Source organism: Vicia villosa, linkage group LG6 (genome assembly GCF_029867415.1).
Source record: "Vicia villosa cultivar HV-30 ecotype Madison, WI linkage group LG6, Vvil1.0, whole genome shotgun sequence".
In the NCBI taxonomy this organism is placed as follows: domain Eukaryota; kingdom Viridiplantae; phylum Streptophyta; class Magnoliopsida; order Fabales; family Fabaceae; genus Vicia; species Vicia villosa.
The window spans coordinates 90321446-90393534 of record NC_081185.1 but is presented as its reverse complement, the minus strand read 5'-3'; the positions used below and the strand labels follow the sequence as shown (position 1 = coordinate 90393534).

The following is a 72089-nucleotide window of genomic DNA, read 5'->3' as shown; positions in this document are numbered from 1 at the left end:
GTGGTATTCTTGGGCTTAGTTATTTTGGGCTTAGATGATTTTGGGTAGTGTTTCTAGAGAATTCATGTAGTGTTTGGAGTGTCTAGATATTTCTTATGGTTGTAATATTCTCTAGAATACTCTTTAGATATCTAGAGTTGAGAACTCTCTAGAATTAGTGAATCTAGAGTTCTCCTTAGAGTACTATAAATAGAGATGTAATTTCACACATTTGTATCAAGCAAAATACAAAGTTCTCTCTTCCATAAAGAATTCTCCTACCTATCAAGTTTTTATTCAAGCCTCCAATATTTCTAAATACTTGTCCTACACATAAAAACAACCTTAGTTCCAACAAAAACACTATATTCATTCTAACATTTATGTAAACCATAGGAAGCATATAACAACAACAAAACCTAAGCTACTGCAAACTTGTTTTGGGTGCATGAACATACCTATTTGTTGAAGATCCGGATACCCATAACACTATTAACGGTAATTTCATCTCTGATCTATGTAACTCTGACCGCTCCATATTCAGTTGATGTGTGCGACGCTCTAACTCTGATATATTGCAAGTTTGCTTCGTCTTTCATTTTCTATGAGTTTCGCCCGCGCTAGGGTTGGAAGACCAAAGGGAGAGGAGAAGGCTTAAAATGGAAGAGATAGAGAGACAACATAGAAAAGTTGTTGTTGACCTCGGTGAAACAGAGTTGAGGAGAGAGATATAGAAAGATGTTGAAAAAAGGGATACACGAGTGACAAATAGGGAGAAAGAGAGAGAATGAACGAATTTTGAAAATTTTGAAAAAGAAAAGAGAGGGCATTCATTAGTATAAATGAAAAATTAGTTAAAGGGTAATATAGGGTATTTGGTGGCATGTCCTATTCTTAGTTAGGTAGTTGATTGAGTTTACTCAAAAAAAAATTATTATTCATCAAATCTCTATTATAATAAATAATAAAATATCACTTTTACTTATACTTTACTAGTTACTAAAACACCTCAATAGTATACTTAGTCACTACTATTCTCTTGGAGTCCATCTTCTCATCCTGGGTTTTGTTAAAAGAATCCCATTAAGGTCCTAGATAATTTTGGAAACTAGTCTCAAAACATTTATGTTCACAGAATATTTAATCTACACCTTATAAAAATAATGAACTTATTCTTTATTGTTGTCAGTTAGAAATGAGAAAAAATGGTCCTTCTATATGCTCAGATAATTATGGGCTTGTTCTCAAGAAATTGAGATATTCTAGACCATTCAAGTTAACTTCAAAAATGAAACTCTTAGTGGTCCTCAAGTATAGGATATATGCAGAATGTATTGTTGGAATGAACTGTTTTCATGAAGCTAGCTAATCTCAATAGTAATATGCAGGGCGGTGCAGCCATGTGGTTCTTAATTTGCTGGTATCTATTCTCATCAAGAAAAAAAAAAAAAGGACAGGAAAAGCAGTCAAGTTAAGAATCTTAGAAAATATGATTGGAAAATCCAATCTTAATATATTTGAAGGACATTATAAATACCTATTGATGATGATGCAGATCATCCATTCCAACCTAAGTCAAGCTATTTTTCTCTTAAGAGCAATGTTTGAATTGTATCTGGCACTTGGAGTATATTGGGTGAGGATATGATAATCTGCATCCTGAGGCTTAGAACAAAAGTTGCGCAATTGTATCTAAGCCTTAGAATGCGGATTATCTTTTTCTTATCACCAATGCATAATTGTGAACTCAATAGTTTTCATCTTCTACTGGTGGAATATTGCTACATGGTGGAGTTGGTATAACTATTGGGTAAGGATTAGATAATTATTGCGCTGTATCTAGTCCTTGAAAGTATATTGGGTGAGAATGTGATAATCTGCATCCTGAGGTTTAAAACAATATTGTATCTAAGCCTTGGAATGCGGATTATCTCTTTCTTATCACCAATAAATAACTGTGAACTGTGTGAAGTCAACTTGATTGTTTGCATTTTCTACTGGTAATAATGTTGCTTGATGGTGGAGTTGGTTGGTCTAAATATTGTGTAAGAATTTGATAATCTGGTATAATACGATAATCATAACCCAACCTTTTCAAATAATTTATTTTCTTTATTCTATTCACTCCTATAAACTTGATTCTGAATAAAAAATTATGACGAAAGTTGAATTATGTCGCAGATCTCACTTACTATAATAAGATTTTGTATTCTATTAACTCATATATATATATATATATATATATATATATATATATATATATATATATATATATATATATATATATATATATATATATATATATATATATATATATATATATATATATATATATATATATATATATATATATATATATATATATATAAACCTTATCAAATATGCTACCTTTTATTGCTCCAAAGAATGATCATAGCTTAAGCCTTTTATTTATTTTTTATTGTCTTTTTAATTAATGCTTACATCAGATTCCAAGCATGTTTTATTTGGATTTTGCGGAATAAAGTGAATGAAAAGAACACATGTTGCGGGTGACAATGCTGTTGTTTTTATTCCAAAATTTTAGTACATGAATAAAGTGGTGTGATTTGCATGCTGTCTTTTTCATTTATCTAGTAAAGTACAATATTGTATTATATCATATGTAAGCATGACAACTCTGTAATGAAGTAAGTTATGGATACTAATTTTGAAGAATTTCATATATTTAGAAATTGGCAAACCTATAATATTGAAAAGGAATAATCATAAAATTAAAATCATATATAAATATTCATGATTTGGAATGTTTATACCTCACCTCAAATACACTACTAAAAAAATTCATTTTTAGTGATCTAAAAAGCTTAAAAATCGACCACTAAAACATTTTGTGATGAATTTGATGAATTTTTAGTTGAGAAAGTGTTAGTCGCTAAGCTTTTGCGACGAATTTAGTGCTCGATGTAATACCTAAGAATCAAACTCATGACCTCTACATATTTTAATAAGACTTTGTCACTATAGTACTTAACATCTATTATAATATTTTATATTTATATATATATATACATATATTTTTAAATAAATATGTTATTTGTTTAAACATCAAAAAAATAAAAATTTTAAAGTTATTAATAGTAAAAGTGTGAAATAGAAGTTATTTTCCATTTAAAAATGAGATAACCAACTTTCACTTAACCAACTTCCACTTATCATCTTTAATTATTTTTTAAAAATATTTACAATTAATAAATGATAAAATAGGAAAGAAAATAGACTACACCAAAACATAATTTTCCTTGTTATAGATGAACTCACATTAAATAATAATAATAATAATAATAATTATAATAATAATAATAAATACAATAGTAGTTAATATAAAAATGTATGAATATTTAAAATAAACATTATAAATTGACTTTATTACCAATTATTAAATATTAATTAAATTTAATTAAAATAATTTAATAAATAATTTTGAATGCAATAAATAAATTTTAAATATTTTACCCTAAATTTTATGTTTAAAATCGCCTTAGGCTTCAACATGTATTGGGACAACCTTGTAGGGAAAGTAGGGAAATCCTCAGCTCAAATAGACAAGTAGGAAAATTGGCTTTTCTAAGCAATGGCGGATCCAAAGATTTATTTTAGTGGGGCTAAAAACTAGTATATATATTTTGACTAAAAAAATGCATAGTTGTAATGTCAAAAACTCAATAAAAGTTTATATAAAGTACAATTGGCTTCTACGAGTTTTCATATTTTAATTTTTTTTTTACTGCCCACGATCTAAAATATGTAGAAAAAAATCTTTTAAATGGTTGAAGTTGCCACAAGAAAAATAAAGTGAACCTAGTAAGTAATTGTTCTTGCTAAAAACACATTTTCGATAACCTCCCTAATATTAGTTATGTGAGGTCACAATTGTATGGAAGTGTCTTTGTTACATGCTTACTATCAGTGTACTTTGTATATTTTTCAAATCCCTTCCCATCTGTTATATAGCCTGTTCTTAAACCCTTTAGGCCATAATGAGTCGTCCCTTCGTCTCTCATGCTTAGATGCTTGAGATAACGTCCGCCCACCATAACTGCCACCAATCATGTTCAATAATGCTTCCACCATCAATTTTATAACATCCATGTGACCATGGGACTTCCTCTTGACCGTTACGTTGGGTTGACATCTCATTTATCCGGCGTTTAACTAGGGCTGAGCTATATGTGACACTCTGGGAACCTGTCGCCCGACTTCTATCAAGGATCAAGCTATGTGTTCTACTTCGAGATCATATCTCACTATGGCACATGGGAAATAACTCGACTCTTTGTTGGTTAAAGGCATTCCTTCATTTCTAGCTCACTATCCCGACTTACACTTAGAAAGATATCCCAGCTATCCTAAGAATTTCGGGATGTATATAAGCCCTCGAGCATAAAGCCTGAAAGGGTGAAGTGTTCATATAAAAAAACTCGGAATACACCCCATACTTGGAGATTAAGTTCTAACCTGGCCTTGATTCGTCAAGGAGTCGCCCCTAGGCCTCGGCTTGATGCCATATGATGGTGTATTTGTTTAGTAATGATTGTGAATATCATACAATATATTTTCTCTCTCTTCACTATGATAACTTTTTATGGGGAAGCTAATTCCATTATGATCATGAAACGTTTTAACTTCATCTAAACCTTACCAAACCCTACTTAGATAAAACCTCAACTCTTCCTTCCTTTTTCTTTATTCCTGAACTTCTTATTATTTCCTCAAAGTTCCTCTTGAAGACATACGCCTTTACCGGTTGATTTTCAAACCACTTCAAGTATTATTATTTTTACCTTACTTTAATTTTTTAGAATGGTTTTAATACGTAATGTGACAATCTGGGCAACATTCCGATTCCTCGAAATGCCTAAGAAAGTAAAGAACTTTGGGATTTATGCATGAAAAAATTCAAAGACCACTTAGGGAAAGCATAATTTTAACATATTAATAAGGAAATTTATGGCGATATTTTTTCACTTTGTAGCAAAACTAATTTAGAATCTTCATTAGAATAGCGTTGGAGACGATTGGATCCTCTATTGACCAAGAAGTTTAAAGCCCTGATCATAGTACAATCAATGTCAAATACATTTCCGAACATTGATATGAGAAGAAGATATATTCCATTAATTACAAAGAAGACGTTATACTAGAAGTATCCAAGGTGAACGAGTCTGTATTACTCCACCACGAGAAGTATCAAATGAATACTTCTACCTTTTTTTGGTGTGATTGAGGACTTCAAAATCCGCATCCCTTTCACTGATTTCGAATATGGTAACTGGTGTTTTATTAAAGCCTTTGAAATGGTATGTGAGGCTATGGGAGCTGACAAGGGAGGATATGTCTCTTTTAACAGACTCCCAGGAAAAAGTTTTCTTCAGGTTTATACAACCAATTATAAAGGATTCAAAGATAAATTTCTACGTGTAAGAGGTAGAAATAAATGTCCCTAAATGATGTATGCGTTGGATAAGAACCATCCCTTTCTTATTTATTCGAATGATATCCCAGTATTAGTGTCTGAGTTTAATTATGATAAATTTGATACTCAAGAGGTCCGGGCCTTGACCATATTTTATGTTTTCCGGATGATAAAGGTATGGGATTTAACGGGTATGGCTGAAGAGCCAAAACAAATCTCTAACTTTTTTTGTTAATTCTCATATGTCTTTAACATATTTTATTTACTGATGTATATCAACCAATAGAATCCTTTCCTTGTCCCATATCTAGAAAAAAAATATGAGCCACAAGTTGAAGAAACAGAATAATCTGATGGCTGAGGCGAGGGTGAGATGAGAGGAGAAATCTATTGCTAAGACTAATTTCTACGACATCCAAGCCAGTTCCCTCAAGAAAAGGAAAGTAGATATGAGGAACGCAACCCCAAACGTCTTCGAGCCCCAAGTCTCTATAATCCTTCATTCTAGTGGCTAAAAACAGAGTTCTCCTAAGAGGATGGAAACATTAACTAGTGATCTGGTATGTAATCCCGACTTGGAAGTTACCATTTTGATGTAGGAACCTAGCTGTAGTCAAAAGCCTACTCTGTCAACAGAATTCAAGTTTTGGTCCAACAGTTTTGATGATCTGAAATATATTTATGACCATCTGAATGCGACAGAAGATGTTGAAAAGGTGAAGACCATATGAGCTCAAAAGATTACACATAATTTTGGGTCTTATTTGATGCAATGTGCCATCATGACCTGGGGTTTGTTCGAAATTGGTGATTTAGAATGAAATCCTTCTCAACAAGGAGATCAATCAATTGGAAGAAAATTTGAAGATCCACGTCGACTAGGTAGAAGGATCTGAACAAGCAATTGTTGGAGAAGAAAAAACAAAAGGAGGCCTCAGAGTTTAAATGCCTAGATCTCGAAGCGACCATTGCCAGCTTGATCAAAAATGTGGAAGCAGCTCGGGAGTCTAATGAAAATTTGCAGAAATCATCACATGAGGCTCAAGTGGATATCCTTATAGCAGGCGACCAAGCTTTTGACAGGGCTAAAGCCCATGCTCTTAGCCTTCAGTCCATACATAATATGTCCGAAATGAACTTCTTCAAGACGGTGGTGGATGTATGTCTTATTGACATGGTGGGGGAAGAGTCCTCTCCTGATGTCGATGCTCCTAAGGAGGATACTGAAGGATAGAAAAACACTTAGAAAGGGGGGGGGGGTTTGAATAAGTGTAGTTTCAAAACTCGTAAGATAAAAATAATTTGCACAAGTATTTTTATTCTGGTTCGTTGTTAACTAAACTACTCCAGTCCACCCTATACAAGGTGATTTACCTCAACTGAGGATTTAATCCACTAATCACACGAGATTACAATGGTTTTCCGATTAGACAACTTCTAAGTCTTCTAGAGTCTTCTGATCACAACTTGATCACTCTAGGAACAACTGCTTAGAGACCTTCTAAGACTTCTCTAGAGTATACTGATCACAACCCGATCACTCTAGTCCTTTACAAATTAATGTAAACAAATTCTAAGAGTATTACAATTGCTTCTTAAAAGCGATAATCACAAACTGTGATATTTCTCTTACAGATTTAAGCTTAGACTCACTAAAGTATTACAACAGTAATGTAGTGAGGTTGAAGATGAAGTTTCTGAGCTTTGATTTGAACAGCGTTTCAGCAAGTTAACATTCACAGAAATTGTTAAGAATTGGTTAACCTTGCTTCTCATCAGAACTTCATTTATATAGGCGATTGAGAAGATGACCGTTGGGAGCATTTAATGCTTTGCGTATTCCGTACATCATTGCATTTAATGTTTCACTGTTTTGTCAACTACCTCGAGCCTTGCTTTTGCTGTGACTACTGACATTGCCTTTAATAGCTTCTAACGTTCCTTTTTTCAGTCAGCGTAGCCTGCCATCTAGTACTTGATTCTGATTTGTTCTTTGTAAATACTACGTTGAAAATCATCAGAGTACAAACAGCTTGGTGCAGAGCATCTTCTGATCTTCTGATCTTGATATGTTTCTGAGCGTGATTCCATGACTTCAGTGCTTCTGCTTCTGAACTTAAGTTCTTCTGATGCTTTTAATAGACCATGTTCTGATTCTGCTTGACCATTTTCTGATGTCTTGCCAGACCATGTGCTGAAGTTGCATACTGAACCTTCTGAGTCAAAGCTTCTTAGCGCTGATTTGTGCATACTCTTTATATATTTCCTGAAAGGGAAATTGCATAGGATTAGAGTACCACATTATCTTGAGCAAAATTCATATACATTGTTATCATCAAAACTAAGATTATTGATCAGAACAATTCTTGTTCTAACAATCTCCCCCTTTTTGATGATGACAAAAACATATATAAATGATATGAATTTGCAATCAAAATAACAGACGGCAAAAGACAATTACACAGTTATAGCATAAGCATATAAACATAATGTCAATGTGTCTCCCCCTGAGATTAACAATCTCCCCCTGAGATGAATAATCTCCCCCTGAAATTAATACTAGAAGAATTTTATAAATAAAAGACTTCCCTGAGTATTTCAGTAGAGACGTTCACATATGCTTGAACTTCAGAACATTCACTGCTTCTGATTTCTGCTTCCATAGGACAGCTTCAGAACATTGAATTTCTTTAGATCCTCAGAACATTCACAGCTTCTGATTCCTGCTTCCATCGGACAGCTTCAGAACTTGAATTTCTTTGATCCTCAGAACATTCACAGCTTCTGATTTCTGCTTCCATCGGACAGCTTCAGAGCTTGAATTTCTTCTTACATCACTTCATGCTAGATTGTATCAGAACATTGTTGAATGTACCAGAGCATCATCAGACCATCTCTACATCCTGAAATGTTACAGAACAAAACTAAACGACAAAAGTCAGCATGAATGAATCAGAACATAAAATATGTTTCATAACATATAATATGTATCAGAGCCATATAAGCCATATAAAATGTATCAGAACAAATAGACATAATGTTTCAGATCATATTCTATCATCAGAATATCTGAACATTCTTCCTTCTTGCTTCTGATTCTGAAACTTCATAGCACTCAGCTTGCTTCAAGAATCCAAGAGCATATTCCTTTTACAGAATTTGCGATTCCTCATGATTTTGCTTCTAATGTTGAGCTTTCAATCCTGCAAAACAACTTAGAAACATATGAAGCTTGCAGCTTCTGTTAGTAATGTGGGGGTTTTCTTCCCGGCAACTGCTAATATAAATCAAATCATTTATCATTATTTCTCCCCCTTTTTGTCATAACATCAAAAAGAATGTAAAAGATTCAGATGTAAGCACAGGACAAATGGAAAGAGAAACAAATAGTCATTGATAAAATAAGCAGAAGTACTAGAGTTATGCAGAATAGGCTTTTCATTGATTAACCAAACAGAGTTACAGAAGATGTATGCTGATACACAAGTGCAACAAGCAAAGAAAACTACAAGAACACAAAGACTACAACCCTAGCCTAGTCCTAATCTAAGCCAGCATATCATGAATCCCAGCGTTGTTCTTGCTCTTGCTTGGTCATCAAATCTTGAAACTCTGCATGCCTGAGCAGCTCCCAGAGAAAGAAGTAAATGAATACAAAAGAGGAACTGAGAACAGTTCACCAAGAGAGAGCGTATTCTCAGATGGGTTTTCCCTTAACATAGAAGTTAAGTCCTTATGGAACCTAACTTCATCCAATATCTCAAGAAAGTCTTCTTCCTTTGGACAAATGTTGATAACAGCATCAAAGAAGAGATCTGACTTGAGAAAAACTTGGAATGCCATCCCGAGATATGTTTCTCATCCTGTAACCGATTGACCCTTCCATCCGTTCTATTCAAATAGATCATCCACTTTTGAGACTTAGTTTCTTCAACTGGTTTAAAGTTTTGATGAAGGGAACTAGGCGAAGGATTCATGATGAACGCTAGATCGATGAAGAATGAACTAGGGTTTACGCAAAGGTATTCATAGAAAAGTGAGAGAAAGAAAGAGAGAGCACAAAGATTGATTGAAGAATGCAAAGAAATGGAGAAATAAATAGAGGAAATGTGGCGAAGGAAACGTTCTAGGGAAGGGAAACGTTTGACGGATATAAAAACAAAAAAGAAAATAAAAGAAATGAAGAATGGCATTTAATGTTACGTGACAAGAGGAGAGAGAAACTATGACAAATGAAGTGATAGAACAGTTACCTAGGAAAGGCGCCTCCTCAACTGCACGCATGCTTGTCCAAATAAGGTAGACACGTGTTACCATCTGGAAAGCTAGATACAGCTGTATTTACTTTAAAAGATATTCTGAATCAACTTAGACAATGAAACGTTAGTAATAAACGAGTCACTACTTCTAATTGATTTAAGATCAGAACTTCTTATAAAACATTAATCCAATCTCATTTCAGAAGATAGCCATACATAAGATTTTCTCATCTTCTCATTCTGGGCATAAATCCATACTGATATTCTTCAGAATGAACTTAAACCTATCTTCAACAAGGGGTTTTGTAAAGATATCAGCCCATTGATGGTCTGTATCCACAAAGTTTAAAGATATAACACCCTTCTGAACATAGTCCATTATGAAATGATGTTTAATCTCAATATGTTTAGCTTTTGAATGTAAGATAGGATTCTTAGATAAACATATAGCAGAAGTGTTATCACAGAAAATAGGAATGTTACGCTCATATATCTGATAATCTTCTAGCTGACTTCTCATCTAGAGCATTTGTGTGCTACAACCAGCAGCAGCAACATATTCTGCTTCTGTTGTTGAGAGGGCAATTGTAGCTTGCTTCTTGCTGTACCATGAGATCAGATGACTTCCAAGAAATTGACAACTTCCAGAAGTGCTCTTCCTTTCTATTCTATCTCCAGCATAGTCAGCATCACAGAATCCTACTAAGTTGTAATCTTTGGATCTTCTGTAAACTAAACCAACATTAGTAGTACCTTTCAGATACCTCAGAATTCTCTTAACCGCAGTTAAATGAGATTCTCTCGGATCTGATTGGAATCTAGCACACAAACAAACACTGAACAAAATGTCAGGTCTAGAAGCAGTTAAATATAGAAGAGATCCAATCATACCTCTGTACAACTTCTGATCTACCTTCTTACTTACCTCATCCTTACCTAGGACACATGTTGGATGCATAGGAGTTTTGGCTTCTTTACTTTCAGAAAGATTAAACTTCTTCAGAAGTTCTTTCACATACTTCGTTTGATGAACATAGGTTCCTTCTGATGTTTGATTGATTTGAATCCCAAGGAAATACTTGAGTTCACCCATCATGCTCATCTCAAACTCAGCCTGCATAGACTCAGCAAACTCCTTTCCAAGTGTAGCATTAGATGTTCCAAAGATAATATCATCAACATATATTTGACAAATTAAAATATCCTTTTTAAATGTTTTACAGAAGAGAGTAGTGTCCACTTTTCCTCTAGTGAAACCATTTTCCAGAAGGAAAGAACTCAAACGTTCATACCAAGCTCTAGGAGCTTGTTTCAATCCGTATAATGATTTCTTTAATTTAAAAACATGATTTGGAGACATGGAGTCTTCAAAACCAGGAGGCACTCTTAACATCCATCTGATAAAGAGTGATGTTGTGTTGAGTGGCAAAAGAAATTAATAGACGAATAGATTCTAACCTAGCCACTGGTGCAAAGGTTTCTGTATAGTCAATCCCTTCTTGCTGACTATAACCTTGAGCAACCAGTCTAACTTTGTTTCTTACCACTTCTCCCTTCTCGCTTAGCTTGTTTCTGAACACCCACTTAGTGCCGATGATGTTAAATCCTTTTGGTCTAGGAACCAAGTCCCATACATCATTCCTTGTAAACTGATTTAGTTCTTCTTGCATGGCAATTATCCAGTCTGGATCTTCTAGAGCTTGATCAACGGAAGTTGGCTCAATCAAAGAAACAAGACCTAATTGACATTCTGCATTGTTCTTAAGGAATGCCCTTGTTCTGATGGGATCGTCTTTCTTTCCAATAATGACATCTTCTGAGTGAGCAGATGTGAGTCTAGATGATCTTCTGATAGTTGGTTCTTCAGAAATTCTCAGATTTTCTAAAGATGCAGCAACTTGATCTTCTGATTCTTTGCTGCTTAGGTTTTCAGCTTCTGAAACTTTTCTTCTTGGTTCTTCAACTTCTGAGATATCAATATCAATATCTGCAAAATTCTCAACCTGCTTTGGCTTTTCAAGACCAAGCTTATCATCAAACGTGATATTGATTGATTCTTCTACAATCAATGTTTCAGTATTGTATACTCTGTAGCCTTTAGAGCGTTCAGAATATCCAAGAAGGAAACATTTTTGTGCCTTAGAATCAAACTTACCAAGATGATCTTTAGTGTTCAGAATAAAACAAACACATCCAAAAGGATGAAAATATGAAATGTTGGGCTTTCTGTTCTTCCACAATTCATAGGGAGTCTTATTTAGAATAGGTCTTATAGAGATTCTATTCTGAATATAACATGCAGTGTTTATTGCTTCTGCCCAGAAGTGCTTAGCCATATTGGTTTCGTTGATCATGGTTCTGGCCATTTCTTGTAGAGTCCTATTCTTTCGTTCTACAACTCCATTTTGTTGTGGAGTTCTAGGACAAGAGAAATCATGGGCAATACCATTTTCTTTGAAGAACTCCTCAAAGAATTTGTTCTCAAATTCACCACCATGATCACTTCTGACCTTTATGATTTTACACTCCTTCTCAGTTTGGGTCTGAGTGCAGAATTCAAAGAACACTGAATGAGACTCATCCTTGTGTTTCAAGAACTTTACCCATGTCCAGCGGCTATAATCATCAACGACGACTAATCCATATATCTTCCCTTTGACAGATGCAGTTTTGACTGGGCCAAACAGATCAATATGCAAAAGTTCTAACGGCCTTGAGGAAGAGACAACATTCTTAGACTTGAATGCAGGTTTGCAGAACTTGCCCTTCTGACATGCTTCACAAAGAGCATCTGATTTGTATTTCAGATTAGGGAGTCCTCTGACAAGATTTAGTTTGTTAATCTGAGAAATCTTTCTCAAACTAGCATGTCTTAATCTTCTGTGCCAGACCCATTGCTCTTCAGAAACAGACATAAGACAAGTCACCTTCTGATTCTTAAGATCCTGAAGATCTGTCTTATAAATGTTGTTCTTTCTCTTGCCTGTAAATAGGATTGAGCCATCCTTCTGACTTACAGCCTTGCAAGACTTTTGATTAAAGATTATGTCATAACCATTGTCACTTAATTGACTTATGGACAATAAGTTATGAGATAATCCATCTACTAGAAGAACATTAGAAATAGAAGGAGAGTTACCAGACTTTATAGTTCCTGAGCCAATAATTTTGCCCTTCTGATCTCCTCCAAACTTCACTTCTCCAGCAGATTTAAGCACCAGGTCTTGGAACATAGACCTTCTTCCTGTCATGTGTCGCGAGCATCTAGAGTCCAGGTACCATGACATGTTGTGCTTTTCCTTCTTTGCATCCAAGGATATCTGCAATAGGAATAATCTTTTCCTTAGGTACCCATAATTTCTTGGGTCCTTTCTTGTTAGTTCTCCTCAAGTTCTGATTGGACTTGGGTTTAGCAAAATATTTAACAGGAGGAACAGCATGATATTCTTTAGGTTTATCAGCATGATATTTCTTAGGATGTGTCACATGCTTCTTGGTGTGAACAGTGTTAAACTTCTGTGCATGTGACGTGAGCCTAATATCATGAGCATGGCCATATTTGAACCGATCATACAATGGCTTGTATGTGATCTTCACATCATCAATAGGTTCAAATTTATGTGAGGTATCACCCTCATAGCCAAAACCAAACCTTCTGTTTCCAGAAACACCATATATCATAGAAGCAAGATGACTTCTGCCAATACTTCTAGATAAGAACTTTCTGAAGCTCGAGTCATATTCTTTCAGAATATGATTCATGCTAGGAATGGATTTTTCTGTTTCAGAAGGAGATCCACTATCTTTGGATAGATTTAAAACTTTTTCCTTCAGTTCAGAATTTTCCATTTCCAGCTTCTTAGTTTCAAATTCAAACTGCTTCTTCAGCTTTTTGTATTTGATACTAAGATGAGCCTTGAGTTCCAGAAGTTCTGTTAAACTGGAAACTAACTCTTCTCTAGATAGTTCAGAAAATACCTCTTCAGAATCTGATTCTGATGTAGATTCTGATCCATCATCCATTATGGCCATTAGTGCCAGATTTGCCTGCTCATCTTCAGAGTCTGATTCTGATTCTGAATCATCCCATGTTGCCATAAGACCTTTCTTCTTATGAAACTTCTTCTTGGGATTCTCTTTCTGAAGTTTTGGGTACTCACTTTTGAAGTGTCCTGGCTCATTGCATTCATAGCACACGACCTTTTTCTTGTCATATCTTCTGCCTCCAGAAGATTCTCCTCTTTCAGGCTTCTTTGAGCTTTTGAAGCTCCTGAACTTCCTTTGCTTGCTTTTCCAGAGTTGATTGACTCTTCTGGAAATCTTGGACAGTTCATCTTCTTCTTCTTCTGATTCTGATTCTTCAGAATCTTCTTCTTCAGCCTGAAAAGCGTTAGTTCATTTTTTAAAATTAGATTTTAATGCAACAGACTTACCTTTCTTATGAGGTTCATTTGCGTCAAGTTCAATCTCATGACTCCTCAGGGCACTGATCAGCTCTTCCAAAGAAACTTCATTCAGATTCTTCGCAATCTTGAATGCAGTCACCATTGGGCCCCATCTTCTGGGCAAGCTTCTGATGATCTTCTTTACATGATCAGCTTTGGTGTAGCCTTTGTCCAGAACTCTTAATCCAGCAGTTAGAGTTTGAAATCTTGAAAACATCTTCTCAATGTCTTCATCATCCTCCATCTTGAAGGCTTCGTACTTCTGGATTAGTGCAAGAGCTTTGGTCTCCTTGACTTGAGCATTTCCTTCATGAGTCATTTTCAAGGACTCATATATGTCATGAGCCGTTTCCCTGTTAGATATCTTCTCATACTCAGCATGAGAGATAGCATTCAGCAAAACAGTCCTGCATTTGTGATGATTTTTGAAATCTTTCTTTTGATCATCAGTCATTTCGCTTCTCGTGAGCCGTACACCAGTAGTTTTAACAGGATGTTTGTAACCATCCAACAGAAGATCCCATAGATCAGCATCCAGACCAAGAAAGTAACTTTCCAATTTATCTTTCCAATATTCAAAGTTTTCACCATCGAATATTGGTGGTCTAGTGTAACCATTGTTACCATTACCATTGTATTGCTCAGCAGAGCCAGATGTAGATGTAGATGTATTTGTTGAAATTTCACCAGCCATCTTTTATTGAAGCGTTTTTCTCTTCCTGAATCTTTTCTAAACACGGTTAAGTGCTTGCACCTTAGAACCGGCGCTCTGATGCCAATTGAAGGATAGAAAAACACTTAGAAAGGGGGGGTTTGAATAAGTGTAGTTTCAAAACTCGTAAGATAAAAATAATTTGCACAAGTATTTTTATCCTGGTTCGTTGTTAACTAAACTACTCCAGTCCACCCTATACAAGGTGATTTACCTCAACTGAGGATTTAATCCACTAATCACACGAGATTACAATGGTTTTCCACTTAGACAACTTCTAAGTCTTCTAGAGTCTTCTGATCACAACTTGATCACTCTAGGAACAACTGCTTAGAGACCTTCTAAGACTTCTCTATAATATACTGATCACAACCCGATCACTCTAGTCCTTTACAAATTAATGTAAACAAATTCTAAGAGTATTACAATTGCTTCTTAAAAGCAATAATCACAAACTGTGATATTTCTCTTACAGATTTAAGCTTAGACTCACTAAAGTATTACAACAGTAATGTAGTGAGGTTGAAGATGAAGTTTCTGAGCTTTGATTTGAACAGCGTTTCAGCAAGTTAATATTCACAGAAATTGTTAAGAATTGGTTAACCTTGCTTCTCATCAGAACTTCATTTATATAGGCGATTGAGAAGATGACCGTTGGGAGCATTTAATGCTTTACGTATTCCGTACAACATTGCATTTAATGTTTCACTGTTTTGTCAACTACCTCGAGCCTTGCTTTTGCTGTGACTACTGACATTGCCTTTAATAGCTTCTAACGTTCCTTTTGTCAGTCAGCGTAGCCTGCCATGTAGTACTTGATTCTGATTTGTTCTTTGTAAATACTACGTTGAAAATCATCAGAGTACAAACAGCTTGGTGCAGAGCATCTTCTGATCTTCTGATCTTGATATGCTTCTGAGCGTGATTCCATGACTTCAGTGCTTCTGCTTCTGAACTCAAGTTCTTCTGATGCTTCTAATAGACCATGTTCTGATTCTGCTTGACCATCTTCTGATGTCTTGCCAGACCATGTGCTGAAGTTGCATACTGAACCTTCTGAGTCAAAGCTTCTTAGCGCTGATTTGTGCATACTCTTTATATATTTCCTGAAAGGGAAATTGCATAGGATTAGAGTACCACATTATCTTGAGCAAAATTCATATACATTGTTATGATCAAAACTAAGATTATTGATCAGAACAATTCTTGTTCTAACAGATACAACTTATGAAGTGTCTCGCGATGTTCATAAATAAGATAAGGATACAGATTGATCATATGTTGTTTTGGGATTTTATTGTTAGTCATCCATGGGGATACACTTTTGTAATATTTGGATAATTTCCCTTTTTCCTTTTCGTACAGTGCTTTAAGTCCAATTGAATCCTTTTGAATGTATTATTACTATTTTGAAGTGTTTTATTTCTTTCATCGCTTGTTTATCCACTTAACTAGACATAACACTTTAAAATGCAGACCCAACAAAAATCTAATTTTGTGAAAGTTATACAGTAGCCATTTGCAGGCCATTTAAGAAAGGATTTAGTGCCAAGTGATCCCTAAGTCTATCAACATAAAATTCTGATCTATTGAAGGTTGTTTTTATTAGATCTTGTTGCTCGAACGGAAGCTCCTTGGGATTGGCATCATCTTAGCCGAGGTATCTACGACATAATAACCCGAAATTGATTAGGGTTCTCTCTTACATGTGTTAAAGGCAACTCGATTTAGTTAGGGTGTCTGAGGTATATCGTCCTAGTTTAGTTTGATGCTCAATGGTATGTTAACTTGACAGTGCTAGAGATATGTTAACATAGTCGAGAGGTGCGAGGAAAATTAATATGTTTAAAATTTAATGGTTAGGGATACTGTGACATGACTGGGACATAAGTATATTAACATATCTCATTGCGCCAAAGTTATATTAACATAACTTTTTCGGAGGTTAGGGGTACTATGACATGATTGGTACATTGTTATATTAAGATATCCATTGTGCCAAAGGCATATTAAAATGGGTTTTTTGGTGATTAGGAGTACTGTGACATGACTGGGACATACGTATATTAACATATCCCATTGCACTAGAGGTATATTAACATGACTTTTTGGTGGTCAGGGATATTGTGACATGACTGCTCATAGGCATATACATTCCCGGCCTATCTGTTGAGATCAATTTCCTTCGTTTATTCATTCCTTTCCGTAAAGCATATAAAAAATATCATAAGAACTTAATATGAGCTATGGGGGCCTCGTTAAAAACCCTTGCCATTGAAAAGAAAAAGATTGCTACCCTATAACTTTTTTATTAAATAGCAAAATTACATAAATTTAACTGTAATAAAATCTCAAGCTAATAACATTCCAGGCCCTAGGTATTTCAACTCCTTTTACGGTCTCCAACTTGTAAGCTCCATTATCATAACAACTTAATATGAATTATGGGGGCCTCATTAAAAACCCTTGCCATTGCAAAGAAAAAGATTGCTACCCCATTATTTTTATTAAATGGAGAAATTACATAAATTTAACTGTAATAAAATCTCAAGATCACAATATTCCAGGCCATAGGTATTTTAACTCCTTTTAAGGTCTCCAACTTGTAAGCTCCATTACTTAGCCTTTGTCGAACTCAGAAGGGTCCTTCCCAGTTAGGGGAGAGTTTTCATTATTTTTTGGATTTGTAACCCTTTTCAAAACAAGAGCCCCTTCTAAAAAAAATTTGGGAGGACTTTTGTATTAAATCTCCAAAACATTATTCTCTAAAATGGGCCATCTCTCTAATTTCTTACACGAGGTCAGTCAAGCTATCTAGTCCTTCCTGGTTATGACCTTCGTCAAAACTCAAATGTCACCAGGTGGGTGTATTACCCTTCATGGGTATCATGGCGTCAGCCCCGTATCCCATTATGAAAGGGGTTTCCTTAGTGGTTGAATAAGGTATAGTATGATACAACTACACGATCTCGTGAAAGTATTCAGCCCACAATCCCTTTGCTTCTTCCAAATTTTCTACATTTTTTAGTGGATAATTTTGTTAGTTTCTTTTGCGTGTCGATTATCTTGAGGATGTTAAACTGAAATAAACGGTTTTTGTAAGACAAGACTTTTGAAAAATTCTACCACCGAGGAGCTTGCAAACAAAGTTCCATTATCTGACACAATGATAATTTCTACAATAGCTGGGTCAAAGAATAAAACAAAGTATTTTTGTGCTTTAGGCTTCGATTGGATAAGATGGGATAAAAGCCCAAATTATTAGGATTAAATAGTCATATTCGTTGACAAGATTTAAAAATTGATGTCATTTGGATACAACGCGTCGAACACTTGGCGCTCACAAAGAGAAAGAATTTGAATTCGAATTGAACAAGTCATCCGTCGAAGACTCGTGGAAGTCTATTATTCAAAAGGATCATGCAAACATCGAACGTGGCATGTTTCTGTCGAAAGACCGTTAGGGTCGAATTATTATAAATAGGTGTCTTAATTTTCGGATTCGGGGTGTTCACTTTGTACAAAATACTCAATATACTCAAAGTACCAGCGTAGAGAAAAGAGTTTGTAGAGAATGTACATATAAGAAACACCATTGCTTTCTGTTTCAAAGTTATTTACTTTATCAATACAAAGTCATTTACATACTTTAAAGTTCCTTTATTTTCAGTCAAAATATTTAAGTCTTTTAACTTCCATTTGAATTTTTCATATCAGTTATTTAAATCCTTTAAGTCAAAAGTCTTTTAACTTGTATTCTTAATAGTTATAACATTTAAGAAGTCTCTAGAATTTCTATCAACAAAGTATCCTTATTAAAACCTGAATCCCATTGTAAGTATAATCACTAAAACTTAGACACATGTCCTTGGATCAATCTAGTCGATCCTGCAAGTTACCAAAACATTCAATTTGGAAGACTAGCGGTTGTTTTACCAGGAATCACTGCAAACACAGGGGAAATGGCCCGAAATGTCAGATTCCCATTGATAAAATAGCCATGGAGAGAACACCGGATTTAATAACTCGATAGGAGAATACAAAAATGGGGCGTAAAATTGACACTTATCACAATGATTCATGAATTAGGCACAATCCTGCAACATGCTTGGCCAATAATACCCAAGTCTATGAATTTTTCTGGACAACGCCCTTCCTTAAAATGACTTTTCTTTGATTTTTATTATGTTGTGTGATAATGAATAATGAATAATGAAATTCTTAATGGAATAATGTGATGATGATTTAAATAATTATTGTAACAATGATCCATGATGCATGAAATTTAAATCAAATTCCTAACACGCAAAAATGTTGACTTTATGTTGACTTTTGACTTATTAATGCTTACGAGACTCCATGACCAGATGAATTTTAAATGAATTTTAAAAAAATTAAAATTGGTGGGAAAATTTTATGGTGTGACAACCCTGTTGGTTTTCAATTAGATGTGAAGGGTTCCGCATGTTTTGACACGTATGCGAAATTAAATTCAATTGGATATCCTAGGGATAAGTCATTGATTGCATTAAATGCCTCACACATTTCTCCCTCCAACAAATCTCAACAAATTACAATAGAAAGTGTTTACAAATAATGCTTCTAGATAAGTAAATGAAACAAATTTTTTAGAACAAAAGTTAACACAAATTCTGAGCAGCAGCTCTTGTGTTCTAGAGATTTTCTTAGAAATAGATTTCTCATAGTGGAGTGTTTAGAACAATAAAATCTCTCTGATATCTTTCTCTTGCTTTCACATTGAAGTTGTATATTGTAGTTTGAATAGTGTTTATGCAATTTCACAATGTTTCAGTAATTTGAGCCATTGAGTTTTTGCAAGCAGTGAACCATGAATAATCAATTTTCTTCAAAGTCGAGTGCCTCTCTATATAGTCCCAAAAAGTAGACTGTTGAGAAGGACAAGACGTTTCTTTCCTTGCCAGCTGACATAACGGATCAAATGTGATTGAGGGAGACAAAAAGCACACAAAAATCAGGGTTATACATACGTCCTTGCAGTAGTGGAGAAGGTAGTGTACTATTGTATCATTAAGCTTCTAGCACAAGTCTTAGATTTTTCCTTCTAAGAGATATACTTCTGATCTGAAGTAACGAGAGCATGGAAGAGATCAAAGAATGTAATCATTCAAAGAGAATTTGAGTCTTCAGAGTAAGAACATTGTCTTCAGAGTTAAACGCAACAGCTTATTTGATTGATACATCTTGATTTCCGAGATGGAAGTAAAAGCTTATCCGAGCTTCAAAATCTTGACTTCTGCTTTGGACGAGTAGCTTATCTTAGAAATACTTGATAATCCTTTTCTAAGATGTGTTAGTGCTGATTCTGATGATCTTTTAAATAGCAGTCCATAATCAATCAAAATAATTTATCTTCACACTCAGGAAACTATTAGAGTACAAAATTATTCCATATAAAATATATGTATTGCTATCATCAAAGATAAAGATTGATGCTAAACCGAATCTTGTTCTAACAGGCCCATGTCTTGTCTAAGAGACTCAGTCTCGCCTCATGGACTCGCGCTTGCCTAAGGGGACTCAATATCGCTTGAGGGACTCAACTAGTATCTCTCTCGAGGGACTTAGTCTTTCTTGAGGGACTTAATTAGTGTCTTGTCTAGGGGATTCCACTAAAGAATAAACTAAATAACTTTTGCCCTTTTTCAAACTCTCATGCTTGAGGGATTATGTTTTCGTATATTTTAGTGAATGTTGTAGGAGGGGACATGAGGGTTCTCAATCACCCTTTTATTAGAGTAATCGCCTATTCATTAAATGTATCACCTTTTTTGTGATAGGTAGCCAGCCTATTGCAGAAATGAGTGGCATGTCTACCTTTTGTAACGACATGAATGAAGTCATAAGTGAGTTGGATCACGTACTTGAATACTAGGAGATAAATTCTCCACACCTTGAGTAGTTTCTATTTCCAAAAAAAGCTTAAGACTGCTCATGATGATCGAAGGAAAAACCTAACTACAATCAAGAAATACACACATATAAAGCTTTTCGCCTCATGTAAGTTAACCCTCAACCTAACAACATTCATAAAGCCTCTAACGATCCTTAATCACAAAAAATTATCACACATTTGTACTTTTAACATTGCTTATTTAAAAAAAAAAAACACATTCAAAAAAATCATGAATTTATTCTTTTTTTGTGGTAAGTTAAAACTGAGAAGGAAAAAAATGGTCCTCCTATATGCTCGGATAATTATGGGTTTGTTCTCAACAAATTTAGATATTCTAGACCATTCAAGTTAACTTCAAGAGTGAAACTCTTAGTGGTCCTCATGTATAGGATATATGCAGAAGGTATTGTTGGAATGAAGTTTTTCCATGAAGCTAGCTAACCTCATTAGGAGTATGCAGGACGGTGCAGCCATGTGGCTCTTAATTTGCTCGTATATATTCTGATCAAGAAAAAAAGACAGGAAATTCAGTATCAGCCTACATATTGAATGTGATATTTTGCAAAGAACAAATGATCTAAATACTTTTAAAGAAAGCAGTCAAGTTAAGAATCTTAGAAAATATGATTGGAAAATCCAATCATAACATATTTGAAGGTCATTATAAATACCTATGATGTTGATGCAGATCAATCATTCCAAAATAATTCGAGCTCTTTCTACAACTCTCATCTGCTTAATTTGCAATTGGAGTCTGTTAACTGTGTGAGGATATAGAGAGTAATCTTCATCTTGATGTTTAGAATTTAGAGCAATGTTTGCATTGTATCGGGCCCTTGGAGTATATTGGGTGAGAATGTGATAATCTGCATCCTGAGGTTTAGAACAAAAGTTGCATAACTGTATCTAAGCCTTGGAATGCGGATTACCTCTTTCTTATCACCAATTCATAACTTTGAAGTCAACTTGAGGGTTTTCATTTTCTACTGCTCGATTGTTGCTTAACAATTGAGTTGGTATTATTGGGTAAGGATTAGGTAATCTGTATCTTGAGTTTTAAAACAACATTATAGTTTTCTCTAACCCATGGAATACATATTATAGAGTGAAGTTCTCTTTATAAAATTGTTCTTCGTGTAATTTCATGATCATCTATAGTCCCAAACTAATAAATTATAACAAAAGTTCATTTTTCTGTTCACTCATATGAAGCTTATCACATATACTTTTTTTTTTTTTTTGACAAAACTTATCACATATACTTGGTACTAATCAACTTTACTAGCCCCAAAGAAGGACCATGTAGCTTAAGCCTTTTGAATGTTATTTTCAGTTGAATATGATTTTGATATCTACAAAATTACAAAATTATTAAATTTGAATTTAATTTTTATAAAAAAAAAAGGTTAAAGGTACTGCACTGACAGTGTAAAAAAGTTTTACACTGTCATCCAATAGAAACAAATAGTTTTGCCATGTCATATAAATTTTTTTAAAAATTAAAGTCTGATTTTTCCTGATTCATGGTTGTGATTGGTTGACAGTGTAAAACTTTTTTACACTGTCAGTGCATCACCCATTTTCTCAAAAAAAATGCCTTAGTCTCTATAAAATAATTTATACACATAATTTTAATTCCTGGAAAAGGACTAGAACGTCATACAAAAATAATTTAATTACAAAGACTAACCCATGATATTTTTTATAAAGATTAAAAATCAAATTTAAAATATTTATAAAGACAAATATATATTTAACCCATTAATTTTTTTGTCTTTGTAATTAAAGATGACATGTGAATTCCAATAAGTTTTATTAGGATTAAGTCGAACATGTGAATTTCAATAGGTTTTATTAGGATTTAGTCGAATAAAGTGATTGAAAAGAACGTATGTTTGCGATTGGCAAAGCTGTTGTTTGGATACGAAAACATAGTACGGGAAAAAGCTGTGTGATTTGAATTTTGTCATTTTCTTTTATCTACTATGTTCTACCATATAGTATATAGTATCTAAGCATGAGAAAAAGGTTAAAACAATTTTTTTTTTTTGAGATATTTCATTAATAGACTTCTTCTAAAGAATTTTTTGGCAAATAGAGGAGTATCTAATCTCAACTCTCTTGATTGCTTATTTTGTTCTCATCAACCGGAAATATTAGAACACCTCTTTTTTCAATGTCAAGTTACGAAAGCGGTGTGGGATAAAATCTATGCTTGGTTGAGAAACGACTTCGAGTTGAATTTGGAAGAGTTCAAAAGATTTAGATACATTCAAGAAAAGGTGAGGAAAGCCAATTCTAGAGTTATTCTAAATTCAATTTGGATTGTTTAATTTGGTGCATTTGGCTAATGAGAAATGCTATTGTTTTTGATCACGCTACTTTTAGTTTCGAAGCCGTTATCTCCAATATTTTGTTCTTTTCTTGGAGATGGTTAAGTAGTAGTACTTTTACTTCTAGAACTAGCTTCTACGATTGGTACAAGTTACTAAATTGTTTCAACTCTATATACAGTTTTTGTTGTAAGGGTTGCACCCCATAGTGCGATATCTTATATCTTTGCTTATTGAGAAAAAAAGTATTAAGTAGAATATATGAATGCGCAAATCCAATCTTTCTGTTGTAAATTTTCTGCAAAGTCTTCTACACAAAAATAGGAGTAAATCTTCAAAGTTTCTTAAAGGTTTTCAAGATCCTTTTAATTAAACTAAATTAAATATACAATGTTTCTAACATTTTCTTCCTTGGTTGCTACCATATGAGAACTAAAATATACAGTATCTTATATTTTAAAAAAATCTTTCAAGATTTAAAAACCTGAACAATATCTGTCAGAACATCTGTTTTCTGAGATGTCTTACCAACAAGTCAATACATCTGTCACAATATCTTGTTGTGAACCATGTTTTAGTAAAATTGTTGTCAATCATAAAACCAAGGAACTAACAAATCCTACACAACATAGCAAGATATATCTTGTTAATTACCAAAGCGATTTACATAACACATAACATACGCTCAACAAATCCTACTTACAATTTTCTTAACGACTAATCATGAGGCATATGAAGTGTAGTCTTTATTTGGTCTTTGTCGAGTCCTCTTTCACTTCTCATGTCGTGATGATCGAGATGAGATGCGATCACGACTCATGGAGTCCTCATCTCCTATATGTTGTCTTTTTTCAACAATCATTATTTTCAAGATTAGGCTTAGGCTCCTTAATGTAGTCACGCATAAGTCGTGACATAAAGCCCCTCCAACACGTAACCGCATAGGTGATCCATTTTTTTCAACATAGAATCAACGAAAAACTTAAAGTTCAACTACACAGTTACATCATTAAGTATGTATTAGTAATTATATAAAGTTATATCGAATCGATGAAAATTAAAATTAATACTTTAACTTCTTTACATATGCTCGCTTTCACCTCTCCTGGTACATCATTCCATTCATTTATCAATATACCGAATTTGCTACGTCTAAGGAATTCAATATAACTCTTAAAAAGTGAAGAATGAGGACCAAAGGGTTGTATATATGATATTAAACTCGATCGTAAATTTCTCACCCGAGACAGAAACATAAACATTAGTTATAATAAATCACTTTTCTTTTTATTTTAAATTAATTTAGTTACGATAAAAAAATTAGTTAAGTAAAATTGTCATTTAAATTATAAAATTAATTTGGTCAAATAAAAATTATTAAAAATTATTATTTCAATTAAATTCAAATAAAAATTATTTTTATTTTGTAAATTATTATTAACATAATGGAAGCCTAATCAATTTCATATAAAGACTCACCATAACTTTTCTGCACTATAACGTTAATGACATCCGCTATTATTGTATTGGTCAATTAAAATAATTTTATCAGAGACGTCAATTGTGTGACTTCACTATGGAAGCTCTAAGTACTCCATGTTGAGAAATTTTCTTAATTAATCAAAACTTTATAATGAACTCATCCTTAATTCAAGATGAAATAGAAAGCGGAAGCGTACCTTTGAAATCCATAAATTTTTTAATGAGAAGAAGATGATCTTGATAGGAAAATGACATTCCAATTGTAAATTCCTTAATTCTTTAGTTTCTCTTTCAATGGGATAAAGAGAATAAATATTATATGATATATTTCTAGTGTTGTGTCTACAATTGGGGACCATAACCCCTTATTTATATGAATTACATGCCCTTTCATGAAGAGTTATGCTTATTCAAGTTTAGAATCTCATGCCCTTCCATGAAGGGTCATGATTGGTCAAGTTTTCTTATTCCAATTTTACCCATCACAAAAATAGAAATAAGTCTTTTGGTATCTACACAATATTTTTCATGACAATTACATCCTTAGCCATAAACCTTACATTAAATAGATCACTTTAATTTGGCTAATTAAATAATGGTCATAACACATTAATTTATTACATGTATGACCCCAAAAATTCTAACAATCTCCCACTGGTCATATATGTATCCTTATAATTGTGTTAAACTTTATGAGCTCAAAATTCCCGTTATGAACATTGGACATATCTTCATGTCTTCCATTAATTATATTCATATATAGGACCAAAGCGGTTTTCATTATATCAGTCATAATTAAACTCATCAATGATCACAAATATAAACACAACTAAATGACATAGATTAATCATGAAATATGTAGCATGAAAATCACATGAAGGTGATCAATACATGTCAATTTTCAACTGGTACACGTTACTTTAATAAAATCAATATTATCATACAAAGTGCAATAAACTGAATAACTAAACTTTATTTCTAATCAGAACATAATATGAATATATAAGTATGTATGTATACTATCAAACATAGAACATAACTGATAACAATCACTAACTCCCACTAAATCAAAGAATCCTCTAATTATATAACACCCATGTGAGCAGTTTGCTCATGAAAGACCTTCGGTGGAAGCCCCTTTGTCATAGGGTCCGCAATCATGGAGTTTGTCCTTAAATGTTCTATAAAAATTTGTCCACTTTGTACTCTCTCCTTTTGTCAATTATAGTTTATCTTAAATTGACCAAATTGTGCAGGAAGAGATATTAACACCAAATACACGAGTAAGTCATCCGACAACTCAAGCTTTTGTGCCTTAAATTGTTGGAAGCAATATTAGACATTTCCATAATATACTTTCTTATGTTTCCTTTGCCTTTATACTGTATAGAAATCAAGCTTTGAAGAAGTGTGTTTGTTTTCACTTTATTGCTTTTAGCAAAGCGCTTTTCAATTTCAACAAGGAAATCTTTAGCATTTGTTATTTCTTTAAATATAATATCCTTGAATGCCTCTAGAACGCTGCACTTTATGATCATAAGACTCTTGCGATTAGAGCGATCCCACTTCTCATAATTTTCCTTTCATTAAAGGTATTGAAGTCTATAGGAGAAGGGGATGAGTTATCATTAATGCAAGGTCAAGATCCATGCAGCCAAAAAAACAATTAAAATATTTTTCTTCCAGTCCTTAAGATTGACACCATTAAAAACTAGAACTGACAATTTGAAAAAAAAAATCATAAATAAACTCAAATAATATATGTTCAAATAATGTCATAACCCATCCCGAGATATCTAGTGCACCGTAAATATCAAGTCTTTGGACAATAATATTAATTGCTAGTGATACTCTTGTTATAACAATCCAACATTGATAATAAAACATGTCAAATAATAAACCCCTCTTTGGATTGATTTACCATTCACATGTGAAGCCTTAAAATTATCACATATTTATCATTACAAGTGTGTGTATATAATCATGTCAAACATCAATTTTTCTTTGGGCCAACTAATACTCCCATAGAAACATATGCACACTAACATTCAACATTTATCATGTTCAAATCCATAAAAGAAGGGTCACTTTGGTGATTTCTAGTCTCAATAAAATCATTTAAAATGTCAAATAACTTTAATTTAAAATTATGACAAATTGAATCGAATTAATTTCTAAAACTGAAATATATTTATACCGTATATTAATTTTCATTAATATTCTTTAGACCACTGGCATTATGCAAATGTGAACTTGTTTAAGTCTCTGAACATTACAGACTGTTAATTTTGTTTGTTACATTATTTAGAAACAAGCAAATGGGTTTCAACTGTACGAACCATTACTTCCATAAAAACCAATTGAAAACAACATTTATTTCATGTGACCGGTCACATCCTTCTATTTTCAATAATTGACCGAAAATTGAACAAATACAATAAAAATGGGAAAATTTAGGATCAAATGAAAATTAACAGTAAAGAAAATAGTTCATTAAATTTAACGTAACTCAAAGCAATTCAGTCAAATATCCATATTCATGAAATTGCTTAATAAATTTTAATTTTCAATAATCCAATGATTTAACACTAATATCAAGAATTATCAAAATTCACACATAAACCAAGTATGAGTGGCTCTGATATCACTTGGGAAATTTTCTTAATTAATTTAGACTTTATAATGAACTCATACTTAATTCAAGATGAAATAGAAAGCGGAAGCGTACCTTTAAAATCCATGAATTTTTTAATGAGAAGAAGATGATCTTGATAGGAAAATGACCTTTCAATTGTAGATTCCTTAATTCCTTAGTTTCTCTTTCAATGGAATAAAGAGAATAAATATTCTATGATATTTTTCTAGTGTTGTATCTACAATTGGGGACCATAACCCCTTACTTATATGAATTAAATGTCATTTCATGAAGATTCATGCTTGTTCAAGTTTAGAATCTCATGCCCTTCCATGAAGGGTCATGATTATTCAAAATTTCTTTCCAATTTTACCCATCACAAAAATAGAAATAAGACTTTTGTTATCTACACAATATTTTTCATGACAATTACATCTTTAGCCATAAACCTTACATTAAATAGATCACTTTAATTTGACTAATTAAATAATGGTCCTAACACATTAATTTATTACATGTATGATCCAAAATTCTGACACTCTAATGATTATATTAGACCTAATGTCAGAGGGTTGTTGTTCAGATTTATCATTATTAGACCTAATATAAATATATGCAATGCTATTGAGAGAGTTAGGAAGCATGTTACAAGTACCATGGACTTTATACTGCAATATTTAAAGTTTCTACCTAATCTTCCTCTTAAATTTCGGAGACTTCAAATATTTTTTTCTATCTCAATATTTTATTAAATGAAACAACTAATTTTAGAAAATTTAGTTATTATTCGCAATTTTTGGAATATTATTCATACTGGAATATGATTTGTTAATGTGGAAAATGGTCCTTCACCTTCTTAATTAGTATATCGACATTGTTTTATTCTCAGAGTTATAGTTATTCTTATAAAATAAATGGAATACTCTTCATTTTAAATCAACTTTAAGAATACATTCTTATGGTCCTCAAGTACAGCACATGCAAGATCTACAAATGATAATGGACCCAATTAATATGTAGCTTATATGCAGTCGTGAATTGTTGCCACTTGAAAGGAAGAAAAAGCAATTTCGCTATATTTGTAGCATGTAAATTGATTGCTTGATGTAGCCCCATGTTGCTTTATGTCAATGTATAATGATGGCATATGCCTAAGCTATATAGTGACCGAAAGGTAGAATTTTGTAAAGGAGTGTGATGTGTCATCATAGGTTGCATTTCTTTTTCTATATATAACTCATCCTGATTCCATGATTAAATCAGATGTGGAAAGAACCTGCATGCATTTTTTGTTGGACAATTCTGCTAGCTTCCCCTCTTCATAAATTTATTTGTAGTTTCTTATTATCTAATGATCATTGGCATATTTAAGAATTAAGACCCTTGTTAAGTAAAGGCTGCAAAATTTTAATGATTATTAATTTATTATAAAAATTATTAAAAAATTATATTTGACTCAATTTAATTTGTATTCAAAAAGAGAGTTGAAGAGAGACCTCTAACTTGCTTGTGTTTTATTTTGGTATTTTAGTTGTGCTGGATAATGACTCTCCAATTTTGAAATCAAGATACAAAGAGGGTGAAGTACCGAGACCCTCTAGCCCCTCTCTTTTTCCTCGTGGTGGCTGAAGGGTTTAGTGGTTTGATAATGCAAACCTCTAAGGTTAGTATCTTTTCTAGGTTAAAAGTTGGCTCCTCTAATTTGGAGGTACCTCAGTACGCTGATGATACCTTAATCTCGATGAGTTGCCAGTCGTTTATTTATGTACTTTATAGTCATTTTAAAGGAGTTTGAACTTTCTTCAGATCTAGGGGTTAATTTTAATAAGAGTAGTTTGATTGGGATAAACGTTGACTCATATTTTCTCCTGCTTGTTGAGAATTTTCTGCATTGCAAATTGAGTCTCTACCGTTTCGATATCTTAGGTTGCTAGTTGGAGCTAAACTCGCTCGCGGTTAGAGTCCACTTGGGAAATTTTGTTGAACCTTATCTAGAAGAGACTTAACTCCTGATCGCATAAGTATGTTAGTTTAGGGGACATGGTTATTCTTCTTAACTCGGTGATTAATGTTATTCTTGTTTTCTTTCTATAATTCTTAATATGTCTATGTCCGTGTGAAAGAAATTAGTTAGGATTTAAAGGAGGTTTCTTTAGGGTCTGCGAAAGGAACTTCTAAAATTGCTTGTGTTAGGTGGTCTGAAGTTTGTATGGCTAAGTAGTTAGGGGATTTAGGTGTTAAAGACCTCTACCTAGTGTTATCCCTAAATTTCGACTACCCTATTTTATGTAAAGATTTAAGGAAATGTGAACACATATTGTCTAAGGCTAACATTGAAATTCCAGTTTTAATTAATGATCAAGATATGGGTCAAAACGGCCTAAAGAAAATTTATGGTCAAATGACTTTCGACAAGACATAGTTACGGTCAATGTGTCATACCCCAAATTTGACCCACTAAGACTTGTCCCTTCTTATTTATTGGCACATCATTTAAAATACGTATGTATTAAAATATATATGTATATAAGTTTGATCAAGATTATAAAATGCATGTATACTTCAATTCAATCTCTTAGGCTTAGCATCCATAAGATGTGAGGTCATTAGATTTTAATGATTAAATGAGGGTATGCATTGAGTAAAAGTGTGTATTTAATTGGGCTTATTATTCGTAAAATATGAGGCCTAATTTCAAAATTCATAATTATTTTTAAACTTGGGTTTTATAAACTTCCTTGGTTTATTTACAATATTTTGGATTTTTGTAATTATTTGTTTAAAAATATAATAATTTACTTGTAAATTCTTTATATTTTTAAATAACAAATATTTGCTTGCCTTTCATATGCTTTCAATTGGGTTTTTGTTTCAAATAAATAACATAGCACAATTGGTAAGGAATATGGCTTGCAAGTAAGAAGTCACGGGTTTGAATCCCTTAAGTGGCATTTTTCAAAACGCAAATCCCTCCATTCAAACTCAAAAACAAACTTTTGGCCGATGATTACCCATGAGGCCTCCCCTTTTTTCAAACCTTTTTTTCAAAACCTTTTGGCCGATGATTACCTATGAGGCCTCCCCTTTTTTGAAACCTTTTTTTCATAACTTTTTGGCCGATGATTATCTATGAGGCCCCCTTTAAAAAAATATTTATTTTGGCCAATGATGAATATCTAAGGCATCTTTTTTAATTCTTTACAATGATGAATATTTGTTCTGGTGAATTTTCTTTACAATGTTTTTTTTAATCTTTTAAAGGTTTTTGGCCAATGATGATACATTGAGGCCATTTTATTTTTGTTACAATTTGTTTTACATGCCTTTTGGCAAGGTTTTTGGCCAATGATGATACATTGAGGCCATTTTATTTTTGTTACAATTTGTTTTACATGCCTTTTGGCATCGGGCTATTGTTGTCTCGATCTGACAATGGCCCTATCAAAACCTTTAAGGTTTGCAATATTTTTGTTTTATTTTGGCCGTATTTTGTTTTGCTGTATTTGGTTTAGCCATGGTCATTGTTATCTCGATCTGACAATGACTTTATCAAAACCTTTGAGGTTTTGCCCTTTTGGCCAATATTTGGTCAACCCCTTTGATTTTAAATAAAATAATTTTTCTGATAATATATAATAAAAACCTAAACCTAAAGGCTAAATGGGTCCCCTTGAGTACAAGGGAGGCAAAGGGTGCTAACACATTCCCTTTGCCTAATTTACCTACTTACCCATATCTCTTATTTTAAGGGTTTCTCACTTGCCCAAATAAAGTGGGTGGCGACTCCGTTTTAACGTAAATTTTAAGGCAGGTTGCTACACAATGACTCAACAACATTTTTATACTTAGAAGAAAAACTCGGAGAAACTTGGTTGGTTGATTTCCAGAGTTAGTCAAAGTTACTGGATAAGATCAAACAATTTCTTATAAGTACACGTGGAAGCCTGGTAGGCGAAAACTGCATGGACGGGACATGTAGTGGCATGTGCTTAGTTGACCGTTAGGGAAGTTACTAGTTAGTCTATATATATATATATATATATATATATATATATATATATATATATATATATATATATATATATATATATATATATATATATATATATATATATATATATATATATATATATATAAACAATATTGTTTGTAGTTTTTAGGGTCCGCATTTTTAAATTACAAATGAAAACTCTTAATCTATGTGTCAGAAAGTGATAAATAAGTGTCATTTATTAGAATGTACGTATGCGTACTATTTTTCATTTTCATGCAATAAATTTACTTTATTCTAGAAAGTTCATGTTAATTTGAAGTTTCTGCAATCTTTTCCAATCATTTATCCTTCTCCCTTTTTAATCACCAAACATAAATAAAACTATTACAAACCTTACCAAAAAGATATTTAGCATAATAAAGTTCTAGGATTCACTAATTGATCCTGCAGAGTAACCTTTAATAAGAGACCAGCGGTTATTTATCAAAATTCTGGATACACACCTGATTAATCTGGATCTTCTGGCTAAATGGATATATAGACTCATGATAGGTTCTTCTGGTCTTTGGATTGATATCCTTTATACTTGTTGTAGTACATGTAATGTCTCCTCCTAGTGTGGGGTAGGCCCTTGCAGAGTCGTTACACAAGCAATTTTAGAAGTTCCTTTCAATTGGGTTTTTGTTTCAAATAAATAACATAGCACAATTGGTAAGGAATATGGCTTGCAAGTAAGAAGTCACGGGTTTGAATCCCTTAAGTGGCATTTTTCAAAACGCAAATCCCTCCATTCAAACTCAAAAACAAATTTTTGGCCGATGATTACCCATGAGGCCTCCCCTTTTTTCAAACCTTTTTTTCAAAACCTTTTGGCCGATGATTACCTATGAGGCCTCCCCTTTTTTGAAACCTTTTTTTCATAACTTTTTGGCCGATGATTATCTATGAGGCCCCCTTTAAAAAAATATTTATTTTGGCCAATGATGAATATCTAAGGCATCTTTTTTAATTCTTTACAATGATGAATATTTGTTCTGGTGAATTTTCTTTACAATGTTTTTTTTAATCTTTTAAAGGTTTTTCATATTTGAAGAGGAAACTGTAGAAGAGCTCTTTTAGAAAAAAGGCTACTTATTCAATCATTCAGCTGCGTTGATTCCTTGGGTTGCAAGTGTTGTGTAAGTAATTAATTTCTTTGTTCTCCTAACTAAAGATTCGTGGCGAGTTGTGAGTGACTTTCTTTGCATTCTTAATATTATAAAATAGACATAATTTTAAATTATTTATCATTTCTAGTAGATCATTATCCTTGGTAAGAATTTCAGCCTTATATTGAATGAAATACAAATTTTAATTTCTTTTTCTTTCTTGTGTTATTTCGCTCATGATTGTTAGTTACTCTAGAATTTAACTTGACTCTTGTTGAAGCTATTTGGTTACATGTGCACACTAATAAGAAAAAAGCATTTTGTTTTCATTTTATTTTTAGCCACTTAGGCAAATAAGCCAACCTTAAAATTACAATCCTTTGGTTGAAGTCCCTTAGAGCATATTTATCTCGTTTTTTTGTTAATAACTCGTTACAAATCTAAAGTGAAAAACAGTGTTATAAGCCTGTTTGGGAGGATGAATGAGTCTTGTTTGCAATTTGTGTGAAGTTGAATTATTATACATGTTATATTTTGAAAGTTGGCTGAAAAGTTGGTAGAAAAAATACAAAAAAAAAAAAAAGAAAGGAAGGAAAAAAAGTCGTTGAAACGTAATTGTTGACAAGTGAATAAAAATGTTGGTTGGTACAACTCTCTCGCAGTTATTTTCAATTATTTTTTGTCCTTTTAAATTTTAGCCTAGAACTCCTGAGGATATATCTCATTAATACCTTGGTCACGTAACGTTACAACTTGAATAAAGCCCTTTTGATCTTTGTGCGTATGTATTTCAAGTGTGAATGTTAGAGTCTTTTCAAGCTTATGGCAGTGCTAATTTTCATGATGCGCTTTGAGTGTAAGAAAATAACCTAAACACTTAGAGAGTGAGAAAAATTATATATCCTATGAGGATCTTGCCACTTATGATATATTCTATGTGTCGCACGCTCGCGAAAATGAACAGAGTCGCCACTAACATATCTATCCTAAAAGGAAAGGAACGTCAGCAAACCTAAAACGAATAAGAACGAGGTCTTTCGACCAGAGATCAAGGTACGGGAGTCGGTTACGCAAGGGGAAGGTGCTAGCACCCCTCACGCCCATCGTACTCGATGGTATCCACCTATGTTTGTTGCTATCTAAAGGGTGTATAAATCTAAAGCTTAATTACTAAGGGAATGCATGCAAATGAAAGAAAATGAAACACGGGGAAAATAAGGTTATAAATAGTTGTGCTTGTGAATACAAGATTACACTCAAAGATGTTTTTGATTCATGGCAAACTCAAATAAGCATTCAAACAACAAGACTGAAGCAGAAAACTTAAAGAAAAGCAAGCATTGATCACTCATAAGTCAACCCATTATGTGTATGTGTTTATAGGTTGCCTCAACACAAGCAAAACAAGAAGAATGCAGAAAAACAGCAGTTAGGTCGACCTACCATCAACCCAGGTCGACCTAAAATGAAGAAAAACTCATATGTCCCTGCTAGGTTGACTCACACATCATTTAGGTCGACCTAAATTGATGAATTCTACATACCAGCCTGTTAGGTCGACCTACACATCAACTAGGTCGACCTAATCTGTGAAAATGTCCCCAGAATGCATCAGAAGAGGATTCTGGTCGACCTACTCCTTCAACAGGTCGACCTAACTGGGAGCAAAATTCTGCAAGCTCTGTCAGGTCGACCTAAGCACTACAAGTGGTCGACCTAACTGATCAAGAAAGTTCAAAAATCAGTTTTTCTTGGCTCTAACTGTTATGCAATCATATATATTGTACAAGGGTAATTATTCAAGCAACACCAACGACTGAAAGATACACAAACGCTTCTCATCTTCGTTCTTCATCATCTCCAACACAATTACACATAATCATTCTTGCGTTGCGGGTTAGTGATGAGTTCGATAACGTCCATGGAACGGAATTGAAGATTCCTAGTGGGTGAAGGTTTGTGGGGTTTGTTGGTGAATAAAATCTGCGGGTTTTGTCCTCCACGACGGGTGGTTCTTGGGGGTTTTTATCAAGAGGCGTTCATTGAGGATTCGGCTGAGTGTAACGATTGAGGAACGGGGAGTTCAAGGAATCAAGACACTGCAGAAGGGAATCAAAGTGAAGCTCTTGGATAACCTTGATCTGGCTCAAGATTAAGGGGGAAGAAGATTCAAAGGATCGACATAATTGGTTTATCGTTTATCGCTTTGTTATCTTCTTTGTATATACTACTTTCAACATTAATGAAAGATTACCCAATTTCAATTTGGAATTGGGGGCAGACGTAGTCGTAGCGAGGACGATCGACGAACTGCCTAAACAAATATCGTGTTCTTGTCGCTTTTACTTTCTCTTTTACTTTCTGTTCATAATTGGTTATAAGTGCAAAATTGATCAACGATTCAAGTGTTAAAATTGTGAATTAAAGTTCTGCACAAACATCACAATTCACCACAACTTGAATCACTATCAATTTGAACCTATCACCAAGTGTTTGTGTTTTTGCTTAATCCAATCTTACTGCATTGCAAATCAAAGTTGTCAATCTAGGAGTTAATTGGATTTCAGTTGTTAAACGTATTGGTTAGCTATCATATTACTTCACCATCAATTCCACTTACTCGTTGGTTTTGAAACACATACGACCTTTGCAATAGCGGTCCAGAATAGACGCAAGTCGATTCAGAACCGCTTTCGCTCGAGTCTGTAGAAAAATCTGTAAAAACTTAGTGAGATCTATTCACCCCCCCCCCCCCTCTAGATCTATAGGCCAGCGTCTAACAGTGCTCGCTTAGGCCCCGCGACCTAATGCCTACGTATCCTTTTCAGGAATCAGAGCGCCGTAGTTCGACTCTTTAGTTTTTGTTTGTTTTTGTGTTTTTTAGTTGAACAGTTACATTCGCACTCCGCTGCTCGACCTCTGGAGTCTTAAGCTGGGAATAGAGCGGAAATAACGTGTCCGAATAGGAGAAAGAATGCCCTAAAGGCAAGAGAAAGAATGCCTCAGAGGCAAGAGAGAGAAGAGAGAAAATTGGTTTGTGTCTTTTAGATGTAATTTCATGATGAACAAAACCCAATACAAGGCTTCGCATCACTTCCTTACTTTGTTTAGGTCTGAGCCTTTATTAAGTGTTTTAAATGTTTTTGGTTGAGTGTTTTTTAAGGGAATTTACTTTGCGATTCGAATCACATGAAAATGTATAATGATCGAAAAGCAGATTAGGGAATGAATCCCACTCACTTCTATCCCATTATGTAATGTTCGAGAAACAGATTAGGGAATGAATCCCACTCATTTCTATCCCATTAGTTAATGTTCGAGAAACAGATTAGGGAATGAATCCCACTCATTTCTCTATCACTTTCTTAATGTGATTCGCATTTCTATTTGTTAATGTTTTAATGTTGAAAGAGAAAAAGAAGAAGAAAACTAGCCTAAAATGAATAACTAGCCTAATGTTATGAAGGGAACTTCTAAGTCCTAATGTTGTCATGGTTTCTACCTAAATTTAGGATTAAAGAGACATGAAGATAAAGTCACAATTAGAAGCAAAAATTAAGAATGATACAATGGTACAAAGTTGCATACAAGCATGAAGTAACAAGTCAAAACATAGTACAAAAATGAATTAAAAATACTACTATTTTTATGAGATTTTTATGAAAAGAAATGAGTTAAAAAACTATGATGATTAGCCTAAAAACTACATTTTTTATGTATATTTTTTTATGTCTCTTATTACCTAAGAAATAGCTAATGAGAAACTATATGGTCATATATGTTTTATTATTCTTCTCATCATCTAAAACTAACAAAATGTTAGAAATTTCATATGTCTTTTATTACCTATGAATGAAAGAAAAAAAAATAAGTGAAACAACTCTTTATAAACATTGGCCACACATCAAAAGGAAATAAACATGAAATACCAAACTATGAACGTGAATCCTACCTGTATGCATGAATCAAAGTAGCCAAATTTTACAAATATCCATCTAGCATTATGAGAAAGTGATCACATGTTACCAAATTATGAATGAGAAATCTAAACACGTGGAAACAGTATCCTAAGGAGAAATGAACATGCATTATATAACTTGAACAATAGCAAATAATGAGCAGCATCAGATACGAAAACTCCTCGATTTGAAACTATAACAGATGCAAAAAAATTGGGATAATATGCAAAAGGTTACTTCAAAATCCAAGCAAAATATGCACATGAGATTTGTTTCAAAACAGAAACTGAAAATAAGCAAACCAATTAACTCAAATAGAAACATATGCAAGAACAGCCGTGTACAGGTACGCACAAAATTAATTCGAAACAGAAGCTGCTAGTAAGCGCAAATTAATTCGGACAAAAGCAATGTATACACGAGCAATTCTAATTCGAAACAGCAACGCAAATATGCACGACATTCCACTCGTACCAACAGCAAACAACAACGAATATTCATGAAGTTAACACGAAACTGAAATAATATATCCGCGTGACTTGGATTTGGCTAGAACTAGAAAACCCGTGTTAATTCAATTCAAAAACCGAAACAACACATATACGCAAACGAAACCAAAGCAGCGCAAGTATCAAACATATAACACACCAGGATCAGTGTTGAAGTCACATAATGTATGCCATACAACATCGAGACTGTAAGCATTCAATTCAACACTGTGTCGAATGTGTGTAGGAGTTCCAATCAGAATCAAATAATCCCACTTATGTAATATCGCCTTTTTAAACCGGAAAAGAAAGCAACCCACAAGAACTAACATTCGACTCCACGACAACTACGCAAACCATACATTTCGAAACTGAGGCAGCACATGGTAACATTCACAACGAAGGGCAGTATTCAATTATGGTTCGAAAATAAAAGCAATAACTACATTGGCTATTAACTCAGAACCAAAGTCAAACCCATGTGAGAAATCAACATCGAAATCATAGCACAATATGCAAACAATTCCCTTCGAATCAACAGCTGCAAATATACAAGAAATTAACGCGAAACGGAAACAGTGCATACTCAAGAGTTGGATGTGAATAGAATTAGAAAACACACATGGATTCAAGTCAAAACAGAAGCATCGTATACACACAGAGTCGACACAGAAGCAAATACGTACACTAATTCGAAACATTAACAACATTTTTTCAAGGAATCAATTGCAAGAACGAACACACCATCATCGACAATTAAAGCGTAAACAAAGATCGAATTATGTTACCTGTGTTGAAGATGGTGCTTCTTGAATCAGATTGATACCAACTACGTTTCTAGCATCAATTTGTTGTGATTCTCTCGACAATGTTCTCCGCAGGCGGTGAAATCAAAGAGCTGAGTGTATTCGTAGTTGCTGCAGCATTGTAGCCTATAAAGATTTTCGGATTGCTGAAGATGGTTGAGAGATACTGAAGGTTGAAGAAACGGTGTTGCATGAAGTGAAGACGAGAGCACTGCCGAATTTTGAATCTTCCGCGAGAAAGGGTTTGAATCGAGTGGTGATTAGAGGTCGTTCCTCGTGGTGGTGCGCGCCGGAGTTTTTTACTTTTTGACTATTTTTCAGTGATGTTCTTCTTGAGAAAGAGAGAGAGACCAGAGGAAGAGGGGGAAATCCCTAATTTTCTCCTCTTTTTCTTTTTCTGTCCTTGAGCTCACAAAAAATGTCAAAAAAAAGCCAAGCTAAGTTTTTTACTTCTCTTTTTTTATTCACGTGACAGTAGCAAAATGGGAGCATGGAGAAAGGATCACTTTTAGATATTGTTTGGCCCGACTTTTTATCTATTTTTCTTCTCCTAGATGGAGGGCCAAACACATTTTGTATGAAGCTCTTATGAAAAAAAGTAGCTTTTTTTTAAAGACAAAAAACTGAGTAAAAGGAGCTTGTAAAAAAGGAGTTGAAACCAACTTTTTCGAAACTTAAAATATGTGGTCGCGGTTCGAATCCCATTGGAAACACTTTTCTTTAAAAAAAAAATGGCACTATTACAATAGACAGTAAGTTTTTCAATTTTTTCTATGGTTAATAACATCTAGAGTTATATTTTATTTATTATTTTTTTCTTCTTCTTCTGTTTACATTATCATTTTTGTAGATGCTAGTATTGTCCAACTTTTTATTCATTTTGCATATTATATCTTGTTTTATTGTATAATGATTTTCAATAATAATTATTAATTTTTTTTATACTATACACTAAATTATATATGTTAATACAACAATTAATCAATACGCATTATATATATATATATATATATATATATATATATATATATTAAAAACAACTTTTAAATTAAAAATAATTTTAAAGTTTAAAAGATAATCATAACCAAACAGCTTTAACTTTATTTTAAAAGCTCTTATTTTTAACTTTAACTTTAAAGTAACTTTTAAGACTTAAAAAAGTTGGGTCAAACGAGCTCTTAGTCTTTTGGTCATTTTTGTGTAAAATCAGAGCTTCTTTCAAATTGAATTGGAGGGAAAAATACTAGAATGAGAAAAAAAATGGTTAATTTCAGCTTATTCAGCGCTTAAGTGAAAATAACACAGCGCTTAACAATCTGAATTGTCTTTAAGTAGCTGAAGCGCTTGATTTCCCCTGCAATTCAAGGCACACTAAAACACGTGGAATCTTGCTATGAAGTATGTGTATGATGTTAGATGACCTAGATGAAATATGTGTATGAATGTGATGTGAAACACCCTCCCTCAGGTTAAATATAAGTGGGCAAATTTTGGGGTGCAACACTATGGTAGATTGTTCTTTTATTTGCTCTGATTGTGACAAGAAATTACTCACTCACGCCATATCCCTCGAAGTTTAGAATGAGAAGTTTTTCTTCCTCGTTGTTGATTCCAAAAGTCTCTAAAAGTGCATGTTCTTTTTTTTTTTCTCGTTTTTTGTTTTATCTTGTTGTAACTTTTGAAGTAAGAGTTTTGTTGGGAGTGGAAAATTTCAGGTGTAGGAGAATTTAATCGGTGTATTTTAATACACACTCTTTTACTCTGTGTTACGATAATTCTTAAACTTTTCGTGTTAATTTCATTGCTTTTAGTATATTCTTAAAGTTAAGTTCAAATTTGCTTTTATTTAATTTCTATTGCTTATTTTCAGAATAAGTTGTAAGTTGATACCTTTTTGCGATGCAGATAATTATTTGAGCTACGAGTATCCGACAAAGGCGTGTGAATATGCGTTAGAAAGCTAAGATAAAACGATACACGTTTTTTGTTGATGTCAGAAGCCAATTCGGAGTGCAGACGAGTCAAATAATCATTTTTTGCTCTAGACTTAATAAACATAAATTATTCAATATTTTGGGCCAAACTTATATTTTTGGGCCGGTGCTCTTAGAGTCAAATTTTATTTATTATTTAAGCTAAATACACCATTAGGGAAAGATATACAGTTTTTACGAAATAAAGAAAAGCACTAGGATTACATGGTATACTAAACTACAAGGTTATTCTACTATTTCAGAATTTCATCAAGACATTAAGGCTATGTTTGGGAGTTTGGAGGGGAAGGGAGGGGAGGGCTTTTGAAAATAGGAAGAATTGGGTGAAAAGGATAAAAAGATTTTGGGTAGGAGGGTTTTGGAGGGTTTGAGTTTATTCATAATACCAAAAACCCCATAAAATGGGGGAACTCAAAAATTATATTGAAGGAGGGTTTTGGAGGGTTTTGAAGGGCTTACATAAATTTTCCAAATATCTTTTAAGTTGTTATAGTATTCTAAAAATTAAAAATTTAGCAATAATAATGACTCTTATATCATTCTAAACAAAATCATTTTTTCAAAAAATGTCAAATATTTTCCTATATTTTTTTAAAATTTCATTTTTGGAAGCCTTCCCCTCCCCTCCCTTCCAAACTCCCAAACATAGCCTAAAGATATTATATTATTCATTTTTTATTCAAATCCTTTTCAATCTTGTTTTCTGTATCATGTTTGCTTAAGCTGTGTTTCATAAGGTGATTAAATTATATCAATGCATGTTCCTTAATCTAATCACATGTTAAGTTAACTTATTTGTTAACTTTGCCTTATCTTTAACCGTCATATTTAATGCGGAAGTTAAGAACATAATTCACATAGTGTTTATAACGCTTGTCTAATGGATATATTATAATAAAAAATGAAATGATTTCGCTTAGATATTTGGCGATGTAATAATCAATGAAAAGTCTGAAATTACGGAACCAGTAGATTAATCCATTAATCATTATCGTTTTCTCTACTTTTAAGTGTCTGAAAACCGAAACCCATATTCGCCTCTTTCTTTCGATTAAATTAACTTAGAATTCTTACAATACAACTCGAGTGTCGTTTCCTTATACTACACTTTAATAACTTATTTTTGACCTGTGTGTGGCAGCGGATCAAATCTCTATTATAATAACTTATAAAATATCTCTTTTCCTTAGGTCACTATTATGCTATTGGCAAACAATCCCATTAAGGTCCTAGATAATTTTAGAAATTAGTCTCAACATTTATGCTCACAGAATATTTAATCTACAGCTTAAAAAAAATAATGAATTTATTCTTCATTGTTGTCAATTAGAGAAAAAAAATTTAAATAATCAAGTTTAAAAATAAAAAAAAAAACAAATAAACCCACATTTCAAGTTATTTACCAAAGTGTCTAGGTTTGGGATGCCCAAAAGGTGTATGCGCATAATGAAATGGCGTAGAAGAAGTTATAATAGATGAATGCGTCATTTCATTTGGCATGCCCTAATTGGACATACATTTGCGCCAAATGAAATGGCGCATTAGGTATTTTATTTTATAAAGCCAATTGAAATGGCGCATAAGGCCATGTTTATTTATTAATTTTTTATTTATTTTTTTAATTAACATTTAGGGTGCGTTTGATTTGCAAAATATGAAGTATTGGACAGAACAGTACTAGACAGTACAGAACAGTACAAGACAACTTTTTGTATTGTACTGTGTTTGATGGTTACTGGACTGGACAATTGTTTTCTCGATTTTGCTTGATATGTCTATGCACCAGACAAAATAATATAATTTCTAATATAATATTATTTATTGATAAATAAAATATAATATTTATGAATCAAAATATTAAATAATAAGGAGAAAAAAATGAAAAAATAGTTTTTTTACTCTACTTTGTTTAATATGTTTATGTAACAGACAAAATAATATAATTTCTTTTATAATAGTTTTTATTAATATTTTTGAATCAAAATATTAAATAATAAGAGAAGAAAAATAATAAATTGAGATTTTTTTTCTCTACTTTATTTGATATGTCAATAAACCGAGTAAAAACAGTATAATTTTTATTATAACATTTTTTGATATATAAAATATTAATATTATATTTATGAATTAAAATATTAAATAATAAGAAAGAGAGTAAAAAAAATAATGTTTTGATATTTTTTTATAATTAGTGCTTGGAACAAAAAGTTGTCCCATGGTTTAGTGGGGGACAAGAAATTATAGTTTTGTCCAGTACTTTACCATATTTTTTGTCCAATACTATGGTTAGTTTTTGCATCAAACAGGGTACAAAAAAGATTGTCTTGTCCAGTACCTCGTTTTTTAGCAAATCAAACGCATCCTTAAAGACCTATTTTGACATCCGGTAATAGAAATTAAAACAACGGGTCTATATAAAAAAACCGGAAATAACAAATTTTATTACTTTTAGGATTTGGATACAACGAAAACAACTGATTATCGAAAACCTAACAAAATGCCTAATGTCTTCCATCGCCAAGACGCCCATCTGTTTCGCACTGAGGTCTTGTTATCACACGTCGAGGACGGTCATTGACGCCGCCGCGAACCCTAGGACCCCCTACCCCTTCGTGGTTCTTGTTGTGATTGTGTAGCTGGGCCTGAAATTGTGTTGTTCCGATGGTCGCTGTCAATGAATTCGTCAACGCCATCATAATTTCCCAGAAACCAACTGTCGTAAAGTCCGTTATCCAAGCCCTCAAAAGTGCTAAATGGTAATGGGGGAGTAGGTTGGGGTACGACTTCCGGAAAGTAACACCCAGCAACACTTGTACTACCTTGATAAAGCCCAAATTGATTGGACGGTGTTGCATTCCCAAAGGGTGTACCGTGGTGAGATGATTCAGCATGTGGACCCTCGTCAAGACTTAGACGGAGCCTTGACGTACCAGCCTCAATGTTTAATTTGGCCAAACGACCTTGAGTACCCTGCAAAGCCAAGTGGTTGTGAATGGGTCTAGTATTGGCTTGTGTGCTAGTGTTGGCTCTCATCTTGATTGTTTGGTCGGGACTGTGTTTGCAAGAGATTTTCTAGGCGGTAGTTGCGGTTGGAACAGGACGCAGTTTGGAACAGATTTTGTTTTTGCTGGGTGTACTGATATTGTTCTTTTTGTTGTTGTTCTCGTTGTTTTTTTTTCTTGTTGTTGTTCTTGTTGTTGTTATTCCTCTTGCTGTTGTTGTGGTAGGATATAGTTGTAAAGGCGGGGGTCTATCAAGTAGAACGGATCCGCCACAAATAAATTAGGGGTGGTAACGGTACGTTACCAACTCATGTAGTGTGCGGACGGTTTCATCTCACGATCCCTCACGGGGAAGTTGAGGACATATTGGCGACGGTCTTTCCACATCTGGCGCCATTTGGGAGCGTAATCCTTCCAATTTTGATGATTCCACTGGTGGTTTACTAGTTTAAGGTGCCATACTCCCAAGTCAATTAGAGGATTAGGTATACCTTGATGCATCCCGATATGGAGTTTGACCCGGTCTCTATGATGCATCTCGATGATGTTGTACCTAATGATGCAAGTTTTTGCAGTCCAAATAGCTGCATCTACACCTCTTGGTTTATGATTGCATTCCAGATACGGTCTCTAGATAAACTGCATGCATAAGACTTATACATTATTTCGGTCAAATATTTATAAAAAAGACACTTATAAAGGAGGAAAAGATTAGAGATTATACATCCTCGGGTCGTAAGTGATCAATCAGCTGGCGGTACATCGTGATATTTGACCGCAGAATTTTCGTGAAGTCCATCTTTTTCACGCAAAATCTAAAACGCAATTTAAATATGTCTGTTAAAGTAAACCCTAATCAATTTATTTTGCATCAAAAATATGAATTAAAAAATTACCTCATTGCATATGGGAAGGACCAGTTGGTTCGGTTTACTGGGGCAAGTGTAGGCATTCTCCACCACCCCCAAACTTGCACCAATAAAGCGCATCCATAGAATGTACAAGAATCGTTTTTGGCATTCTTGCAAAGGGATTGGTACAACGTAGCCAGGACAGCAGACCCCTAACTATATTGACCCACTCTATTAAAATCCATTAAAAAACGTAAATACATAAAATTTACTGTGTTACCGGTACTGTCTGGAAATAAAACGTTTCCAAAGAGCAAGATCAGGTAACACCTGGTTTTCTGGAGTATCGTTTCTTCAGAAGAATCGTCGTTCAACTAAAAGTCCCTATAATATATCTTTAAGTTCTTGAGGTTTACACCCTGTCCTGTCCCCTAGAACCTGTGTTTCCCTCTATTAGATCTATACCCAATGCCTGCTGGCAAAGGGAAATGGCTTGCATTACACAACCATTAATGGTCTTACCGTCTACTGGAAGGCCTAACAACATGTGTACATCCTCCAGGGTTATTGTGCACTCCCATGTTGGAAGATGGAATGTGTGGGTCTCCGGCCTCAAACGTTCTAACAAGGCCAGAACAAATTTATGATATATGGATGACTCAACAATGCTGTTGATGGCCTCGAAACCAGCAAATCGTAAATTTGGTTTTATACATTCATTTGGAGCGACGATAGAGTGACTACGTGTACGGAATCGGGAAGCGTCCTGAAAAAAATTATGTAGGTATTAATTTGCAGTTATAACATAATAGGCTTGTAACTATAAGTAAAATACTAACATATGTTTCGATGTTTTCCCTGGTTAAGAGAGACATGCTTGCAGACTGGAAATCTGGAGTTTGAAAACGAAACGATTTTGGTGAAAGTAAATGAGTGATGGTGATGAGAAATATGCAGAGGCAAAGCTAGTATATGTAATGAGAAGGCTTAAACAGTAACATGTTGTATGTTGGACATATCAACATATTCAATTGTGTTAGGTGTTGCTTGTGCAGAATTGGGTGGCATGCATGTGGCATAGGCGTGCGTCCATCTATAAATTAGGGTTTCTTATTTGTGAAAGATACACACGCAAATTAAGGGTGAGATCTCGCATTAGGCCAGATGACGCGCACCGGAGATCAGAGCCTCCACCACCCGTGAAGCGGTTCGACTATCAACCGGAGTATCATAGAAGGAACTGGCATGTCATATTCTCTCCCGTCACACCTCCCATGCCGGTTATATTTTGGAATATCCATTCCATGGACCAACTCAAGAGGACTATCTTGAGGTTTTTGGATGGGGAGTACAATCCCGACGAAGAGATTAGAAGTATCAAAAGGCTTAGAACAAAGGGTGGTGTTGTACTTGAAAGGCAACGTTGGTGGGAGAATATGGAGGACGACATCCAATGCACTCGGATGATGGAGGACAGAGAAGACATTGTTTTAACCGTTGTAATTTCTTAGATGTCGCAGTTTCTTTGATTTATGTAATTTCTTTACCGTTCAATCAAATGTTCAACGCATATTTCAATGAATTGATATTTTATCGTTACAACGTTGTCAGTAAATAAATAAGTTATTAATAATTAACAACAATATTTCCCGCCTAAAATAAAATATTGTAGAATATTTTCACGCTAAAAAAGTGGTATGCTCTTCTATAAATAGTGGTGTGTGTGTGGAGGTTGAAGTATTAAATCTTTTGTTGTTCTTACTTCCAATAGTTATAATGGCGTCTGTTTGGGCTGTTGATCGGAAAAATAGCAAGTGTACTATTTTTGCCTCTGTAGTAATAATAGGGGAAATTCCCCGAATGTCGGTCTCAAGGACTGCGTAGGAAATGCAGATTCTTAAAGTATGATTCAATTGAACAAAAACTAATGTTTTGGTTTTGGTAGATTAAATCCTTGCAAAGAAAAATGAATGAGAAAATAAATTGATTTTTGTTATCAAATATATGAGATGCTAGGGTGAGTGGTTGATTTGGCATGTAACACTCAGAATTAAGATCTCTTCAACAAGTTCATAACATTCAGTTACCACATCCTTAGGGTGTTTCCTCTTAAGTCCTTAGTGAGGAAACCTTTGGTCTTCCAACCTAAATCCTAAGTCCTTAGGAACCTAAATTGAAACCAAGCTTTTATATAATCAAGATTATGTGGTAATTATAGGGTATCCCTAGTCCTAGGTGATATCTACTATAATCAAATTATGCACAAACCCTAACAACTACAATCCTGTATTTGTTAGCCATAGATTAATCCTTATTTGACCGATAAAGAAAACAAGAAGAACATTGCATAATTTAACTGAATAATATAAACTAATGTATTGACGAAATCACAAATTCATCGTTATTACAAAAACCAAATCAGGACCACCCCCTAGCATTGGGGGGTTTAGCCTCTCATAATATTCAAGAAAGACATAATAAAGAATGTAGACATTACTCAAAAATAATGGTGACTTTGATCTTCAATGGTGGAAACCTTTGAATCTCTCCATCTCCAAAACTCCTGATGAAGCTATCTTCTCTCTTCTGTGATTTTCTATCGTATGATGCAAAAGTCCCAAAATAATTCTCTCAAACTCAACTAAATAGTCTAGGTACAAATCTCAGGCAAATGAAATGTCTAAAGTACCCTCAAGGTGGAGATTTAGTGAAAAAGCCCTAAAATTGGAAGTTTTCACGCTCACAGCAGCACTGGCCGTGCTTGGACGCACGGGCGGCCGTGCTGCTCTTTATTTTTATTTTTGCTCCCAGCCATCCTGACACGGGCCGTGCGTGGAAGCACGGGCGGCCGTGCGTGGTCCCTGGATTTTGTATGGAGAGTGTCATTCTCCTGACACGGGCCGTGCGTGGAAGCACGGGCGGCCGTGTTAGACCCCAGAACCTTGAATTTTCATCTTTCTCTTGCCTCTCCTTCCTTCATAGTTGCTTTGACACTTAAGATGACTTGTTCAAACCTGAAATTCGTACACAACTAACCAAACGACATAAAAAGTATCTAAATAACTTAAATTAAAACATAATGCAAAGTAAACATAAAAACAATCAAACATGAAATACTTAAACAAAAACAATAAAACATTGATCAAAGTGTTACCGAATCAACAAATTTAGACCGAATCCATGATAGAAATTAGGTAGAAATGGTGACCGATCAGCTGTAGTGTTTTTTTAGGAGGGTAGTCACATGAGGGTTTGTCTGAACCCGCATTGGGATTTCAAGAGAACTGTTAGAGCCATCAATACCGAGTTTCATCAACTGGATGGTCCAACCAGGAAAGTTAAGCAAATAGATTATCATTGTCCATACATTAATTTGACGGATAATAACCCATAAGGCACCTACATGTATTATTGGGATCGTGTGAAAGATGATGTGGATGTGGATCTAATGTTTTGGACACACATTGGAGAAGTTAATCGAGACGTTGAAAATCCACTTGTTCTAGCAGTTATACTTGAGTAGTTTAAATTGTGTATGATATGGTCGTACACATCATACTTGAAAATCCACTTGTTTTGTGTTATTATATTGTTGCAATGTAATTTCGTGTTCCACCAGTTATTGTAAGGGTTTCCAAGTATATGTTACAAACGTTATTATGGTGTAATCAGACCTTGGATCATTTAACTAAAGTTGATGTGGTTGTTGTGTTTGTTGTGGTTGATGCAAACATTAAGTAATATAACAGAAATTGATCATTGTGCGTTTATCTTTTACAGTCAATTTGGAATCTTGAGACAATCATAGATCAGTGTGCGTCTGTATAGTCACATCATCTTGGAATCATTAGAATAGACATAGATCAGCGTGCGTCTGTATAGTCTCGTCATGTCGGAATCTATTGACTGACTTTGAATGGTGTGCAAGGCTGTAAGTATGTTGATAAACACTGTGCAATAGAGCATTATCTTATCCTATTTAAGACAACCAATATTTCTAAACATTACAAGACATATCGGTGCCTCTAGCTCATATGTACGAACCTCCATCACATATGAGTAACTTGTACTTATAAGGCGACGAACCTTTATCCAATATCTTCTTCACCCTGTGCATCCAAAGTGATGATGAGTTATAGAAATGAGACAAGTTTCCTTCTAAGGAGGCATGTCTTAGAACAATTAAAAAATGGCACATGGTGCACAACATTGATTTTGATGTAGATCGTTCAAACCTAGAACATTATGAAATCATTTGTAAAAATCCAGAGTGTGCTTCAGACTATTGGCTTCTTATAGGATGAGAAGTAATGCTGGGTCATAGGGTTGATTACGCAACAACACACATGTGTCAACCCTATTATTTCCCTAGATCATACGAAGCTCAGTGGCGATCTTATCTGTCAGGAGATCTTGCCTCCCATAAGATGTGATCCGTCTTTGAAGGTCAAAACGATTATCACGCATATCGTTACAGCCTACAACTACACTCCATCTTACAGAAAGGCGTGGATTGCAAAAATATAAAGGAAATTGAAATAGTGTACGAAAATTGGGAGGAGTCATAAAAAAATCTTCCCCGCTACCTTACTGCGCTCCAAACTTACGCACCTGACAATGTTTCTATTCTAGAGACATTGCCCGCGCATGCCCCGGATGGAACCCGTGTCCAAGGAAACGAAATATTCCATCGCTTTTCTGGGTGTTCAAACCTTGCATACGAGGGTTAGCATATTGTAAACCCATACTTCAAATTGATGGAACATGGTTATATGGCAAATACAAGAGAACCATGCTGATGGCGGTTGCACAAGATGGAAACATCAATATATTTCAAGTGGCATTCGCAATAGTTGAAGGTGAAACTGCCGCGGCTTGGAGTTTCTTTCTAAGAAATCTCCGAGAACATGTTGCTCCTCAGTCTGACCTCTATTTATTCTCTAATAGGCACGCTTCCATTGACAGTGCTTATAATAATCCAGCAAACGGATGACATGACCCACCACCAACTCATGTGTATTGTATTCGCCATATTTCCCAGAACTTCATGCGGAAGATCAAGGATAGGCAGCTCAGGAAGGCCCTTGTCAATGCTGGTTATGCATTAACCCAACCTACATTCCAGCATTATCGGAGTGAGATAGTACTGACAAATCCAAATGCGGGAACTTGGATAGATAACCTTTCCAGGGAGAAATGGACAAGGGCTTATGACAACAACGTGCGATGGGGCCACATGACGACAAATCTGGTAGAGTCCATGAATGGAGTTTTCAAAGGCATTCGTAACCTTCTTATCACTGCACTAATGGAGACAACCTACTTTAGGATGGCCTCGCTATTCTCAACGAGAGGCAAGAAGTGGAGTGATGTTAGAGAATCGGGTCAATTGTTTAGTGATAGTTGTATGAAATTTATGCAAGAGCAATCGGCAAAAGAAAACACTCATCAAGTAACTGCTTTCGATCGATTCAACCGCACCTTCAGTGTTCGCGAAACAATTGACCACAATGAGGGTTTGCCAAGACAACAATATCGGGCTCTGCTAGACGACCATTGGTGCGACTGGGGAAAGTTTCAAGCTTTACGTATGCCTTGCTCACATGTCATAGCGGCATATGCATTTGCGCACCGCGACGCAATATAACTACTGTGTCCAATTTACAAGGCTCGGACATTGCTCCAAGTTTACAGTGTTGCGTTTCCAGTGGTAGCCAAGGAGGATTACTTGTCTGAGTATGATGGGGAGGCAGTTTGGCATAATGACGCAATGCGGCGAAAGAAAAAGGGTCGCCCAAATAGTACGTGGATTAGAACCGAAATGGATGTCCACAACAAAATGGAAAGAAAGTGCATTATTACGAAAATCGACAATGTATCAATTTCGTTTACCACCTCTTGTAACCTTTCTTTAGTCTTTCATCAATAAAGTGTGCTTTATTAAAAAACCAAAATCGACAACGCAAACATTATTTACGGTTAATAAGAAGTTTACGAAATCGGTTTGTCAGACGTTTTTTACAATAATAAAAGACCGGAATCAAAAACTTTGCACCAAAAGAACACAAAAACAGATATTTTTTTTTAAAAAAAATACCCCAATACATAGGAGCCATACTAAATGGCGCCTATGTGTTGCATCATGGTCTAATGCGCCAAATGAATTGGCTAAAAAAAATTTGCCCTAATTTCCTAAGGTTTGCGCCAGATGATTTGGCTTCTAGTACACTAATGCGCCAAATGATATGGCACATACACCTATACGGTGTCCCAAACCTAGACATTTTGGTAAATAAACTGAAAACTTAGTTTTTTTTTTGTTTTTTTTTTAATAGTTGATTATTTAAATTTTTTTTCTCAATTAGAAATGAGAAAAAGTGGTCCTCCTATATGCTCACATAAGGGGCTTGTTCTAAAAAATTGAGATATTCTAAGCCATTCTAGTTAATTTCAAAAATGAAACTCTTAGTGGTCCTCAAGTATAAGACATATGCAAAAATATTGAGGGTATGAAGTGTTTCCATGAAGCTAGCTAATCTCATCAGTCGAGTATGCAAGGTGGTAAGCCATGTGGTTCTGAATTTGATGGTATCTATTCTAATCAAGAAAAAAAGATAGGAAATTCAGTACAAGCCTACATATTGAAAGTGATCTTTTGCCAAAAATAAATGATCTAAATACTTTTCAAGAAAGCAGTCAAGTGAAGAATCTTAGAAAATATGATTGGAAAATCTAATCTTAATATATTCGAAGGACATTATACCTATGATGTTAATGCAGATCATTCATTCCAACTCCATTCAAGCTATTTTTCTCTTACGAGTATTTTCAAATGCTCTTTCTGCATCTTTGATGTTTAAAATTTAGAGCAATATTTACATTGTTTAATCCTTGGAGTATATTGGGTGAGGATGTGATAATCTGCATCCTGAGGTTTAAAACAACAGTTACATAACTGTATCTAAGCCTTGGAATGCGGATTATCTCTTTCTTATCAACAATGCATAATTGTGAACTCAACTTTGATGTTTAATATTGGTACCTAGGGAAATGGGTTCATGCCGAAAAGTCATGGCAATAGCGAAGTATTGTTCCCACCAGAAATCGAATTCGGTATTTTCTTAACCTTCATTCTTAGTAGAAGCTCGTTTAGCACTCGAACCCAATTACTTGGTTAAAATTTTCTTTATTCTATTCACTCATATAAACATGATTCTAGATAAAAATATTATGACAAAAGTTGTTTTATTTTGCTGATGTCACTTAGTGGAATAAGATTGTGTATTATGTTTACTCATAAATAAATAAATAAATAAATAAATAAATATATATATATATATATATATATATATATATATATATATATATATATATATATATATATCATGGTTTTAAATTGCGGTTGCGGTTGCGAGTGTTGCGATTGCGGCCAATGCGGTTGCTGCGATGCGCATTGCGGCCGTTGCGGCGTGAATTTAAATATGGAAATATTTGAAATACACTATTAAAAAACAATTTTGATATTTTACATTACAAATCACATGTAAATTGACTTTACGGGTTCTCAAATGTTGAGTTATGATGAAAATATGTGAAGAAACATGGCTTAAGGTGTTTGAATCGAATTCTAGTGTTATTGGACGTGGGATTATAAATCACACCGCAATTGCGGCCCGATGCGGACGCGGAGGTTACCACATCAGCAATGTTGCGGCCGCAATTGCGATTGCGGACCGCAATTTAAAACCATGATATATATATGATTAATGCTTATCACATATGCTAACTTTTGTAGCTCCAAAGAAGGACCATAGCTTATAGGGGTGATCGCGGTGCGGTTTGGGCGGTTTTGACAAAAAAATCATCCGAACCGCAAGAGAAAAAATCGTGCGGTTTGGTTTGGTTCGGTTGGCTTTTAAAAAAAATCCGAACCAAACCAAACCAACTTAATGCGGTTTGGTTCGGCGCGGTTGGTTCGGTTTTTTAAAAATATTTTATTGAACCATTCATATACATATAGATGATAACATAACTTTGTATTGAGACATTCATACACTATTAAATAACAACAAAACCCGTCATATTTTGACAATAACTTTCTATTTAATATGTAAAAATTAAATTAGACAAAAGTGGAATAATAAACATAAAATAATAGTATAAAACAATATAAAAATTATTAGAATGAAACAAAAAAATAGAAGATACGAGAGATTAGTGAAGGTGAAAAAGAAAAAACAAAAGAGTTGAGAGATTAGAGAAGAAGATGTGCGATAAAAACGAAACTGAAATAGGGAACATTTGTCTAAAAATGAGAAGGTGAAAAAGAAAGAATACAAGAGAGTATAGATTATAGAAAAATAGGGAAGATGTATGTGGCAAAGAAGACGCGATAATGCTATTAGAGATTTGAGAAGATCGGGACTAAAATCATGTGTAAGGATGAGAAAATTGTTCGTAACATATGGTTAAGGTATTATAGATTTAAGTTTGGGTTGAATGTGAGTTAAGTAAAAGTTAGGTTGTAACATAATGCGGTTTGATTCGGTTTGGTTCGGTTTTTAAAATACAAACCGCAAACCAAACCGAACCATGCGGTTTTGTTAAAAGATGACCCAAACTAATCCGAACCAAATGCGGTTTTTTGCGGTTTCGGTTTGGTTTGGTTTGGTTTGCGGTTTTTTATTGGGTTGTTTTGGTTTTGATCACCCCTAATAGCTTAGGCCTTTTATATATTATTTATTGTCTTTTTAATTAACGCTTACATCAGATTCCAAGCATGTTTTATTAGGATTTTGTGGAATAAAGTGACTGAAAAGAACATGTTGCGGTTGGCAAGGCTGTTGTTTTTATTCAAAAATTTTAGTACATGAATAAAGTGTTGTAATTTGCATGCCGTCTTTTTCATTTATCTAGTAAAGTACAATGTTGTATTATATCATATCAGCCTGACAAATATGTAATGAAGTAAGTTATGGATACTATTTTGAAGAATTTCATATATTTCTTATAGAAATTGCCAAACCTATAATATTGAAAAGGACTAATCATAAAATTAAAATCGTGTATAAATATTCATGATTTGGAGTGTTTATATGTGAATGAATACAAGAAAACATGTATTGTTTCTCAATTTCTCTTGAAAAAACTCACTTCAGCTCAAATAGACAAGTAGGGAAATCCTCAGCTCAAATAGACAAGTAGGAAAATTGGCTTTACTGAGCAATGGGGGATCCAAAAATATATTTTAGTGGGGCTAAAAAGTAGTATATATATTTTGACCACTCATAAGACATAAAAGTTTATATAAAGTACAATTGGCTTCTACGAATTTTCTTATTTATTAATTTGTTTTCATTGCCCACAATCTAAAATATGTTAGAAAAAAATTCTTTCAAACGATTTGAAGTTGCCATAAACAAAATCAAAGTTAACCTAATAACTTACTGTTCTTGCTAAAAATACCTTTTGGATAATTTCCCTGACATTAGTCAGGTGAGGTCATAAATGTATGGAAGTGTCTTTGTTTCGCGCTTACTATCAGTGTACTTTATATATTTTTCAAATTCTTTCCCATCTATCTTTGGGGCCTTTATATAGCCCGTGCTTCAGCCCTGTAGGTCATAATGAGCCGCTACCATTAGTTCCACCAATTGTGTTTTATAACGCTTCCACCATCAATTTCGTAACCACCATGGGATCATTTCCTCTTGACCGTTACGTTGGGTTGACATCTCAATTATTTGGTGTCTACCTAGGGATGAGTTATACGCGCGACTCTCGAAACCTATTGTTTGACTTCTATCAAGAATTGAGCTATGTGTTCTACTCCGAGATCATACCCGGTTATGGAACACGGGAAACAACTTGACTCTTTATTGGCTAAAGGCATTCCTACATTTACAGTTCACTATTCTGACTCACATTGAGAAAGATATCCCAGCTATCCTAAAAATTACGGGATGTACATAGCCCTCCATCATAAAGCCTCAAATGGTGAACTGTTCGAATAAATAAACCTGGAACACACCCAATTCATGGAGATTACGTCCTAACCCGACCTTGATTCGTCCAGAGATCGCCTATTGGCCCCGACTTTATGACATATGATGGCGTGTTTGATTAGTAACGGTTGTGAATATCACACGCGATTTTTTCTCTCTGTCTCTATGTTCACCATGATAACTTTTTATGGGGTAGCTAATGCTATAATGCCCTAAAACATGTCACTTGATCTAACTGTTACGAAACCCTAATTAAATAAAACCTACACTCTTCCTCCATTGTTCTTTATTCCTGGACTTCTTATTATTTCCTCGATGTTTCTCTTGAATTCATACGCCTTTACTGGTTGATTTGCAAACCACTTCAAGTATTATTATTTTTTTTACTTACTTTTTGCTTAATCTTTTAGAATGATTTTAATACGTGAATTTGACAATCAGGGCCACTTACTCATTCCTTGAAATTCCCAAGAAAGGAAAGAGATTTTGGATTTATACATGAAAGATTGCAAAGACCACTTAGGACAAGCATAAATTGATTAGATTAATATGGAAGTTTACGGCGATATTTTTTCACTTTGTAGCGAAATTGATTCATAATCTTCATCAACAGGTTCTGTAGAAATAGTGATAGAGATGGTTGGAATGTTGGATCCTCTATTGACCAAGAAGTTTTAAGCCATGATCATAGCGCAATCGATGTCAAATACATTTCCAAACATCGATATGAGAAGAAGATATATTCCAGCGGTAACGAAGAAGATGTTATACAAGAACCTTGTATCCAAGGTGAATGGGTCTGTATGACCCGACCAAGAGGAGTATCAGATGAATACTTCTACTATTATGTTGGTGTGATTGAGGACTTCAAAATCTGCTCCCCTTTCATCGATTTCGAATTTGATAGTTGGTGTTTTATTAAAGCCATTGAAATTGTATGAGAGGATATGGGTATAATTCCGACATTAGGTTTGTTTTTCTTCTTCTTTGAAATTAAAGGAGCCGACAAGGGAGGATGGGTTTCCCTTAACGGATTCCTGGGAAAAAGTTTCTTCAAATTTTTACAACCAATTATAAAAGATTCAGAGATAAATTTATGCGTGTAAGTGGTGGGAATAGATGTCCCTAGATGATGTATGCGTTGGATGGGAACCATCCCTTTCTTATTTATTGAACTAATAGCCCAATATATGGGTCTCGGTTTGATTATGATAAATTAGTTACTCTATAGGTCTGGGCCTTGGCCATATTATATGGTTTCCAGATGATAAAGGCTTGGGATTTAATGGGTATAGCTAAAGAGCCAGACCAAATCTCTAACTTTTTTGGTAATACTTATATATCTTTAATATATTTTATTTACTTATCTATATCACTCTATTGAATCCTTTCCTTGCCCTATTTTTAGAAAAAATTATGAGTCTCAAGTTAAAGAAACAAAAGAAGTTAATGGCTGAGGTGAGGGCGAGACAAGGGGAGCAATCTGCCGCTAAGAATAATTTATCCGGCATCCCAACTAGAGCCCTCAAGAAAAATCATGTAGATGTTTGGAAAGCAGCCCTAAAGGTCTCCGAGCCCCAAGGATTTACCAACCCTCCCTCTGGTGGATAAAAACTGAGTTATCCTAAGAGGATGAAAACATTAATGAGTGATCTAGTATTTAATTCCGACTTGGAAGTTACCATTTTGAAGTAGGAACCCCACTGTAGTCAAAAGCCTACTCTGTTTACAAAATTCGAGTTCTGGTCCAACAGTTTTGATGATCTGAAATACCTTTATGACCATCTGAATGAGACAGAAGATGTTGAAAATGTGAAGACCATATGAGCTCATGAACTTACATATAATTTTGGGTCTTATATGATCTAGTGTGCCGTCATGACCTAGGGTTTGTTCAAAGTTGGTGATGCAATTGAGTAGAATGAAATCTATTTCAACAGAAACAGCTGGAGGAAAATTTGAAGATCCACGTCAACTACATAGAGGAGCTGGACAAGAAATTATTGGGAAAAAAAACAAAAGGAGGCCTCGGAGTAAAAATGCTTGTATCTCGAAGCGACCATCACCAACTTGATCAAATACGTGGAAGCAGCTCGAGAGTCTAATGAAAAATTGCACGTTACATGAGGCTCAGGTGGAAATCCTTTTAGCAGGCGATCAAACTTTCCAAAGGGCTAAATCTCATGCTCTTTGCCTTAAGCCCGAACTTAATTTGTCCGAGATGGACTTCTTAAAGACGGTGGTGGATGTTCGTCTTGTTGACATGGTGGAGGAAGAGTCCTCTCCTGATTTCGATGCTCCTAAGGACGATGCAACTGGTGAAGGGACTCACGATGTTCATGAAAAAGAGAAGAATGCAGATTGATCTTGTGTTGTTTTGTGTTTTTATTGTTAGTTATCCATGGGGTTATGCTTTGTAATATTTAGATAATTTCCCTTTTTCCTTTTCGTACACTGCTTTAAGCCTGGTTGAGTCATTTTTTATATTGTTACTCTCTTGAAGTGTTTTATTTCTTTCATTGCTATTTTATCCACTTAACTGAACATAACACTTTAAAATGCAGCCCCACGCAAAATCTAACTTTGTGAATGTTATACAATAGCCAGTTGCAGGCCATGGAAGATTGACATTAGTGGCAAGTGATCCCGAAGGATATCGACATAAAATTTCAATATATTCTAGGTTGCTTGTATTGCATCTTGTTGCCCAGCAGGAGGACCCTTGGGATTGATAGCATCTTAGCCGAGGTATCTGCGACATATTAATCTAGAACCAATTAGGGTTTTCTCTTAGTTGTGTTAAAGGAAAGCCAATTTAATGCGGGTGACAGAGGTATGTTATCTCGACTGTGCCAGAGATATGTTAACATAGCCGTGACACCAGAGGTATATTAATATGTTTGGTCAGAGGTACTGGGACATGACCGGGACATAGGTATATTAACATATCCCATTGTGAAAGAGGTATATTAACATGGTTTTTTCGGTGGTCGGGGTACTGTGACATGACTGAGACATAAGTATATTAACATATCCCATTGCGCCAGAGGCATAGTAACATGGGTTTTTTGGTGGTTAGGGGTACTATGACATGACCAAAACATACATATATTAAAATATCCCCTTGTTCCAGAGGTATATTAACATGACTGGGACATAGGTATATTAACATATCCCATTGCGCCAGAGGCATATTAACATGGATTTTTTTTTGGTTAGGGGTACTATGCAATGACCGAAACATACATATATTAACATATCCCTTTGTTCTAGAGGTATATTAACATGGCTTTTTTGGTGGTCTGGAGTGTTGTGACATGACATGGCATAGGTAAACATTCGCGGCCTAATCGTTGAGGTCGGTTTTCTTCGCTTATTTGTTCCTTTCTGTAAAGCATATAAAAAATATCATAACAAATTAATATGAACTATTGGCGCCTCATTAAAAACCCTTGTCCTTGCAAGGAAAAAGAGTGTTACCCTATAACATTTATTAAATAGCAAAATTACACAAATTTAACTATAATAAAATCTTAGGCTGAGGACAATCCAGGCACTAGATATTTCAACTCCTTCTAAGGTCTCTAACTTGTAAGTTCCATTATTTAGTCTTTGTTGAACTTGGAAGGGTCCTTTCTAGTTAGGGGGGAGGTTTTCCTTCTTTTTTGGATCTGTAACACTTTTCAAAACCAGCTCCCGTTATCGGAAATTTATTGTGAGGACTTAGGTATTAAATTTCCATGATATTCTTTGCTTAGCAGCGAATTCTATAACACTGGCCACCACTCTAATTTCTTACACGAGATCAGCCGAGCTATCCAATCCTTCCTAGTTGAGACCTTCGTCAAAACTCAAACGTCGCCGGGTGGGCGAGTTAACCTTCATGGCTATCATGGAAAGAATACCGAATGTAATAAATCGACAGTAGAATGGATAAATGGGGCGTATAATTGACACTTCTCGCAATGATTCATGAACTGGGCATAATCGTGCAACATGCTTGGCTAATAGAACCTAGATTTATGTATTTTTCTAGACAAACGCCCTTCCCCAATATGACTTTTCTTTGACTTTTTTTATGATGTGTGATAATGACTAATAAAATTCCAAATAGAATAATGTGATGATGATTTAAATAATTATTGTAACAATGACCCATGATGCATGATATTTTAGGCAAATTTCCTAACACATAAAAATGTTGACTTTATGTTGACTTTTGATTTATGAGTGCTTATGGGATTCCATGATCATATGAATTTAAATGCAATCAAAATAATGAAAATAGGTGGGCAAATTTTAGGGTATGATAACGCAGTGGGTTTTCACTTAGATGTGAAGGGTTCTGCGTGTTTTGACACGTACGGGAAAATAATTTTAATTGGTTGTCCCAGGGATAAGTCATTGATTGCGTTAAATGCCTCACACATTTCTCCCTCCAAAAGAGGCTTTGGGATTTTCCAATAGACGTATGACTCATAGTCTATACACCTATAAATGTATCAAGAGTCACCCACACATGGGAGGCCCGTCTCTTGCCTAAGAGACTCAGTCTCACCTGTGAGAATCAATATCGCCTGAGGTACTCAATCTCTGAGGGACTCAATTAGTATCTCTCGAGGGACTGAGTCTCGCTAGAGGGACTTAACTAGTGTCTCGTCTTAGGAATTCCACTAGTGTTTCATGTGAAAAGTTTAGAGTAAGATTATACCGCTTACGATTCTTCTGGGGTTCCCAAATAGATAGAAAACTAAAACACTTTACCCTTTGTCATACTCTCATGCTTTAGGGACTATTTTTCAGTATATTTAGGTGAAGGTCGTAGGAGCCGACAGGCAACATGAGGTTCTCAATCACCCCTTTATCATATCAATCGCCTATTTATTATATGTATCGCCTTTTTTAGGAATAGGTAGCCAGCCTATTGCAGAAATGAGTGGCATGTCCTCCTTTTGTAACTACATGAATGAAGTCATAAGAGTTGAATCACACACTTTGGAATACCATTCTATTTTCAAACAAGCTTAAGATTCCTCTTAATGATTGAAGAAAAAACTTAACTACGACTAAAAAATACATACGCTTCTCACACCATATAAGCTAACGTCCAACCTAACAACAAGCATAAAGTCTATTTTTTTTTTGTAAGCAAGATATATTCAATAGAGAACAAAAGTTCTACAATCTCGGTTACAAAGGCGGAGAACGCCGAAACAGAAAATTAAACACCAATTGAACCTAACTTAAGTAATACAATGGGGATTTGCAAAACTCATAGAAGTTGCAATTGGGATGATTAATTTTCCCTATAAAAGACCATCTCCAAACAAGCAATTTACAAGACCAAACTAAATCAATAACATTGCAAGAGGAATTTTTGAAGATAATATCATTCCTATTAAGCCTAATACTCCACACAATAGCCAACCAAATGCTTCCCTCTTTGCCTCTCCTAACTTTCTTTTTGTGACAAAAACTACTCCAATTCCAATAGCTCTCCATAACATCGTAAGGTTTTTCGTAATTCATTCCAATCCAACTAGCCATATAATTCCAAACCGCTTCGGACTTCCGACAATCCAATAACAAATGTTTAGAACTTTCGGTAGTCTCTTCGCAAAACACACAACCAATATTCGAGGAAGATAGAGAAATACCTCGATTCAAAAGCAAATTTTTTGTCGGGATCTTATTCTTGAAACATCTCCATCCAAAGGCTTTAACTTTAAGTGGAACCTCCACCTTCCACACTAAAGAATAAATGAAATCATAGCGGTTTACCGGACCAAACGGTTGAGCTAACTTAGACATCTCATTGAAGCAAGATGCGACGGAAAATAAACCATCCTTCTCCAGCACCCAAGAAGCCGAATCCGGCCCAGTTTCACACGGAAGAGACGCTGGCAGCAACTGTTGGAGAAATGGCAGCAGCTCTCGCGCTTCCGAACCAGCCCCGGAATGCACTCCTAGGTCACCCCACCTCCATTGGCCTAGCACCCAACCACCCATTCCGGAAATAGCAACATCCTGCAAAAGAGAAGAGTAAAACAAAGCCGGAAAGATTTGTTTAAGAATCCCCACGTCTAACCAAGCGGCATGCCAAAAAGGAATCGAATGCCCACGTCCCACTTCAAATTTAATGTTATTAGCAAAGAAGCCTTTCGGTAAATACTTTCTCAAAGACAAGATATTCGACCACCACACTGATCTATTAGCCCGAGGAATGTGTTTCGGCTCTCCTACCAAAGCTTTCAAATTAATATTCTCATATCTAGCTTTTAAAACCCGATACCACAAAGAATTAGAGGCTTTCAAGATCCTCCAATTCCATTTCAAAAGAAGCGCGATATTGAATTCTTCAAGACTCCTCAAGCCAAAGCCACCTTTCTCTAAAGGCAAACAAACCTCTTTCCAACTAATCCAATGAATTTTCCTCTTCTCCTCCACACCCTCCACAAGAAATTACTTAGCAATTTATTAATCTCACCAATTATCTTCTTGGGAGCTTTATAAAAAGACAAAGTGAAGATAGCTAAGCTACTCAAAACCGACTTTAAAAGCGTGATTCTCCCTCCAAAGCTAAGAAACCTTCCTTTCCAAGATTTCAACTTTCTCCTAAAATTATTCAAAAGAGGTTTCCAAGACGAAATCCTTCTAGGATTAGAGCCAATCATAATTCCAAGAAATTTAAATTCTTTCGCCTCCATCCTACAAGCAAGAAAAGAAGTTACCACATCCAAAAAATGAGCATTAATGTTAATACCAATAATCTTACTTTTATGATAATTAATACTGAGGCCGGTACCAATTCAAACCCTTTTAAAACCGCTTTAATGGCCCATAGATGTTTCCAACTCCCATCTCCAATCAATAAGGTACCATCCGCAAATTGGAGAACGTCAACAAAGCATTTACCGTTCAAGTGACACCCCACATAATCACCATTATCCACCGCCTTATTAATTAGACATTTCAAGCCCTCCGCTACAATGACAAAAAGAAAGGGAGAAATAGGATCTCCTTGACGAAGACCCCTTTCGACACCGAATTCCCTAGTAGGACTCCCATTAACTAGAACCGAAATCTTACTAGAAAAAACCAAAGCCTCCATCCACTTCATCCATCTATCCCCAAACCCCATCCTCCTCATCATGTATCTGAAAAAGTTCCAACTCACCTTATCATACGCTTTTTCAAAATCCACTTTAAAAAGAAGACAATCCTTTCCTTCCTTCAAAGAATAATCCACTAACTCATTCGCCACAAGAACCCCATCAATCATATGCCTACCCGGAATAAAAGCACTTTGACAATCGGATATAATAGACGAAAGGATCTTCTTAATTCTACCGGCCAAAATCATTGATATAATTTTATGGATACAATCGATCAAACAAATAGGTCGATAATCCTCAAGACACAAAGGATTGGAAGATTTCGGAATAAGCAAAAGAAAAGAAGAAGTAATGGATTTTGATAAGATAGCACCATAATAGAAATCATTCAAGCACTTCAAAACATCACTTTTCAAGAAGGACCAACATCTCCTAAAGAAGAGAAAAGTTAAACCATCAGGACCCGGACTCTTCGCCCCATCACAGCTCCACACCACTTCCCTAATTTCTGATTCCAAGAAAGGAACCTCAAGACCAAGACATTCCTCCCCACTCAAAGACTTTATATGGACGCCATCTAAATAAGGTCTAACCACGCACTCTTCCTTAAATTTGTTCTCAAAGTGCACTTTAACCGCCTCTTTTACCTCCCTCACCGACGTTACTAACCCACCGTTGGAATTGATGGAGCCAATATGATTCCTATTCCTCCTTTCCTTCATGGTGTGATGAAAGAAATTGCTATTAATATCTCCGTCGTTAACCCACCTCATTCTAGCCTTTTTGAATTAACATGTTCTCCTTTATTTTTAAATTCAACCAAATATTCTTACTCGCCTTCTTTTTTATCTCAATTTCCTCCTCTTCCCAACGCTCACTATCATCCGCCGCATTCAAAATATTCACCCCTTCCTCCACCGCCAACTCAAATTTGCCAAAAACATTCAAATTCCACCACCGTAACTTATCTTTAATAAGTCTAAGCTTCTCTTTAAGAACAAAATCCCCTCTTCCAAACACTTCCAATCCCCTCTACTCTTTTTCAACAAAAGAAATAAAATTCTTGTCCGAAAACCATTTGTTATTAAATTTGAAAGGTTTCGGACCCCAATCCTCATCATCCATAATCAACCAAACCGGACAATGGTCAGAGATATCCCAACGACCGATCAATTGCCCCACAATCCCCAAAGACGACACCAAGGAATCCTCCACAAGAAATCTATCAAGTCTACTCTTCGATTTGCCATCCCCACAAAACCAACTAAACTTCTTCCCTTTACAAGGAACATCCACCAAACCACTCTCCTCAATAAACTTTAAGAATTCCCTCCACTCTACATTACTCCTACCAACGCCTCTTCCTACTCTCTCGCTCCTTGTTTTAACGGCATTAAAATCTCCATCAATAATCCACTCTACGTCTATGTAATTTTGTTTCAAATGCAATAATTGAGTCCACACATCTCGCTTATCACATAAAGAGCAAGGCGAATAAACATTAACAATGTAATAATTACCTCCTTTCCAATAGACTTTGTTGCCGAGAAAACCTTTGCCGCAAAAAGAGAAAAGAGTCGTAACCGTCTTGCTATTCCAAACCGTTAACATCCCTCCTAATAAACCTTCAGCTCCCATGAAAGAAAAGTCATGATCCTCGTTACCCCATAAACTTCTAACGGTAGAAGTCGATACCTCCTTTAACTTTGTTTCTTGAAATAACATTATATCAGCCTTCTCCTTTCTAATTAATTGACAAAGCCTCCTCCTCTCAATCATACTGCCACCCCCCCTGATATTGTAAGTTCGGATAATCATCAAAACCGATTTTTTAACGCCGACCCTCCCTCATTAGATTCTTCTGCCAGAATTTTCAAACCTTCCAATTTTCCCTTATCCTCCCTCCTTTGATCTTCTACCACCACACCCAACTTAGCAATAAAGTTTTGAAATTTACTCTCCACAGAACCATCAAAATTCTTTGGTTGCATCTACATATATCAGACTCAGCAGGTTTTTCCAAATTCTGAGTAGAAATAAAACGCGAACCCGTACCTCTCAATTCTGTTTCAATACCTTCCTGGCTGCACATAGGATTGGGCCCCACTAGTGGGCCAGCCATTACGCCCTCTTTCTTTTTAAAAGAAAGTTTTTTCTTTTTTGATTTTTTAATAATGGGACCATAAAATCGATTTCTTTTTTGGACCACAAAAGTCTGCCAGCCTTTTAACTTTAGCAAGATTGCCCACCGATACATATCTCCCTTTTGCCACGTGATCAATCCCTATACTTGGAGATTGAGATATTTCAGCGGCCGCCTGCTCTTCTTCCCCAGATTCCGGAACCCTAGAAGCAAGTACAGAGTCAGCCGATATAGGATCAGAACAACTATTACACTTTCCATTATGTCTTTTCTCCCCCCACGCTACCTTTAGAGCTTCGTCAAAGCAAACTTGTCCTTTTCCCTGGTTATGTCTTCCATCCTTTACCAAATAACTGTCCTTCTCTGTACCATACTCAAAAGGTATTAAGTGTTCTTCGATAACCACGTTATTAGTCTCGAAACTGTCCCCCCCCTTTTTGCCCAGATCATCTACATCTTCTTCTGAAAAAACCTGCGGATGTTGAGAAGATCCAAAGGATCCAATGGAATCCTCCTCTACCGCGAGAGAAGAGTACCCACTATCGCTAACAGGCGACGACACAATAGAACTCTTTGATGGCAAAGGCTCTCTCACCTTTCGGACCGGTTCGTACGTATCCTCTCTAAGGACCAAAACATACTCCGCTCCATCAATGGCTACCTTCAACTTCTCTTGAAGCTTGAAGCTAAAAGGAACTCTTAACAGTATCCTCGCGATGTCCATGTTAACACCAGAAGAGGTGTTTTCGTCCACGCACACAAAGTTACCCAAACCATTAGCCAGATTCTCAAAAAAATCCACACACCAAGCGTGACAAGGAGTTCCATGAACTCTGATCCACATAACCCTTTCAGCATCTATGTCTGATTCCTCCCAAGGTCTGATAGAGCGAAACCATTGCTTCCACCACGAAGACGCGTCGTTCAACAATTCCTGAATCACTCCTTCCTCCATCTCCTCTAGTAAACAAAGGTTTGCCCCCATTGGATACACTTTGACCAAGAAAAAACCTTAAATCTCTAAATGAGTCTGAATATTATACGTCTCTCCAGAAAAAAGGACCTCACCAACAAAAGCCTTATTCCACCTCAATCTGCAATCCTCACTGGAAGAAAATGAGAGAAAAGTTTGCTGCAAACCCAATTCTGCTTTGGTACCTTCATCAACCTTCACTCCACTTGAAGCCGCTAGAGCATAGGAAATCCCACTCACAACCTGATTCACCTTCCTAGCAACAGGAGCCTCAAAAAACCTCCTTGCCGTCTCCTTCTGGGCACACGCTTGACTCTTCCTCCCATCCATCCCTCTACGAACCTCACCTCTATCAAATCTGGGAAGATTAGCATAAATCTTCTTTCCATCAATCAAAATATTATCGAGTTTTACCGCCAACATCCTCTCCTCCTCAACCCCCTTAAACCTCGCAAAACCAAACCGTTTACCAAATTTGTTCCTTTTTGGGTGGAATAACAACCTCCACAATGTCACCCAAACAACCAAACAACTTGGACAAATCCTCTGCTCTCGATCTATCCGGAAACTCAGAAATAGAATGACGAAATCGCCTCCTTAACACCCACCTGCATGCCTCCACATGGAAAGACATCCCATTTCATCACCAAATTTCTAAAGCCCCTCCTACTAGCTCTTTTCCAGTCCATTATCCAGACATTCACGTTTAATTAATTGAAAGTGAATATTGAAAGTGAATGAGATAAGCTCTGTAGTTTTAATATTTTTGACGATAAATATACAAGCATGACGATCCTTAATCTCTAATTTAGCAAGTATAAATATAGCTTCTAATAAAAAATCCCATTAATATTAGAGATAATTTTAGAAATTGTTTCTACATTTAAGCTTACGGAATATTTAATCATGTTTAATCAAACGTTCAAAAGAAATCATGAATTTATTATTTTTTTGTTGTAGTTAGATATTAGGAAAAAAATGTTCCTGCTATATACTCGGATAATTATGGTCTTTGTTATAGATATTCTAGACCATTCAAGTTAACTTCAAGAATGAAACTCTTGGTGGTCCTCAAGTTAGGATGTATGCAGAAAGTATTGTGGGAATGAAGTGTTTTCATGAAGCTAGCTAACCTCAATAGGAGTATGCAGGGCGGTTCAGCCACGTGGCTATTAATTTGCTGGTATCTATTCTGATCAAGAAAAAATGACAGGAAATTCAGTTTAAGCCTACATATTGAATGTGACCTTTTGCAGAGAACAAGTGATCTAAATACTTTTGAAGAAAGCAGTCAAGTTAAGAATCTTAGAAAATATGATTGGAAAATCCAATCATAATATATTTGAAGGACATTATAAATTCCAATAATGATGATACACATAATTCATTCCAACCAAATTCAAGCTGTTTTTCTCTTGAGAGAGAGAGAGAGTATTTGCTTAATACTATTTGCAATGGGAGTCTATTAACTGGATGAGGAAATATTTGAATATGGTGTCTAATCCTTGGAGTATATTGGGTGAGGATGTGATAATCTGCATCCTGAGGTTTAAAACAACCGTTGTGAAGTAGTATCTAAACCTCGGAATGCGGATTATCTCTTTCTTATCACCAATGCATAACTGTGAAGTCAAGTTGATATTTTTCATTTTCTACTGCTTGAAATACATATGATAGTTTGAAGTTCTCTTTATAAAATTGTTTTTGGTCTAATGTTATGATCATCTATAGTCCCAACCTGTTGAATTATAACAAAATATCCTTATTCTGTTCACTCATATGAAGCTTAGTATAAAAGTTCCTTATCACATATACTTAGTACTAATCAACTTTACTAGCCCCAATGTTATTTTATTTTTTTTGTCTTTATAAGTAAAGATGACATCAAATTCCAATCAGGTTTTATTAGGATTTAGCCGAATAAAGTGAATGAAAAGAACATATGTTTGCAGTTGGCAAAGCTGTTGTTTAGATTCCAAAATATAGTATGGGGAAAAAGTGGTGTGATTTGGATTTTGTCATTTTCTTTTATCTACTATGTTCTATCATATAGTATCTAAGCATGACAACTTTGTGATTAAATAGAGTATAGATACTATATTTATAGAATCATGTTTTTGTCTCGGCATGTGCCCACTATACGAAGATGCTACCTTGACACCAAAACCTACACTTAATATTTATATCATAGGTTTACTTTATGGTGAATAATGTTTTTTAATAAAATGATAATATTTTAAAAAAATATTTATTTTTAAATTTTATTTTATACACAAATATAGAGATGTTGAATTTAAGATATTTGAGTGTTCGAGTAAAATTGTAGAAATTTGAGAGTGTGTTAGTAAAAAGAATTAATTAATAGTGATAGTAATATTTCAATAATTATTCTAATTATTATGGTTATAGTGACTTTTTGAAATAAATATTTTATTTAGAATTAATAAAATAAATATTTAATAGGATTAATATTTATTTTATTTAATTAGAATGAATTTTTAATTAATTAGGATAAATTATAATTGTAACAACATTATAATAAGAAAAGAGGGGGATAGAGAGAGACATTTGGACAAAACGTGAAAAGAAAGAGAAGAGAGAAAGCTATGGCTTGATGAAGAAGAAGAGATCTCTATTATTGAAGTAATCTTGCTAGGAAATATCAAAGTAAGGGTGGGATTTTCTGCCCTATAGGGTTTTGAATGACTATATGTGGGTGTGTGTTTCCTTGATTGACTTTCTCTTCTATGTGATGAATTATGAAATTGTATGATAATGCTATGTTGGTGTGTGTTTGATGAATTGTGTGTTGATGCTATTGAAATTGTGTGTTGATGCTATTGAAATTACGTGTCAATGCTATTGGAATCGTGTATTTGGTTGAGTTGTATAATGAGGAATTGTTGTTGTTGCTATGTGTTATTGGGAATCAGAGTCGGAACCGAGTTGTGAAATGGTATGATAAGTTTTGGGTTTTGGGATGTTTTGGAAACTAATTTATCGCAGTGGTAACCGATTACCACTTTTCGTGTAACCAGTTACACCTAAAACAACTTAGAAAGGTGAAAATGGATTTTTGAGGAGTGTGTAACCGGTTACCGGTTATGGCGTAACCGATTACCACTTGAAAAAAATGAGTTTCTAGGTTGTTTTCGAGCCCGTAAGCGGTCACGTGTTTTGGCGTAACCGGTTACCACCGTTCTGACTGGATTTTTGTAAAACTTTAAAAATTCATAACTTGAGTTTCGGGTGTGCAATTTAGGTCCCGTTTGAAGAGTTGGAAGATGGTGCAATGTACTTTCATTTAAAAATATTTTCACTTTCCAGAAATGATTTAAATGACATGTGATGGTGTTATTGTATGGTGAGTAATTGTATTTTGTGGTGTGGAATATGCGTGAATGCATTGTTGTTGCTTGCTATATTGTTATAGTGCTGTTGCAGGATGTTTAAAGCACGTGTTTGGTGTATGGTGGCCAGCATTGGCGTGGTACATTGACTAAGGTGAAGGTCATTGTATATTGTTGTTGTTGTTGCATGTCTATTATTGTATCATGCATCATGGTGTTTGGACGGTGTTCCGCTTTGGTGAGCCTCAATCCTATGGTGGGGATTGGGTGCGAGTAGCTGATTCAAGGTGGGAATCTATAAAGATTTACCTATGATAATGGTAACGATTTTTGGTGAGCCTCAATCCCATTGTGTGGATTGAGTGCGATTTTGGTGTGCTTCGTGCCTATGGTGAGGATCAGAGTGGTGAACCCGAGTGTTCACAGATTGGTACCACATGCAATGAGTCATGGTGTTGAGTCTCATTGCATTGTATAATTGTTGTTTTGTTTGTGTGTTTGGGTTATGTGGGAATGTGGTTGGTATAGATTCGGTGGCTATGCATGAAATAATTTGTTATCTACTTATTATTATGCATTCCCTTATATTAATGTGATGTCTCATTCCTTCTGTTTGAATGTCGCCTCTACGTGGATAATGCGCAGGGATTCTGCAAAGAAGGTGTGAATGATAGTTGAAGAGAGTACTCTTCTTTATTTGTTTTCGTCGGTGTCGGTGTCTGCTATTTATTTGGATACTTTTGATGTTTTCCGCTGCAATAAGTTGAAGTTTTTGCAATTTTTATTAATAATTATAATGTGTGGTTTGTGTTACATGTTATTATATTATGAAACATTGTATTATGAGTAGGTTTGTGTTTGTATCCATGTGACATCCTAATGGGATGAAGTTTTTAAATTACTTTGACATTTATTTAATAACTATTCTGATGTGAAATATCTAAGCAATGGAATGAAATATATATTCCATTTCGCCCCAATCTGCTTCATTCCACTCCGTTCGACTATATTCTGATTCGTCCATTTTACTGTATCCAAACATAGCCTTAAGGTTTAATATTATTGTTGTTTTTGAGATTGAGGGTTTAATATTTGTTGTTGTTGTTGTAGATGTAGTTATTGTGTTGAGATTGAAGGTTAAATGTTATTATTATTGTCGAGAAAGAACGTTCATTGCTGTTGTGTTAATTTACCAAAGTCTTGACATCTTTTTCATAGGTTGTTGAAATGATTAGTTTATATTGGGGTAAACTTATTATAATGTGAGTTAGAAATGTTTTGAATTTAACATCTTTATCAGTCAAAACGCATGATTAATTTGTGTAAGATTTTGATTTTATTTTTAGAAAGTACGTTATTATGGATCATAATTGGATGAAAGCCAATAGATTAAGTGATGAGTAAGAAACCTTCCCGATAATGAAGGAGTTTTTTATTTTCTTTCAAAAATACGGGGAATACAAAAAAGCACAAAAAATAAGAAATATTAAATCATCTATGTTGTGATGGAATTTGTCGAAATCATACGACATGAGTGTGGCATGGTGAAGTGAGAAAAACACAAAGTATTGCATCACATAGAGATGAAGTTGATGAAGATATGGATGATCAAGTTGAAGATATGATTCATGATATTGGAGAAGATTCTTTTAGGATGGCTCATGCGTATGATACTTAACGTAGTGATAAGAAAAAATTGTTATTTCTAGAGTGCACAAACTTTACACGATTGTTAGTATAACACCCCAAATCTACCCGGTAATTATAACGAAAATCATAATTATAAAACTTTTAACAAACAAACGGGATGTCATACTTCACATTAAATAATGCATCATAAAACAACCTGCTCATTTTATTTCAATCGATACATAACACTTCACATTTGGATGAACCGATAACGTCATTCCTTACACTTTGAAACCAAACAACTTTATATTAATTATGCAGCGGAATCACAATATTAAATTTTAATTCATATATTATCTTATTCAAATAAAGCAACTTAAAAACATCACGGTACTTCTTAAAGTGCTACTTAAAATTCAGCAATGTAAAACAATTAAAACAACTAAACATCTATCGTTCATCCCCCTGAGTGCTACGTATCAGAGCGACAACCGACTCGAACTCACGGCGACTAAGTCTTCACTCACAGCTACTACCTGCACGTAACCAGTATAAAGGCAACGACAAAACAAATAAAGGTTGAGATATCTATCAATATAAATAAGATTATGATATAATATATATGAGTTAAATCATCAAAATTACCACATCGCGATATATTAGTCACGGTTCACTACTCATCATTATATTCAACAACATATACAATTCACGAATACAAGTCACAATACTTTACATAAAGCATACTCATGCAACATAGAATGAGACTCTCACAAATGCACAAGCATGTGGTACCCATGGCTTCAACCCCAATCTCCAGTTAATAGAGGCATCAAAACAGGCATAAGCCTTCATCAAAGTTTGCCAATCCAGACCGTCACAAAACTCGTCACGAGGCATACGCCTATATCACTGTTATTACCAATAAATAGAGGTAATTAATTCGTCACATTAATTTTTGCACTTCACAATACTCACGAGAATACTCAAATCACAATATCGCATATATCACGACAACAAATCACAACAATGCGTCAACAACAAGTCAACAGCCATAAATCAACACAACAATTCAACCAAAACAATCGACACGCGTTCCATAATTATTCAGACAATTATTGTTCCAAACCGGTTAATTAATTTTATCCATTAAAACTCTTATTCGACACTGTTTTCATTAGTTATATATTGCTAAAACTAGCCCTCTGCTATTAATATTAGTTCTGCTACTAAGAACCTGTTACCAACATGTTTTGCTACAGAGTATTACGACTTCTGCTATATCAATAATTAAGCCTGTTACTAATCCAATTTAACTGCTACCATTATATATCAAATTAATTATTTTATTCCACGTCTGCTATTTGTAACGCCTTTGTTAATCATGCTCCTCTTGCTACACTCTTACTGAAATAATTGAGATTATGCTGGTTACTTAAATGTTAAATTTTCCAACCACTAGAGTCACTTCTTAAGTTTTATTAATCATGTGTTAATTAGTGGAACATTACTTCCGTAACAGACTATACAAACTAACTAAACAGAATAATTAAAAGAAATATGCTAAAATTAGTGTGGCCCCTGTCACAATTACTAAGGGACGTCCGTCCCACCCTATTCACTACATGGGGCACCCAACCCTGGTTAAGGGGCCCCCGTCATGAGTTTGTACAATTATTTTTTTCTTTAGGCTTAAGGGGCGCCCGCCCCACTTTCTGTGGCCTCCGGCACCATGTTTTCTTCTTCTCCCAGAATTCCCTTCTTCCTCTACTTCTTCTTCAAATTCTAGAATTAGTCCTCACTCATAATTTCATCGGTCTATTTCTAGGACACCAATTTCCCAATTCCAGTTAAATCTTCATGTGTAAATTGTTTTAATATTTCATTGACAAAACATAAACAATTTCATTATCGATTTTCATAACCAAATCAACAGAGACAGTAGCAACATCAACACAAGCAACAACAATACCAATCACAGTAATAATTTTTAACAACTCAAAACCCCACATATCGTTTATCATATTCCCAGTTATAGTGCTAGAACCTCACCCATACCTTGGATTGGAGACCGCTCTACAATTTTCGGTCGAATTTCCTAGCTTCCGGCCTTCGCATAAGTCGTCCATTTTTCCTCTTCACCGCAACTGCTATATGTATCCTCACCAAACCCTTGTTTTCTATTCTGATAGCACTTTTCCAAAATCCTCTTGATACTTGTAACGCCTTGAATTTAATTAGTTGGTTAATTAAATTAATTTAGAATTCAATTGTTGGAAATTGTCGAAGTTGAGAATTTACCGGTATTAATTTAAGGGACGTAAGTGAATTATTATTATTGGTTGAGCGATTGAATGGGAAGTTGGATTAAATTGGTCGGTTTAATTGGGAAATAATGTTAGAAATAATATTATGGCACTAGCCTATTTCTTTAATTAATTTGGTTGGTTGGTGTTAGTAATTTGGAGGTGTTCCAAGAGTAGGCCCAATAAGTAGTAATAAAATTAATATGAAATAGTAATAATATTATTTTGGTTAAAGTAATAGAAGGAGGTACTAGTAAGAGATTTTGGAAGTGCTAGCTGAGAGAGGAGAAATAAGGGTTTGGTTATGGTACGAGAAGAAATTGCAGACAAGAAGAGAAACTACAGAAGAGGAAAGAAATTGGAAGAATTAGGCGAAGCCGGAAGCGAGGAATTCGACGGGAAATGGTAGAGCGGACTCCGAATACAAGATAATGGTGGGGTTCTTACTCTATAAACGGGGATATGATGAATCGTATGTGGGGTTTAGTGAATTAATATTGTCTATAGGGTTTGGTGTGATTTTGATGTTTGTAATGTTACTATGTAGAACTCTCTGTAAACTGTTGATGAGAAATTTGCTGCTATGTTAATCATTGAGTAATTTTGTTTGTGATGGTTGATTAAATTTTTGTTGTCCTGGAAAATTGATCGATTAATACTTGCTCCGTGTGACAATAATTCTGTGACGTTGGGGTGATAAATTTCTAGAGATTGAGTATTATACAAGTTGTTTGATGGGGAGAATGAATGGGAGTAAAGTCTAGAACTAGAAGGAAAAGTTAAGGGGCGGGGGTTATTGAGGCAGGGACGGACGTCCCTTAGTGGAAAGTGGGGAAGACCCGCATGTTAGGTGGGGTGGGCGACCCTTGCCCTTGGGGCGGGCGCCCTAGTCATGAGAAAGTCCCTTTCTGGGACATGTGACTTGTGTTAAGGGACGTGCACACTAGAAAAGTGGGATGGGGGCCACATTAGGGGGATAGGCGCCCCACCATGCCTTGCATTATAATTGGTTGTTGTTTGCCCATGTACTGTTTTGTTTGGATATTAAAGATATAATGGAACCAAGTGCCTTAATCAAGTTAGTGTATATATATA

At 34.8% G+C, this 72089-nt stretch overlaps 2 protein-coding genes across 2 annotated transcripts; both read right to left on the bottom strand.

Moving 5' to 3' along the window:
• Positions 1 to 58719: 58719 nt before the first annotated feature.
• LOC131614114 (uncharacterized) lies at positions 58720 to 61369 on the bottom strand. The gene is made up of 2 exons (XM_058885742.1): positions 60287 to 61369; positions 58720 to 59931 (listed from the first exon to the last, which is right to left on the bottom strand). The coding sequence occupies exons 1-2, from the start codon at positions 61367 to 61369 to the stop codon at positions 58720 to 58722; spliced, it is 2295 nt and encodes a 764-aa protein (XP_058741725.1).
• Position 61370: 1 nt separating this feature from the next.
• On the bottom strand, positions 61371 to 62587 carry LOC131614112 (uncharacterized). The gene is made up of 3 exons (XM_058885741.1): positions 62439 to 62587; positions 61734 to 62388; positions 61371 to 61628 (listed from the first exon to the last, which is right to left on the bottom strand). Exons 1-3 carry the CDS (start codon positions 62585 to 62587, stop codon positions 61371 to 61373), a joined length of 1062 nt encoding a protein of 353 aa, XP_058741724.1.
• Between the last annotated feature and the right edge of the window lie 9502 nt (positions 62588 to 72089).

Coding starts and splice junctions, on each gene's coding strand:
- LOC131614114 (XM_058885742.1), bottom strand. CDS start 61,369: ATGAGGTGGGTTAACGACGGAGATATTAATAGCAATTTCTTTCATCAC. Junction 59,932..60,286: donor TTTTAAAAGGGTTTGAATTG/GTACCGGCCTCA, acceptor TTTCTTGTGGAG/GGTGTGGAGGAGAAGAGGAA.
- LOC131614112 (XM_058885741.1), bottom strand. CDS start 62,587: ATGCAACCAAAGAATTTTGATGGTTCTGTGGAGAGTAAATTTCAAAAC. Junction 62,389..62,438: donor GAAGAATCTAATGAGGGAGG/GTCGGCGTTAAA, acceptor TTACAATATCAG/GGGGGGTGGCAGTATGATTG. Junction 61,629..61,733: donor ATATCTCTGACCATTGTCCG/GTTTGGTTGATT, acceptor GAAAAAGAGTAG/AGGGGATTGGAAGTGTTTGG.